Here is a 72,089-nt window from a genome sequence, read left to right on the forward strand (position 1 = left end):
TATCATACTATTATAAACCTTATAAACAAATAAAATATCTCGGGAAATATTAAATTAAATTAAATCGTGAAAACGGTCTCGGAAAAAAATTATTTATTATAACAAAATTTTTTAATTTGTTTAAATAAAGCTTGTCTAAATAACTATACAGCTTTCCAATGAGAATATTTGTGTTTTTAAGGTTAAAAGCTACACTTGTAGTAAGTTTATCTAAAAAAAGTCTACAACTGGAAAAATATGTAGTTCTCTTTTCTTATAAATAAATTAATTTATTATAACAAAACAGAAGCAACTTTAAAATTTTATAATGCATTAGTTAGATGGCTCTACTCGAGTTACTTGGGAACAAAAAAAGAATGAAGAAAATTGCTCCATGGGAAGCCGAAAAATGCATTTTTTAACGTATACCGATTTTGAACTTTGAGGTTACATTTTCTTCAACCTAATTTTTGATTGGAATTTTGCTATTTTTGTCAATTTTCACTCGTAATATCGATAGTTTTTATTATATAATATATGTTATGAGTACTTTAGATATGAAAATTTGTGTGGAGAGAGAGCACAAAAATAAAAAGGTGATGGTTTGAAAATTATGATCCTATTGTTTATATCTTTGCCGTAAATGCCGGTCAATTTTGACCGGTTGTATCTCAGGAAACACTCATCACAATTAAACATTTTTTCTTTTAAAAGAAGCGTCCTGCAACTTTTTTTCCAATACCGTTTTCAAAATTTAGTTTAATTTAATATTTCCCGAGATATTCTATTTAATTATAACAAAATCAATGGGAAAATCCCAGTAGCTGGCTGTATACTATAATTAAAAAATCATACAGAAGTAAAAAACTTCGTTTGTACAATGGTATAAATGTTTATTAAAAACCACTAAAAGTCATCCAGAAGGATTCGCGAAACTTTTTCGATCTAGATTAGATCATCTTCAGTGCCTAGTGCCTAGAACGAAGTATTTCCACGTTAGAATGAATGCAAAAGGTTAAAATTGTTACTAGTTGAAGAAAAAAATGTGGTAATAATAACGTTTTGTTTAGTACATGAAACTCGATGTTATCAATTTCATAAGGTAGCTAGTTTCATGTACTAAGCAGAACGTAAGTATTACCACATTTTTTTTCTTCAACTAGTCACAATTTTAACCTTTTGCATTCATTCTAACGTGGAAATACTTCGTTCTAGGCACTGAAGATGATCTGATCTAGATCGAAAACGTTTCGCGAATCCTTCTGGATGACTTTTAATGATTTTTAATAAACTTTCTATACCATTGTACAAACGAAGTTTTTTACTTTTGTATGATTATTTATTTGGAAGCCAAAAATTTTTTTATAAATTTAAAATATTCCTGAGGTCGCTTAAAAAGACCAATTTTAATTCCGTAAAGTACATTAGATAGGTACAGTGTCTTTTTACACAAAAATCAAAGTTATTCTTATGTATCGTAATTATTGTGGTTATTATAGCGACCGTAAATTTTTAATTAACAATTCAAGTGTCTAAACTGTTCATTTAATTTCGATCGGCTTCTGGAATTATAATATATGCGGAAAGAGCTTTTATATTACCAAGTTATTTAATTATTGATGAACAATAATTACTTATCTAAAATTTTAGTAGGAAAATAAAAATTTTGTTGGTAAAACCCGCATTTTCCGGGGGAATTTTTCGTCTAGGTAAATCGGGAAAAACACGTCTCTATGTAGAATTTAATTATGGTGAATTTTTATTTGGGTGTTTTTGGTGTAAATTTAAAATCTTTGGAGTTATAGAGCAAAAATTGAAAAAAACACGATTTTCAGGCGCCATTTTGTTTATAAAAAAAAGTAGCACACTATCTGCGGACTTTGCATACCTATATTATTAATATATACAATCATAAGATTCGATTCCAGCAATAAAATTGCTGGTAAATAACTTTTCCCAAAAACGGCCTATTCTCCGACAACCTGCCCAGACTATATTACTTCATTCTCTATTTGGGCGTTATCATCTTTCGTTTGACTTGGTCCATTATTACCTACTACTACTAAATGTCGGTTTGTAACGTTCTCCACCGTGTTCTGACTTCCAATCGCTACTTCATCCGGTTGTTTCATAGGTCCTCTTCTATATTTCTTTCTCTCAGCTCTTTGTCTATTACTTCACTCCAACCTTTTCTCGATCTACGTCGTTTTCTCTTTCCTTTTGGTTGCCATTTTAGTATGTCCTTTGCTATTTGTTGTTCATTCATTCTTTGTATATGTTCGAACCAGATAAGTTGTTTTGTTAATAAATTATCCGTGATTGTTCCTTTGTTTCCCATTATTTCTTTAATGCGCTCTTTGTTAAGAAAAGTTTGGAAAATACTAAAAAATAGGAAAAAACCCATTAACGAATATAGAAGTTTAAATAAAATAGCAGCAGAACAATGGACCGCCTATATAGAAGAACTATATAAGGAAGATACTATAATACCTGAAGAAGAGGAAGAAACAGGAAATGAAGACAAATCCAACATAGACACAGAACTAGAAATCATAAAAGAAGAAATAAAGAATAACATATGTAAATTAAAACACAGAAAAGCACCAGGACCCGATGGGATACCAAATGAACTCCTGAAATACGGTGGAGAAACCTTAATCGAAAACATAGAGATCCTCTTTCAAGAAATAATATGTAGCCAGCGTGTACCAGACCAGTGAATGACGAGTATTACAATACTTATACACAAGAGAGGAAACAGCAAAGACCCTAGCAACTACCGTACCATCACCTTGCTGAGCACAACTCTTAAACTCTTAACAAAAATACTTGCCAATAAAATAAATAAAGAATACACAATTAGTGAGGAACAACAAGGTTTTCGGAAAAATAGGTCCACAATAGACGCCATATTCATAGCCAGACAAATTGCTGAGGAAGCCCTGGAATATAATAAACCTGCATGTATGTGCTTTATAGATTTGACTAAGGCCTTCGATTGTGTAAGATTGGAAGATGTGCTAAGATTGCTAAAGGAGAAAAATCAGCCCAACAAGATGATAAGGATAATTAAAGACAATAATACGAAGAACAAAACCAGAAAAAAAGTCGAGAATGAACTAACATCGGAAGTAGAAATCAACTCGGGAATCAGACAAGGGGATAGCTTGAGCCCATTGCTTTTAATTTAGTAATGGACAAAATCATAGAAAACAATAAAGGTACTGAAAAAGGATATAAGTTGGCCGAAAAACAAATAAAAATCTTCTGTTATGCTGACGACGCAATTTTAATCTCCGATAACGAGGATAACCTACTGCGAATGGCACAAACTTTTAATACAGTGGCGAAGAACTACAACATGAAAATATCAACAGTCAAGACAAAATCCTTGGTAGTGTCAAGGGAACCCATAAGATGCAAATTAGTAATTAACAACGAACTAATTGAACAAGTCTCGAGATTCCAATATCTGGGAGTCGAAATATATAGTTATGGAGATGTTAAAGAGAGCGTCCGAAAGCAAGCAAATAAAGCCAATTACGTGTCAGGATGTCTGAGGGATGTCATCTGGAGAAACAAAGATATGAGGTTGGAAGGGAAAGTACACATATACAAATCATGTGTAAAACCGATCATGACGTACGCGATAGAAAGAAGATGTGACACAGCAGAAACCAAGAGGATACTGAGAACATCAGAAATGAGAACGTTGAGGTCAATAACTGGGAAAACACTGAAAGACAGAATACCGAACGACAGAATAAGAGATCTGTGTAACATACAAGATATACTACGGGGGGAAGACGAGAGTGGAATCAGCATGTGACGAGAATGGACAGCGAGAGAATAGCCCATATAGCCAGGGATTCGAAGCCAACAGGCATGAGACCAATAGGAAGGCTCTTTAATAGGTGGCGAGATAGCTGGCAGTCAACATCACAGCTAAGAATACAAGCTCAAAATCGGTAAGGAACAGACCAAGAGGCCTATTATAAGAAGAAGAAGTTATTTGGTAATCCTTTCTCTTCTAGATTCACCTGTTCTCCAAAAGTCCTTTCCGTTACTCTCAGCGTTGCCAGTGTTCTTTCTTTTAGTGGCCATACCTCAGAGCTGTATAGAATGATGCTTTTCACTATATTCTCATATATCTTCTTTATTTTTTTTGCTGATGGATTGGTTCCATAAAATACTGTTTAACATATTGTGTTTCCTTTTCTACCTGACATATTACTTTCTCTTATGGCTTTTTCTGAAATGTTCCATCGTGCGAAATATTGATACCTATATATTTGTACTCATAGAAGTGCTTTATCGTGGCTATGTCGTCTAATATGAGATCTTTTTGTTCTCCTCCAAGTCATAAGTACCTCATATATCATACTCTTTAATTAATTTTCGAGCCATACAGTTTAAATCGTCATACTCTTGAGCCATTAGTACTTGATCGTCTGCAAAGTTGAGCTTATATACCATAGTGTTATTGAGTGGTATCCTTACTGTTCTACATTTTTGTTTTTATATTTTTAAAGCACTTTCGAGGTATATTTCAAATAAAGGAACATCTATAAGGTATTTGTAATTCTTTTGCTATTGGTGATGTTTCACTTATAGTTTGAGGCTTGTTATTTTTAGGGTCGTATATTCCGAGGATGTTCAGGTCTTCCTTCTCTATTCTCTTGGTTGCTATAATCCTTTCTGATATGTATATACACTCTTTAATATAATTTTGTTATTACATAATGATCATTATATAAAATTAAAATAAAATAACTAGAAACGCATTAATAAATTATTGTTCATAATGTACTAAGCTAATAAGAAAATAATTAAAGTACATGGAATATTTTGAAATGTCTCTTATTACTTACCTATTCGTAGAAACAATTTAAAAATAGAAAGTTGATTTTGGAATTTAGTAGTTTTCTATTTGGTGATGTTTAAATATTTACCTAGACAAAATAGACAAAACCTACTTAAATATTATTTTATTAAGTCAAGAATTCTACACAAATAATCTATTGTCTCGTGTACACTCTTATATTCTTATCGGTCAGATTAATCGTCCTTCTTGAAGATTAGTTTTCCAAATGCATTCGGTGCTAAGTGAATCTGAAATATAATAAAAATTTTATTCATATTGTAAGTACCAAAAACAGTAAAATTGGATTCAACGATGATACTGAACGCTATTGGATGATGTTAAGAAAAAATTTTTATTTCGACCTTGAAAAAAATATGAAAAAAATATTTTTAAGAAACGCTTTTCTTTAGTTATGAGTGACTAAAATTAAACATATAAAAAATCAACTAAAAAGCAAAAAATAAAAAAAATTTAAAAAATCTAACACATTCGTCTAGGGCTTACAATACCGAGCCAAAATCTCAATACCGGTATTTGGTATTTAAAATTTCAAATACCGGGATCCCGGTATTAAAACCGGAATTATGAATAAAAAAATATAAGTATTTATACTATCCTCAGTTGTTATATCGACTTGTTATTAAATAATATATGAAACCTATTACATTTTGTTTTGAAATGAGTAGATGTTGTTTATAATATTACATAGAGAGTAGGAATATAGATACAAAAAATGTGCAAATAGAAAAACTATATATTTGATTTTAGGATAAATTTAGCATATAATAGGATAGTACTTTTACTTATAAAATTTGCTATTTGTAAATTAATTTAACTTTAGTAGTCATTTATGATATAAGTGTTAAAAGTACACGTTTAAGGCACGCACGTGAAAGTTAGCAGAATGAGCGATAGCGAGTTCTGCAATTCACATGAGTGCCTTAAAAATGTACTTTTTAACACGCATATCATTAATACAAAGATTAACTTACTGTGACTTGTATTTAATATAGATTACTATGTATTTAGACCGCTATATATTTTCAATTATTATAAATAATTCAAAAAATAAGTGACCCTAATTTATACACCACAATACAAAAAAAATGAAAAATAGATCTGAAAATGTAAAAACAATTTTGACTAATAAATCTTACGGCTTATTTATAAGTAGTCTAATTTTAAATATTTAAGTATTTTTATATAACTCATTTTATTTACATATTTGTATAGACGAGATTTAATCATTTCGTTGTAAAACTGATATAACCCTTCGGCTTAAATTAACGACATTCGCACTTTTAGAAAGCGCTATACTTGACTTGTATGTGTAATAAACGTGTTTAATAAATATTTTTCTACGAGCGTGCAAAAATGTCTACTTTCGCGCACGCATTTTAGTTTAGAAAGTTTCACTTTTCCGCACGCGTGTTACTTTTCCGCACGCGTGTTACTTTTCCGCACGCGGTTTTTATTTTTCCGCACGCGTGTTAATTTAGGTATGTTAATATGGCCTTAAAGTAATTATAATACATGCAATAAACTAATATTTAGATATTATTTACTAATTTATTTCAAATATATCTTATTGTGTTCCTGTTTTAATGAAATTAACGCGACCATTCGATGAAATAAAATTATTTTGACATAATATTCGAAAGTCAAATCGGTAGACAATAACAGTCGTTTTGAATAATCGTCATGGAAACCAAGATCGTCGTCATGCTAACTAATTATATTGAAAGTTTGGTTTTGACAACCTTATCAAAGAATTAATTTGTGTATGGATTTTCATATTAATTAAATTAATTGATTAAGATTTGGTAATTTTTTAAAGACTCTTAGAAAAAATATTGTTCCTAACTCTTGCAGAAAGTCTCTTTTCCACACTCGACTGCTTGCCGAACTCCCGCTTCGCGTCGTTCGGCAAACTTCAGTCGCGTGCGGAAAAGAATGACTTTCTGCACTTGTTAGGAAAATAACTATTTTACAATGATATTGTTTGCTAATCTTCAAAAATAATTTCTTGTAATAGCAAAAAATATTTTAGAAGAAAGTTTATTGTGCATCAATTCACTTTTTATAAATTAATAATACTTACCGAAATACCGGTCTTTTTATTTTAAATACCGGTATCGAATACCGGACAAAAATCGTCCGGGATTCCGGTATTCGGGATCCCGGAATCCCGGTATTGTAAGCCCTACATTTGTCAAAGAAAAGCGTGGCGCGTCTTCATCGAATAAACGGTTTTCACACCAAGCTTTTCTTTATCGAATGTGTTAGATTTTTCAATTTTTTTTATTTTTTGCTTTTTAGTTGATTTTTTTATTATATGTTTAATTTTAGTCACTCATAACTAAAGAAAAGCGTTTCTTAAAAATATTTTTCCATATTTTTTTATTTTTTACTTTTTAGTCTTACACTTTTCAAGCATTAAAATATATCGTCATGTTTATTAAAATATGTATAAAACATATTATGTACAAACATGAAAAGTAGTCGGAATCGGCAAAAAATTGGAAACTTTATTGTTTATTTATGAAGCATAACGTAAACAATTAACGTAAAAAGTGAAATTATGTATAGTTCATATAATTAGCTACAATCTGTAAAAGTTTCAAGTTTCTTCATTGTAAAAAATAAGAGAATTTAAGCATTTTCCGTTAAAATCTTTTTTTATTTAAACAATTATTAAACAAAAAAAATTATATTGACTATTCGTGTATTGTTCCCGCGAATGCATATGTCTGCAAATTTTTAGTCATTTGCATTGAAGAAAAGGCAGTCAAATTAACGTAAAAAAATTTGACCCAAACGATTGAACTAAAGAAAAGACCCAAACGTTTAATTAATTAATACGACAAAACGAATTCTAATGTTAATTGTAAGCAAATCCAATAAGATGTAAATTGGAGCTGGAGGGTCAGATAATAGAACAAGTGATGGAGTTTAAATATCTAGGCATCACACTATCTAGCTACGGAAGGTTCGAAACCGAAGTGGAAGTTCAAGTGAATAGAGCAAACAGAGCCGCAGGTTGCATGAATGACACAATATGGAGAAATAAAAATATAGGAAAAGAAATGAAAGGCAGAATTTACAAAACACTCATCAGACCAATAATGGCACATGCGGCAGAAACACGACCTGACACAGAGAAGACAAAAAGATTGCTCGAAACAGCGGAGATGAAAATCCTTCGAAAAATCGATGGTAAGACTCTATGGGACAGAGATAGAAGTACAGATTTACGACGGAGATGCAAGGTGGATAACATCAATAACTGGGTAAGGAACAGAAGAATAGAATGGAATGACCACATAAGCCGAATGACAACAAATAGATTAGTAAGGACAGCGAGAGACGGTACCATAATAGAAAGGTGATCATACTATCCAGAAGTGGGAAGACCACGGAAACGATGGAACGACAACTTACTGGAGGCACATCGAAAAACAGATAGACTCATATCTCTACAAGAAGAAGAAGAAGAAGAAGAAGAAGAAAAAAAAAGAAGAAGAAAATATCACTAATTTCGGAGAAAATCAGTATTTGACAAAGTAAATCGCCTATATACAACAAGCTGCAAAAGAGGCCCAAGGAGATTACCATATTCTCAGGTGACAAGAAACATTTTTTTGGAATACGGTATAGGACATACGGTAAATGAAAAAATAACTGTTTATAGACGGAGAGGCAGCGCTGAAAAATCTATTTGAATTTACTAAAGCTAGATTTTTTACAGTTGATTACTGTGAGTGTGTAGAGAAACATACTGCGGTAGGTCAAGCGAAACGTAGAACAGGGTTTACTGAGAGGGTATCAAAGTTGCTTTCCTACGAAGGTAATTATTTCCATTTACTAAGGCTGAAAATCGGTACACACATTCTAAATTAACTATAAATAAAAGTTATTATAGTCGGTCAGCTGTATGACGGGACAGAGCCGGTCCGTCGGTCCCAATAGTCGATTGAGGAAATGAAGCATTTTGGCTCGCAATTTTTTCGTCCAGCATGGATTTACTTGAAATTTTTACAGAAGGTAGGAAATAGTCCAAGGATCATTTTCTATATCATGCCGCTATCATACGCTAAAACCTTGGGGTGGTTGCCACCCCATCTCGGGGGTGGGAATTTTTTATTACAACATTTTAACCATGTAATTCGATGGAAAAAGTGATTCTAAGAAAAAAATGCTGTTTACATTTTCTTCGTAAAACTAATATTTTTCGAGTTATTCGCGCTTGAAAATAACAGTTTTTCGACGAAAAAATCGACTTTTTTAGAGGGTTTTTTGAGAATATCTCGAAAATATGCATTTAATCAAAAAAACTGTAGATATCAAAATTGTATCTTTTAGTAACACACACCAAATTCTTTTCCAATAATATCTTTAAGACCAATACAAACCGAGATACGGGATGTTAAAGGTTAGCTTTTTTCGTCAAATGCATAATTTGAAATATTCAAAGCCAAATAATGGGAAAAATTTGCATTTTTCGAGAAAAATTAAAAAAAAAATTTTCAAGTATACAATTAGACCTTTTAAAAAAAATAATAAAAAGTTTCTAGCATGAAAATTCAGCGACTTATAATAAAAAAAATGTCGGTACCTGCTTTTCTCTACGAAAAAATCAGTGAAAACAACCCCCTAATTACCTTCCTAATTCAAAATTGATCTTCACCTTTCTGTAGTTCCTTTTATATTTATATTATCAATACACTCAAGGAGTTTCACCTATGTAAAATGCCTAATTTTGGAAAAATATTATATCTCATTGTGTACTGATTTTCAGCCTTAGTAAATGGATTTAATTACCTTCGTAGGAAAGCAACTTTGATACCCTCTCAGTAATGTGACCCCTCAAAAATGATTTTGTAGGATTTTTAAAGAGCTACAAGACTGTGTAAATTAAATTCCGTAAGATGCCTTAGTTTTTAATTGGGGCGGGTTTAAAGGGCTCGAATAAGGGGGTGTTTGTTGGTAATTAGAGGTTTTAAACAGCTATATCTGGCTAACTGTTCACTGTAATGAAAATTGAAAATCTATTTACAGGGTAATTTTAGTCATTAACCCGCCATTACACGCGCTATGAGGAAACCCTCACCATATTTGTTTATAACCAATGAAATTGTGTAAACTAATACGATAACCTTAAGCACCCAGGAATGCCTTTAGCATGGTTTATGAGAGGGTATGAAAAAGTTATAGAATATTTCAGGCGGCCAGTGTGCTGTGTGATAGTTGAAAGAAGAGACATCCCTCTTCAAGTGAGGGAATTCCTCACTGCGCGTGCAATCACAGTGAAATCACTTTTCTATTATCTCAAAGAAACTTTTAGGTTTTTATTTAATATTTAGGTAGGTTTAATTAAAATATTATTGTTTGGATTAGGTTAGGAACAGTGGCACACCGAGGGGGGGTTTGGGGGTTAAAATCCCACCCAGAGCATATAGAAATATATATAAAAGAAAGTAGGAAAATGTAACTTTTCTTTCACAAATAATACAAAAAACTTTCGGTGCCCAAGAAAACCCCCCTCCCCCCAGAGGAAAATTCTAGGTGCGCCACTGGTTAAGAACCCATTTTTAAATTAACTATTCTAATTGGGAAATAAGCCACAATTTAACTTGAAAAATTGATTTTATTGACGTTTCGAATTCCACCTCGGACGTCGTTATCAAAATACAAAATATTAATAGTTAATTACATAAATGCCACAAAGAAATAGCTTCAGAACAGTTTTTAATTTTAATTTGTATTTTTAGTAAAATGAATTCGCGTAAAGAACGTTAATTTCTTCAGTGGCTTGCTGAAATTGAAAATTAAGAAAACTTGCTTTTGGTCTATATTATTTTTACTTTTGTTTTGTTAAATTAATAAAAAAAAATTGGTTTACGAGACTTTCTATAATATGTGAGTAGAACCCATTTTATATTTATACATGTTGACATTCATTCTTCCTCGAAATAAGTCGAATTTATGTAGGTGAGGGCGACGCTCATACGCGTGCAACCACGTCACAATTGAAGACGCGTGTAACGGCGGGTTAAAAAAGCTACAATTTAGTATTTTATAATTTTTTTCATATCTTCAGTATTTTCGGAGATATTTTAAAGTAAAAGGTGAAAAATACCAAATTTCAAAAAATAAATTTTTCTTTAAACTCCAATTTTTCCAAAATTAGTCATTATAAATAGGTCAAACTCCTTAAGTGTATTGACAATATAAATATAAAAGGAACTACAGAAAGGTGAAGACCAATTTTGAATTAGGAAGGTAGTTAGGGGGTTGTTTTCACTGATTTTTTCGTAGAGAAAAGCAGGTACGGACATTTTTTTTGTAAGTCGCTTAATTTTCATGCTAGAATCGTTTTATTATTATTTTTTGAAAGGTCTAATTGTATACTTGAAAAAAGTTTATTTAAGTTTTCCTCGAAAAATGCAAATTTTTCCCATTATTTGGCTTTGAATATTTCAAATTGTGCATTTGACGAAAAAAGCTAACCTTTAACATGCCGTATCTCGGTTTGTATTGGTCTTAAAGATATTATTGGAAAAGAATTTGGTTTGTGTTACTAAAAGATACAATTTCGATATCTACAGTTTTTTTGATTAAATGCATATTTTTTGAGGTATTCTCAAAGAAACCCTCTAAAAAAGTCGATTTTTTCGTCGAAAAACTGTTATTTTCAAGCGGCAATAACTCGAAAAATATTACTTTTACGAAGAAAATGTACAAACATTTCTTTCTTAGAATCACATTTTACATCGAATTACATGGTTAAAATGTAATAAAAAATTCCCACCCCCGAGATGGGGTGGCAACCACCCCCAAGGTTTTAGTGTATGATAGCGGCATGATATAGAAAATGATCCTTGGACTATTCCCTACCTTCTGTGAAAATTTCAAGTAAATCCATGCTGGACGAAAAAATTGCGAGCCAAAATGATTCATTTTCTCAATCGACTATTGAGACCGACCGACCAGCTCTGTCCCGCCATACAGCTGACCGACTATAATAACTTTTATTTATATTTAATTTAGAATGTGTGTACCGATTTTCAGCCTTAGTAAATGGAAATAATTACATTCGTAGGAAAGCAACTTTGATACCCTCTCAGTAACCCCTGTTCTACGTTTCGCTTGACCGACCGCAGTATGTTTCTCTACACACTCACAGTAATCAACTGTGAAAAATCTAGCTTTAGTAAATTCAAATAGATTTTTCAGCGCTGCCTCTTGGTCTATTATGAGATATACCCAACAACAAATAACCCTTTAAATCAAAAGAGATACGTCAGACGAAATTACATGTTTAAAAATGCAGTTAAAAAATCAAATATTCTTTTTGGCAAAGGAAGTATGAAGAAGCTAAGAAAATTATTAAGTAAGTGAAACTGAGCTCTAAGTATAAAAAAACTCAATTGGCGCTGTAGAACATCATTCTAAATTTTCGACTAAGTCTTAAGAAAAAGATGGGACAAAAACAGACAAGCAACAAAACGCAACAGCAATGAATTATTGCAGCAGATGTATTATTTCAAACATCTAGAACCAATAGCACAAGAAATAAAACAGTATCCGAGATAAGGCGTGGGTAGATCATAACGTAGCAAAACTCGAACTGTACAGTTTATCCAATTCACCTATTAATTATCATCATAATACAATTATAAAACATAAAGAAATAATATTTACAATTTCTCCTCCAGTCGGCTTAAAGTTGTATATTATAGTTCGCTCATCACTTCTTCTTACAATTAGGACGTCTTCGAAAAAAATGGCATAGTTCTGAAAAATAAAGAAATATTATTTCACAATATCTTGCAGATGATATGCATAATATCTGATAGAACTTTTGAAACTGTGTTACACACACATACCCGTACAACCCCATCACCGGGGACATGTGTGTTCCAATAGAAAAGTGGGACCCACATGTCCGAAGATCAAACCGGTCACCTCCGTAATGGAGTGGTACCTATCTGACCCCCTAAGCTATACCACCACCCTCTCCATCGAAGGAAGAAACTGTGTCTAATCTTATAAACTTTGTAAAGCACTAAACCATTTTAACCAATAACAAGACGAGAAAGTAATAAATCGATTTTCAATGGAGAGGCGATTATAAATTGGCTCTAGCAAAGAGCCATCAATACAAATCAAATTTACAACACTCTAGACTACTTAGATCATAATATTTAGACAGTACCTACGTATAGTATTATTGGATAATATTCTAGGACAAATCACTAGATTAAATTAAGAAAATCAGACCGAAGAAATAAAGAGAAGAATAAGATTGGCCTTAGCATCATTCGGAAAACTGTCTTATTATTCTAAAAAAGAGAAAATACTAAAAACAAGAGGCTTCGATCAATGTATAAGCCCTGTTCTAATATATGGCTCTCAGACATGGACGTTTACAAAAGAAACTATGGAAAAAATAGCAAAGACAGAAAGCTCCGTGGAAAGACAAATGCTGAAAATTAAACTATCAGACATGAAAAGAAACGAATGAATCCGTAACAAAACAAAAGTGAAAGATGTCTCAACAAAAGTAGCAAAGCTTAAATGGAAGTTCGCCGGACACGCCCTACGGCAGAAGGATGAAAGATGGACTAAGATGATTATACATTGGAGACCGTGGAACCACAAACGAAAAAGGGGAAGGCCACATATGCGATGGTCAGATGACCTGAAGAGACACACTGGGTCAAAATGGATGCAAATTGCCCAAGATAGAGAGGCATGGAAGAAGAAAGAGTCTAGTAAAATAAAATTACACTACATTAAATCAAAATGTAAATTCGTACAGGTTGAAACAAATTTTATATCAAAGTTTAGGTGGGTATTAGGTTGGGGACAAAAGATATTTTCAAAAAAGTATCCAAATCATACAGGGGGATCATTGTTTAAATAATTAAAAAGGGGTAATTTTTGCAAAAAAAATACTTTTTTAACTGCTGAGGTCATTCAGTTACTAATGAACGTCTACAGGATTATTTTCTACAAAGTTGAAAGGTAAATCTTTCATATACGACTTACTAAATTAAATTTGACCTCCTATTTATTTAAATAATTATACATAAAACTTTAAAAACAAATTTACAAAATATTATTTTTAGCGTTTTAAATAAGCACTATAAAATATCTTATTTTACAGATTAAGTTGCCCTATGTTACCAGTATTAAGCAAAAAAACTTGGTCAAAAAATATTTATTATTTTTTAAAATATTGAATTTGTTTATTAAATATTACTATATTTTCAATTGCAAAAATGCGGTTGTTGCCAAAGAAATAATCACCTGCTTAAGATCTCATTATTTTTATTTTTGTGTATGTTTTCGATAAATGTATTGATAAATTCAAATTTCAATTAAACTCCCCCCTAAAATGACATTTGAAAATTATTCAAATTTGTTTATAATTTGTTTTTTTAATAACGTCGCGGGGATTAAATATTTTGAAATGCCGTTTCGATAATTGAGTTTCTGGGAATTTTTCACTAATTAACAAATGTTTTTGTATTTTTTTCCTCTTCTTTTTTTTTCTTGGAGTTATATTACTACGGGCCCTTTTAGGGTTAAGTTTCATTAAGCATGTAGACTCTCTAAGTTGTAGATTCTAGACCTAAAACTATTAAGATTTAACTAAAATCTTTTTAATAAAATGTGTCTACTTACTGAGTTACAGGGTGTTTCATTTAAAAATTTAAAAATTATTGTTACCAAGTACTTTAAAACTATTTGACGTATCCTTATCATACTTGGCAGAAAGTGTGGGTACTATACAGTCTACTAAATTGTGATAAATAAAAGTTTCTAGCTACTACCAGAGGCGTACGACAGGGGATAGTGAATCATTGACCCTTCCCAAATTCTACGCCACTGAGAGAATTACTATTTTAGCAAAATTTTTAGATTCTCCAATACTTTCTATGTAAATAATATACTCTTTACTGGTAACTATTAAGTCATTAGTTTTCGAGATATTACACGTTAAAAATGAAATGGCATAGTTATTTTGATTTATTCATTCATTCATTTTAAACTTCCAATATCTCTCAAACTGATGACTTTATCAATACCAATAAAGTTATTTACATACAAAATATTGGAGAATCGAAAAATTTCGCTAAAATAGTAATTCACTCAGTGGCGTAGAATTTGGGAAATGTCAATCATTCACTATCCCCTGTTGTACGCCTCTGACACTAGCTAGAAACGTTTATTAATCACAATTTAGTAGGGTGTATAATAGCCACACTTTCTGCCAAGTATGACAAGGATACGTCAAATAGTTTTAAAGTACTTGGTAACAATAATTTTTAAATTTTTAAATAAAACACCCTGTAACTCAGTAAGTAGCCACATTTTATTTAAGAGATTTTAGTTAAATCTTAATATTTTTAGGTCTAGAATCTACAACTCAGAGATTCGACATTCTTAATAAAATGTAACCCTAAAAGGGCCCGTAGTAATGTAACTCCAAGAAAAAAAGAAGAAGAAAAAACGAAAAAAAATTTTTGTTAATTACTAGAAAATTCCCAGGAAGGCAATTATCGAAACGGCATTTCAAAATACTTAATCCCCGAGACGTTATTAAAAAAACAAATTATAAACAAATTTCAATAATTTTCAAATGCCATTTTAGGGGGGAGTTTAATTGAAATTTGAATTTATCAATACATTTATCGAAAATATACATAAAAATAAAAATAATGAGATCTTAAGCAGGTGAATATTTCTTTGGCAACAACCGCATTTTTGCAATTAAAAATATAGTAACATTTAATAAACAAATTCAATATTTTAAAAAATATTAAATATTTTTTGACTGTTTTTTTTTACTTAATTCTGGTAACATAGCGCAACTTCGTCTGTAAAGTAAGATATTTTATTGTGCTTATTTAAAACGCTAAAAATATTTTTTTCCAAATTTGTTTTTAAAGTTTTATATACAATTATTTAAATAAATAGGGGGTCAAATTTAATTCAGTAAATCTTATGTGAAAGATTTACCCTTTAGCTTTGCAGGAAAAAATCCCATAGACCTTCATTAATAAGTGAATTACCTCAGCAGTTTAAAAAGTATTTTTTTGCAAAAATGACCCCTTTTTAATTATTTAAACAATGATCCCCTTGTATGATTTGGATACTTTCTTGAAAATATCTTTTGTACCCACCTAAACTTTGATAGAAAATTTGTTTTAACCTGTACGAATTTACATTTTGACATTTTTTTTATTTTATTAGGCTAATATCCAATAATGGATGTCTAGGGCTGATTAGATAGATAGATAGATAGATAGATAGATAGATAGATAGATAGATAGATAGATAGATAGATATATAGATAGATAGATAGATAGATAGATAGATAGATACATAGATAGATAGATAGATAGATAGATAGATAGATAGATAGATAGATAGATAGATAGATAGATAGATAGATAGATAGATAGATAGATAGATAGATAGATAGATAGATAGATAGATAGATAGATAGATAGATAGATAGATAGATAGATAGATAGATAGATAGATAGATAGATAGATAGATAGATAGATAGATAGATAGATAGATAGATAGATAGATAGATAGATAGATAGATAGATAGATAGATAGATAGATAGATAGATAGATAGATAGATAGATAGATAGATAGATAGATAGATAGATAGATAGATAGATAGATAGATAGATAGATAGATAGATAGATAGATAGATAGATAGATAGATAGATAGATAGATAGATAGATAGATAGATAGATAGATAGATAGATAGATAGATAGATAGATAGATAGATAGATAGATAGATAGATAGATAGATAGATAGAATATTCATATTTTTTGGCACTTTTTAATTCTAATCATGATTAAAGTTGAATAGGGTTAACTATGACAATAGACAGCGCTAATATTGAAGTAGTAAAACAGCGCACATACCGTGGTGTACAGATAACTGAGGACGGCAGCGAGGAAGAAGAGGAAATCAGAAAACGGATAATCTTGCTAAAAAAGCATATTTCTCTATGTCGTAGGTGTTTAGTTCCAAAGACATCCGAAGGAAGTAAAGTTAAAAATGTATAAAACTATCATACGACCAATTACAAAATATGGCGTAGACACATGAATCTTTGCGGAAAAGACAATAACCCTTATTAATATTTTTGAAAGAAAGATATTGAGGAGGATATTGGGACCCATCTGCAACAATAGTTTATGGAGAATAAGCTTCAACCACGAGTTATACCAATATTACAAAGGACCCTTTATAGCAAATTACGCAATAATACAAAGGTTGCGCTGGGCAGGTCACCTTAGAAGAATGGATAATGCCGGAACACGTATTAGAACGCTTAGCGGAACTAAGTTGGTACGTTGGCCAGTAGGAAGACCAAGGAAGAGGTGGATAGACGAAGTGAAAACGGATAATAAAGAGATATTGAGGATAACTGATGAGCAGCCGGGGACAGAGATACTTGGAGGCGGATGCTGGGGGAGGCCAGGGCCCGATTTAGGCTGTAGCGCTATAAGAGAGTAAGAAGAGAGAGAGAGAGAGAGAGAGAGAGAGAGAGAGAGAGAGAGAGAGAGAGAGAGAGAGAGAAATTATCCTTAAGAGGATCGGTACGTTTTTCGGCTGCAATGCTATTCAAATAGGGATTCATTTTTTTCGAATCCTGAGAAAACTAATAAGTATTTTTAAAAAATTTAAATGTAAAATGAAAGATTACGTTATTAGCGAGGGCCGAAAGTCCCTGAGAACTTCTATTGTTTATTTTAATAAATTACAGGGGTGAAAAACTAAGAGAAAATTTAGTGTTATTTTTAATTTCAAATATCTCATTCAAAATAAACTTTTTATTTAGTCTAAGGGACTTTCGGCCCTCGGTAATAATTTAGTCTTTCATTCTGCGTTTAAATTTTTCAAAAATATTTATTGGTTTTTTCAGGATTCGAAAAAAATGAACACAATGTCCGTGGTAATATTTTCCAAATCTATCTTTGTCATACAACGCACTGAGTCGAATAGAATATTGTCAGTCAGACACTGACGATCAGTGACAGTTTTAAATAATTATTTGACATGAATCGGGAATATTTTTAGTTGTTGATTAAATAATATTGATATAATATATAGTGTATTTGATAAATAATTGATTTAAGATGTGAACTTTATAAGAAGTTATTTAGTGTGTATTATTTATGGAAGATAGAAGCAGAGAATACATTAAGATATATTCTGTGATCCAAGTATTTTGTTTTTAAAAATGTACAAAATTTTTGAGCGTTCCATAGAACACTTTTGCTCTTTTCTCGATTGAGTATTAGTTTTTGTTGTAGGTACATATTATTACAATCACTGAATACATAGCTAGTGAAAAAATTATCACATTTATTAACTGAATTAATAATTTGCAGTTATACAAAAAATAACAGTTATCCAAGAACATTCAAAAGCCATCTCTTTAAGCTAGTTATGACATTGTCAAGTAGAATGACATTCTAGTAATATGTACATATCCATACCAGTGTGAATTTTACTACACGTAATTTGCCATGTAAAGACAGAAAAGGTAGGGATAGCCGTAAAATATTTGCGAATTATGTACCCATAGCCTTAATATTCGTAATTACAGTACTTACCTTGATTTTACTTCCTGTTATACTCATTTCCTCAACTTCCTTCCCTACGATAATTTCGAACAAAAGAGATTTCTCGCCGAAAAATTCGTTAACTTTGATTTTATCGCCATCTTGTTGAAACTCAATTGTATATTTATGATACTGAAAATTAACTCCTAGAAAATATTTATTAGTTTTTCAAAAATTTATTAAAAAATCCCAGAAAACGACAGTTCTCGCCAGTGGCGCATAACCCTTCGATATACGACATTATAATTATACAGGGTGTTAGTAAATAATTATGAAAAATTTTAAGGGCTAATTCTACATGAAAAATTAATGCAAGTTTGATCCATAAACATATGTCCGCAAATGCTTAGTTTCGGAGATACGGGGTGTTTAAATTTTTATTTCAAACTGCCAATTTATTTTTTGCTTGTTGAGCCAGTTGAGCTATGAAAATGAAATTTGGTGAGTTTTAGGAGATAGTTATTACAAATTTTATGACATACAATTAAGAATTTTGTATTCATCATTGGCGCGCCTACGGGCAATGGTCTGGATTATTTTAAAGAAAAAAAATAGTACGCCACTGAGATATTTCGAATTAGAAATTATTTTTAAATTCCACGTCTAATTTATGATAAAAAACCTTTCTTGCCTTTTTTTCATATGATGCACCGTTTGCAGAAAAATAAAACATGTTGGCGCATATTTTTTATTTCTTAATACATCATCAAGAACTATCCAATATAAAAATACTAAACTAGAACAATAACAGAAAATATTACTAATACCATTTCAACTAGGTGCAAAGCTACAAGAAATGTTTAAAATGATCTCCTTTACAGGTAGCAGAAGAATTTTATATTCATCATTGGCGCGCGTACGGGTAATGGTCTGAATTTTTTGAAGATAAAAATAGTACTCCACTGAGATATGTCAAACTAAAAATCATTTTTGAATTCCTCGTTCAATTGACGACAAAAAATCTTTCTTGCCTTTTTTTCATATGCGGCGCCGTTTTTATGCCAAAAAATTATACATCTTAACGTTTACAAAGTATTTGAACTAAGTTTCTATGCATATGGAAACTACCTCAAATACTTAATAAGCGTTAAGATGTTTTATTTTTTTGTATAAAAACGGCGCCTCGTATGAAAAAAGGAAAGAAAGATTTTTTGTCGTAAATTGAACGAGAAATTCAAAAATGATTTCTAGTTTGACATATCTCAGTGGCGTACTATTTTTCTCTTCAAAAAATTCAGACCATTACCCGTACGCGCGCCAATGATGAATATAAAATTCTTCTGTTATCTGCAAAGGAGATCATTTTAAACATTTCTTGCAGCTTTGCACCTAGTTGAAATGGTATTAGTAATATTTTCTGTTATTGTTCTAGTTTAGTATTATTCTATTGGATAGTTCTTGATGATGTATTAAGAAATGAAAAATACGCGCTAAGATGTTTTATTTTTCTGCATGAAAACAGTGCATCATATGAAAAAAAGACAAGAAAGGTTTTTATCATAAATTAGACGTGGAATTTAAAAATAATTTTTAATTCGAAATATCCCAGTGGCGTACTATTTTTTTCTTTAAAAAAATTCAGACCATTGCCCGTAGACGCGCCAATGATGAATACAAAATTCTAAATTGTATGTCAAAAAATTCGTAATAACTACCTCCTAAAACTCACCAAATTCCATTTTCATAGCTCAACTGGTCTTAGAGCAATAAATAAATTGGCAGTTTGAAATAAAAATTTCAACACCCCGTATCTCCGAAACTAAGCATTTGCGGACATATGTTTATAGAGCAAACTGGTATTAATTTTTCATATAGAATTAGCCCTTAAGATTTTTCATACTTATTTAATAACACCCTGTATACACTATACACTATACACGACGTTTTCGATTTTCTAAATCGGACTGCATTGAAAAATTTCATCTTAAAGTTCAGGAGAATACTCGCCCATCTATATGTCAACCATCCCTTTTGGTCCAAGGGTGTGGATTTTACGGCCGTCCCCATTTGGGGTCTGTTTTTCGTTCTCGTCCCCAAAACTTCCAAAAATTTCGAAAACTTAAGTCCGACCTTTATGATTTCTGATAATACTAATCATCACCTTTCCAAGGTAGTCTAATTTTGAAAATCGGTTATACCAGTCAAAAGTTACTGAGCTCAGAAATTTGATTCAATTTTTATTTAAAAAGGGGAAAGTGTTTTTGGGTATGAAATAATTTGAAATGTGGACAATACTTATCGAAGAAGCTGAAAATCTCCTGGACAAGAGAATAGCGGGGAGATACTGGATTCCATAAAAATAAGAAAACTGCAATATCTGGGTCATATATCACGTGGTGACAGATATGAATTCCTAAAATTAATAATACAGGGAAAGATTCAAGGCAGATGAAGCACAGCATAGGTAGAAGAAAAATGTCCTGGCTGAGAAATCTCAGAGAATGGTTTGGATGCAGCTCAACTGAACTCTTTCGGGCTGTATGTCAAAATTTAGAATAACAACGATGATTGCCCACTTTCGTCGCGGATAAAGCACGTAAAGAAAAATAAGAAGATTAAATTGGAAGCCCCCAGAGGCCTTATAGTCCAAGTAATGAAGCTTAAAATAGGACAAAACCTCGCAATTTTTACAGAATGGATCGATTTGCTTGAAAATTTGAGAATAAGTAGTGGATAGTCCAAGGATCAAAATCTATATCATGCCAAAAGGCGCTTTTATCATGGGGAAGGTTGCCACCCCATCTCGGGGGTGGAAATTTTTATTATATTTGGACCGCAAGAGTTGGTAAAATCATTCATTATAAGCCAAAAACGTTAATATTTTTCGATTTATTCGCTATCGAAAGTGTTAGTTTTATATCGAAAAAATCAATGTTTTTAATCAGTTTTCTGCTAATAACTCAAAAAGTTTTCGTTTTATCAAAACAACTTCACTTAACAAAAATGTACCTTTTGAAAAAATAAACAAATCCGTTTCTCTTTTATTTTTTTAAGACCAATAGTAATCGAGCTATACTTTATTATATGATGGCTCTTCTTCGTCAAATGCTAAATATTGTAGTTTCAAAGTCAAAGTACGGGAAAGTATTTAAAAATCTGCATCTCCAGAAATAAAAAAAAATCTCTAGCTAAAAAATTAAGTGACTTATAATAAAAAGAATGTCAGTCCCTATTTTTTTCAGCAAAAAAGTGATTGTAAACAACCCCCTAATCACCACCCTAATTAAATTTTGTCATTGACCTGATTTGTTTTTCTTGATTTATGTATCCTTAATACGTTCTACAAATTTGATCGGCTTCGAATGATTAGTTTAAAAAAATGGAGTTAAAAGCGAATAACGAGTTTTTGTAGTTTGGTAAAAAATACCCTTTTCTTCAGAATAGAAAGATTAGCATCAACAATACAAAAAAATATTTAAATATGAAATTGTAGCTTATTTAGTTCCCAAGAACTTGGTTTGCAAAAAATTTTTTTACGGCAAAAATTGAGAGAGCTATTGATAATTAAAACTTGTAACATCATGCAAAAACCACCTTTACCAACCCATTCAATGCCACTTTTTTTGGCGAGTGAGAATTTTAAAAGGATATAGTATTAATAGCCTTATAGATCTTCTGAAAACCTACAAAATTCTTGTCAAACGAACTTTCTGAGATAAAAAGTAAAAAAGTTACGGTTAAAAAATCAATATATTTTTTTTGAAAAAAAAAAAGAGAAATCCCATTAGAAGAATATTAATGTAAGTAAGAGGTGTTTTTAGTTATTGGCCTTATTTATTCTTCTTTATTTATGTATTATTAATAGATTCTAGAAGTTTTACTGACTTAGAATGATTAGTTTTTTAAAAAACACTGAAGTTTAAAACGAATAACGAATGTTTGCAATTTGGTAAAAAATGCCATTTTTTCAGAATAGAAAGATTAGCATCAGAGATACAAAAAAATGTTTTAATATAAAATTGTAGGTAATTTAATTCCCAAGAACTTGGTTTGATAAAATTTGTTCTACGGCAAAAATTGAGTTAATCGTAAATGAGTATAACATCGAAAATCATTGATTTTTTAGATACAAAACTAACACTTTCAATAGCGAATAAATCAAAAACTATTAATTTTATCAAAAAAATGTATAGAACATTTTTGCTTAGAATGAATGTTTTTAATAACTTTTGCGGTCAAAATATAATAAAAAATTTCCATCCCCGAGATGGGGTGGCAACCACCCCCGTGGTAAAAGCTCCTGTCGGCATCATATAGATTTTAATCCATGGACTATCCACTACTTATTCCCAAATTTTCAAGCAAATTGATCCATTCTGTAAAAATTGCGAGATGAATAGCTTTGGTTCCTGGACTATTAGATTAAAACTGAGAGCAAAAGCTCTAAGATATTACGTGTTTTCGATACTATAATATGGACTTAAAAGCTGGACACCGAAAGAAGAAGACATAAATAAGCTACAGTCATTTACGTGGAATGGATGCTTAGAGTAGCATGGACACAGAAGAAAACAAACACGGAAATATTGCAAGAAATGAGCAAAGAGTACGATATAATAATCACAATAAAAATAAAAAAGTTACAGTATCTGAGACACGTCATGAAAGGACGGTAATATGAAATGCTAAGATTCATAATACAGGGAAACTTAAGAGGAGGAAGGAGTATAGGAAGAAGAAGAGTGTCATGGTTGAAAATTCTAAGAGACTGGTTTAAATGCAATTCAATAAAATGGAAATTAATAGAAAGGGAACTAACAAAAAAACAACCAGTATGAGCACAGGAAAATTAGGCGAAAAGATATACTGGAATAAGGGGAGACAGCGAAGAAATCTGGATGGCTAGTAGAAAAGTTATACTATAATATATGTATGAAACCATTAATACATAAAATAAATAAGTTACTTACCGACTGCTTTGAGATAATTTTGAAAGTTATCTTCATCAATAACAGTGTATTTTCCGGAAAGAGCCATTTCCGCTACATTAAACGTTAGCTGACAAAGTTACAAACAGAACTTTCTAAAAATAAGATGGCAATGATGCCTATATATACGAGTACAATCTAAATAATAAAATTTTCTGGGTAATAAACTTTTTTATTAATAACCTTCTTTATTTTATAGGATTGAACACATCTGTTCAAATAAATAAATATTTTTATTATATTATATTTTATGTAGGTATTATTATTATTATTGCCGTTATTGGTACTTTTTGTAAATTGATAAAATCTCACAACCCTTGAAGAAACTATTTTTGGACCAAAGATAATTAAAAAGCAATAAATTAAATAAAAAACAAAAACATTTAATAGGTTCTTTGCACCATAAACTGTAAAGGATGTTCTCGAATGCTTTAACCACGGAGGAATTATACTTTCTGAAACTTCTTTCGGTGTCGTGCTTGTGTTATAGCACAAGGTGTACCGATGACAATGTCATTAGTAGTATAGTATAGTTGATCCAAAAGATGGCATAACCCAGACATCCAAAGTGAAAGTTAGCCTTCAACACCAAATTGTTCTATATGGTCCACACAATGTCCAGAAAAAAGTCACACCATTTTGAGCGTCGGGTTTGGGGGGAGAGGGGGAAGAAATCGGTAAATTCGTAGTTTTTTAAGTTTTTCGCAAATATTTCTAAAACTATGCGGTTTAGCATGAACAACCCTCTATACAAAATTGTTCTACATTAAATTTGAAATAAAAAAGGCCCTATGCATAATCTTTCTAAAATGAATGGTTCCAAAGTTACGGAGGTAGTATAGTATAACTGGTCCAAAAAAAGGCCTAACCCAAACATCCAAAGTAAAAGTTTCTTCCAATGCCAAAATGTTTTATATGGTCCACATATTGTTCATTAAAAAGTTACACCATTTTAAGCGTCCGGTTTGGGAGGGAGATGAGAGAGAAGCCGGTAAATTAGTAGTTTTTTTTACGTTTTTCGTCAATATTTCTAAAACTATGCTTTAGCGTAAACAATGTTATATACAAAAATATTCTACATGAAATTTAAAACAAAAAATGTTCTATACATAAAATCAACGGTTCCAGAGTTACGGAGGGTGAAAAGTCGAGGTTGTCGATACTTTTGATATTTTTTGGGCAATATTTATGATATAACTATACCAAAAACCCAGATATCCAAAGTGAAAGTTATCTTCCAACATTAAATTGTTCTATATGGTCGACATAATGTTCAAAAAAAAGTCACACCATTTTGAGCGTCGGGTTTGCGGGGGAGAGGGGGAGAAATCGGTAAATATAAAAAGTATCGAAAACCTCCACTTTTCACCCTCTGTAACTCTGGAACCGTTGATTTTATAACAATTATGTACAGAACCTTTTTTGTTTTAAATTTTAGGAAGAACATTTTTCTATAGAACATTCCTTACCCTAAAGCATAGTTTTAGAAATATTGACGAAAAACCTAAAAAAACTACTAATTTACCGACTTCTCCCCCATCTCCCCCCCAAACCGGACGCTCAAAATGGTGTAACTTTTTACTGAACAATATGTGGACCATATAGAACAATTTGGTGTTGAAGGAAAACTCTTACTTTGGATGCCTGGGTTAGGCCTTTTTTTGGACCAATTATACTATACTACCTCCGTAACTTTGCATAGGGCCTTTTTTATTTCAAATTTAATGTAGAACAATTTGATGTAGAGGGTTGTTCATGCCAAACCGCTTAGTTTTAGAAATATTGACGAAAAACGTAAAAAACTACGAATTTGCAGATTTCTCCCCCCAAACCCGACGCTGAAAATGGTGTGACTTTTTTCTGAACATTATGTGGACCATATAGAACAATTTGGTGTTGGAGGATAACTTTCACTTTGGATGTCTGGGTTTGGGTCTAACTATACCATACTATAAATCTTTTTAGATTGATTGATGCACGGAAAAGTTGCTCTGTATCTAGTCCGGTCCAACCTCTTACATTCCGCAAAAATGAGTGCCTTATACGATCAATCTCCCTCTTGTCTTTTATTTTTTCCTGGTGATGAATATGGTATTTAATGCCTCTAAATACATGCTCAAAATAGACAAATTTTCTCATTTTGGCGATATTTAAAAGCTACCAATCAATATTTAGCAGTTTAAGTTTCCTGTGTCGGTGTAAGTCAAAGACATATTAACGATAGACCAGGCTAGGGCTATGCCACTCAATACATCGGGGTTTAACTCCAATATCAAGTACGGTGGTCTAGCTATCTTTTTCTGTCGTACGAGTGTGAGCGTATCTACCAAGAGGTGGGAGTAATGGAACGACACAGACACAGAGGCCGCGGCCATCATATGCTAGAGAGAGAAAGTTAAGCGCCGATAGAGAGAGATAGATAGATCACCGACCCGAACTGCTCCGCGTGTTATTATATCTATATGGTGTGAGTAGTCCAGGAAATTTTCAGCATTCTTCGATAGCACCACCTCCATTTCACTCATTCTGTTGACCTCTTCATCCATGTTTGAGTATTTAGGTGTCTGTTGGGTTTCTATTTACTGAATACTTGGTGAACCAATATATTTCTAGCCTGTGTAAAGTGTAACTATGTTTCGAGAGTACGCCTCCCAATGGTGGTGTAACATGAATTTTACGTATGAATGGAGATAGGTAGCCAACGAAAATAATGACTTAGAGACCAGTGCAAAGAAGGGAAGGACGCCCGAAAAAGAAATGGTAGGAGAGCATCAGATGAGTTATAATCAAATGGAATTTATAGTATGGTGACTGGCGAAATAGGAAACGGTGAAAACGATGTTATTGTTGAATGCTTGTTTTCCAATATTTAGTTATGCCTTCCAAATCTGGACATTGGAACATAAAAGCAGATAGATTAGAAATATAGTATTAGAGGAGAATGATTTGAATGCCTTGGACAATCCCAGAACAAATATATCTATTCTTGTGGAGAATAACAATCCATAACGTCTCTCTATTTCCATATTTTCGAGGACATTCTTCAGACATATCTATTGGAACAAGATACTTTAAGATAGCTTTTCAGCCTTGGATAACTATAATATTATTCCAGTATTTAAGCATAATTTACAAGGGATTAATTAAGCAATATTGATGCTAAAGTATGCCCTATCCTACACTATTATTGACGTAAAATATTTTAACAATGAAAGTTATGCTCAAAAATATATGAAGTAAAGCGCGATGGATACAGACATTTTATTAAATAAGAATGATTATATTTTGTGTACATATTTATTATTATTATTTAAATATTTCATTTAGATGAGTTTGTGTTATATTATCCATCAGGTTATTAGTCCTTCTTGAATATAAGCTTTCCAAAGGCATTGGGTGCTATGTGGATCTAAAAATGAAGATTATAATATAATTTATGAATAACATTTAATAATATTACTGTATAATTGCGATAACTATATTACTATTATTATTCTAGTACCTCTAAATTAGGTATAATGAAAAGAATGGAAAAATATTTTAATAATATCCTAATAATAATTTTAAAATATTTTAATATTATACTATTAGAATTTTATTTATTTTCTATATCATGTACGAGTATATAGAAATTATTTTTTTTTTTAAATTAGGAGTGAGAGAATATTTTTCCTCATTTACTTTTGTTACCAAATAAATTATTCCGGTACAACAATAATTTATTAGTGGTAATGTAAAAAAATAATTACGATTTCTCCTCCTGTTGGTTTAAAGTTGTATATTATGGTGCGATCGTCACTTCTCATTATAATAACATCTTTGAAGAGAATGGCTTTGTTCTGTAATCAAATAATGTTGATAAGTATAAAAAATAAATCAAAATAAGAATCAAGTAGCTGCGAAGCGACCAGTATGACTTTGACAGAATGAAATCTAAACATAGATATATCCCGTAATATGAAAATAACAATTTAATATTCAGTCATAAAATGAGACAAAACACAATGAGAACCCCTTAGGGGGCATCCATAAACTACGTCGTAAAAATTTTGGAGTTTTTAATAGCCTCCCCCCTTCCGTCGTAAAGCGTCGTTTGCAGTTGACCCCCCTCCCCCTCATACCGACGTCGCAATTGCAACTCATGAACTCCCTTTTTAGTGATTTTTTTTTTAAATTCCACGTTATTCCTAGATTTTTAAAAGTTAGCTCTTAAAGTTTATTTACGAATGTATCCAAATCAATATTACTATGTACTATGTAGCTCATTCATTAATTTCCGCTTACTCTCTCAATTCACTGTACAACTAATAATTAGCTTTATAGGGACAAAAGACAACACTTTTATCGGAGTTTCTATGCTTTCTTAATCTTAACTGCATCATATAAATCTTGATACTTATTTTGTTTTGATTTCAATGCCATTTCTTTTATTAAGTATAAATAGATGCAATGTTTTAACTAAATAGAATATAATATTTTATTTCTATTCATTCTTTTAGAATTTTTTCACACAGAGTATTCAGTAAATAAGTTAACAGTTTAATATGTATTGCTTCCAAACGTTGTTCTGAAAAGAAGAGTGTGTTTAAAGACATAGGACAATGTTTTATTGTTTGTTATTTTGTATAAAACTGCTAGCAATATTATTAAGGCTGCGAGTGATAAAAACGAAATGAAAAGTATGCGATAAAAGTAATATACAAATTTTTTTTATTCTAAAATAGGGTACCTATATTTTTTATATTCGTGAACTTCAAACGACGTCGGATGTGCACTTATGGCCCCCTCCCCCCTGTCGTATACCGTCGTAATAAGCAAAGTCCCCCTCCCCTTTTCAACGTTCAAGTTTATAGATGCTCCCTTAAGAGTCACAGAAAGAATCATTTTTGAAAGATATGAATCAGTTACGTACTCCACACAGCAGTATGTATGATATTGTCCTTTTCATGATCATTTTTCAGTGCGTCACAAATGATAGGAAAAAGGGTAAGTCCGTGATAATACACATTTATGACATTTATTCTAACATGACATTTTAGTTAAATCTGACAGTTGTCACATTTTATTTTCAATTTAGAATAAAAACAAATCAAATGTGTTTCTTGCATTTATAAAATGGTATTTTCTTTGATTTGTATAGTCTTATAAATTATACAGATTATATTTGTAATATTATTATCTAATTAAAAAAAATTATTTTTTTTAGTTATGGCGCCATCTATCGACAACTAGAATAATCATAGAACTAGAAGTAATCACCGACGTGCCTTTTTTTCTGTCACATACAATTTAATACGTTAGAAAGAAATCGAAAAACTGTGACGCACTGAAAGATGATAATGAGAAAAAGAATACATTTGTTTGTTACATTGTTAAAGAGAGTTATAAATGAATATACAAACTTACCCTAACTTTTTTCCCAGTGATACTCATTTTTTCATACTCTTCTCCTATGGTAAATTCGCTTTTAAGACACTTATCTCCAAAAAATTCGTTCATTTTGACTTTATCTCCATCTTGATGAAATTCGATTGTATATTTTACATAGTTACCATCAAAGCCTACAAATCGTTTACTATTTATTACAAAGTTAGCTTACACGAATATATTATAGGTTATAAGTCCACTAATTTTATGAAAATGAAAAGGTCCTATGTAGCAAAGATTTAACATTAGCTCTTAAAGTACGCCTAACAAAATGTTACCTACCTATATAGTGTACTATACTATGGAGTGGAATCATGGACGTTAAATGCAGAGACAATGAGACGACTTAACGCCTTTGAAACGTGGACCTATAGAAGAATTATGAGGGTTTCCTGGGTAGATAGAGTTACGAACAACGAAGTACTGAGAAGAATAGGTAAAGAGAAGAAAGTTGAACTTATAATTAAAGAAAGAAAACTACATATACCCCAAGTTTTGCTGACAATCAAAGAGTGATCAGACAAGACGAAGATGGCCTCAGCTTTATGATGAGAAAACTGGAACAGGAATATACAAAGAATGGGATGTAAATAAACCGAAAACAACGAATTACCTAACAATGGAGAATACAGAAATAAAACAGCTTTAAATAGACGTGGTAAACAAATCAAAGGAACAGAAAAGTACAGGTATTTAGGTTTTATAATATCAAACAAAGGAATAACGGAAGAAGATATCTAAAATAGACTAGGGCAAAGTGCAACAGACTGCATACAAAAATTGAACCCGGTAAGGTAAAGTGTGGGATAAGAACATCAGTATAAAATCAAATACAAGAATATATAACAGCATGACAAGAAGTATCCTGACTTATGGGTGTGAAAATTGGAAATAAATAAGAAAACCAACAACGATATAAGAGAAACAGAAATGTAATTCCTAAGAGAAGCTTCGGAGTAACAAAAAGAGATAGAATAAATAAATTAAAAGAGTGGGCATGAACTCAGATATTAATAGACTACAGAACAGAAGAGATTAATAGGGTAAGGATATGTCAGAAGAGCAGACCAAAAACGTTGGATAAACAGAATACCAGAGTGGTGGCCGATAGGAAGAAGGGAAAGAGGCAGAAATAAGGTTCTTTATAGATGAAGAGGACGAACCAATTTAAAGAAGGGGACTGGAAAAACAGAAAGGACTGTGAAGAACGGTTGAGTGAAGGAATAGTAGTAGTACTTAATACATGGTATATTTGTAATAATCCAAGATGATATTTATTTTAGTACTGGTGTTCTTATTTTTGTTTTACCAGTTAATTCTGAAGGTACTTTTTCAGTGTTTTAATTATTATTTAATTAATCTTTAATTATTGTTTATTGGATGAAAAATTTCCCCAGTTTCCTCCAGTCGCTTCTGTTTTGTTCTTTCTGTAGGAAACTGGGGAAAGCCTATGTTTAAAATTGGACCAATTAAAGGGCAAAAGAAGAAGACGAAAAAGGGGAAACAAAATTTACTTACCGACTGCTTTAATATAATTCTGGAAATTATCCTCGTCAATAACAGTATATCTACCTGAAGGAAGCATTTTCAAAATTATTAATCGATGTAAGCTTATGGTGTAACTTGCACAAACCAAAAGTGCAGTGTCTCCTATGAATATAATATAATCCAACAATGTCAACAGTAATAAAATTTGATACGAAGATAATTTTTTATTACCTTGCATCTGTTTAATGTAATTAAAATTATTTACTTATGATAATTCTTTTTAAAAAGTAAGTTAATGTCTTTAAAATAAAGTATATAATTGAATAAAAAAAAATTTAAGAAACGCTTTTCTTTAGTTACGATTGACTAAAATTAAAAATATTATAAAAAATCAACTAAAAAACAAAAAATAAAAAAAATTCAAACTCGAAGGATTATTCGAAAAAAAAAGACAGATTAAATATACAAAAATCTCAAATATTCGTTGAAAAATTTAAAAAATCTAACACATTTGTTAAAGAAAAGCGTGGGGCGCGTTCTCATCGAATAAACGGTTTAAGGATAGATACTTTTTACTTTTTGCGCCCCACGCTTTTCTTTAACGAATGTGTTAGATTTTTTCAATTTTTTAACGAATATGTGAGATTTTTGTATATTTAATCTGTCTTTTCGAACAATCCTTCGGATTTGAATTTTTTTATTTTTTGCTTTTTTGTTGATTTTTTATAATATTTTTAATTTTAGTCAATCGTAACTAAAGAAAAGCGTTTCTTAAAAAATTTTTTTTCATATTTTTTTATTTTTTACTTTTAAATCATACAGTACTTTTCAAACATTAAAATATATCGTCATGTTTAAAAAAAATGATGTATATGGACACATTTTTTTCATTTATTTCAACATTTGATACATACATTGTACATTTTCTGTAATTTCTTCATAGATTTCTTAAATCAAAATCATTATTTAAACCTATTACAGTTTTCGTAGTCTTTCCATCTCTTCTAATGCTTTACTATTGCACGGTGTAGACCCTGTTAATTTCTCACGAATTACGAATTATAGTGTTAATTGTAGCACGAAACGTCTCTACCGGTGGCTTTTCTAATAGTCCAGAAAGCCACTGCGCATCCGCTAGGAAAAATATTCTAATTCGGATTTTTTGCACAATCTTACTCAAAAAGGACTCCTTTTAACAAATTTCCATGTTGCCAGGACCAAAAGGTGGTCAAAAAATTTTTAAACGTTTTTTTTTTGTTTTTTTCCTAAAATTATTTTTATTGCATGGAAAAAAGTTTTTTTAGGTTTTTTGGATCATTCCAAACAGAAAAGGTCTTTAGTGACTTTTTTCTAAAAATTATAGTTTTTGACATATAAGCGATTAAAAATTGAAAAATTGCGAAATCGGCCATTTTTAACCCTCAAAGACTATGTGAAAAACTGAAAATTTGAATGTTGCCAAGGTAGGTAGATATTCTTTAAAAATCGATTGATGAAATCCCGAAGAGTTTTTTGCAATACAATATTCAAAACTCCTTTGTTTTTTAATTGCGAATCAAGCGTGCGCGACACTATTTTCCACCGACAGTATGGTGCAAATGAAAGGAATAAATTCGTTATTTCGAAAATCGGCGACTTTAAGGAAAAATCCTGAAACAGGTCGATTTTTATTTTTAAGTTATGATATTGTGGCATATATGGTATACTAGTGACGTCATCCGTCTGGGCGTGATGACATAATCGATAATTTTTTTAAATGAGAATAGGGGTCGTGTGGTAGCGCGTTGAAAGATTCTTCAATTCTCCATCAAGTAATGTAAACATTTACATAATTTTTTATACAGGGTGTCCTTCTACTTCTTTTTTTGTCAAATAATTTAATTTAATAAAAATTTTTTGGACACCCTGTATAAATAATTATGTAAATGTTTATATTACTGAATAGAGAATTGAAGAACCTTTCAAATGAGCTAGCACACGACCCCTATTCTCATTAAAAAAAATCATCGATTACGTCATCACGTCCAGATGGATGACGTCACTAGTATACCATATATGCCACAATATCATAACTTAAAAATAAAAATCGATCTCTTTCGGGATTTTTCCTTAAAGTCGCCGGTTTACGAAATAACGAATTTATTCCTTTCATTTGCACCATACTGTCGGTGGAAAATAGTGGCGAGCACGCTTGATTAGCAATTAAAAAAAATAAGAGTTTTAAATATTGTATTGCAAAAAACTCTTCGGGATTTCATCAATCGATGTTTAAAGAATATCTACCTACCTTGGCAACATTCAAATTTTCAGCTTTTCACATAGTTTTTGAGGGTTAAAAATGGCCGATTTCGCAATTTTTCAATTTTTAATCGCTTATATGTCAAAAACTATCATTTTTAGAGAAAAGTCACTAAAGACCTTTTCTCTTTGGAATGATCCAAAAAACCTAAAAAAACTTTTTTCCGTGCAAAAAAAATAATTTTAGGAAAAAAACAAAAAAAAAACGTTTAAAAAATTTTTGACCACTTTTTGGTCCTGGCAACATGCAAATTTGTTAAAAGGAGTCCTTTTTGAGTAAGATTGTGCAAAGAATCCGAATTAGAATATTTTTCCTAGCGGATGCGCAGTGGCTTTCTGGACTATAAGATTACGTTAAAAACACGAATTTTTTTAATTCGAGGTTTGGTTGAAGTTTTGCTTCGTACCGTATTGAAATTTGACAAGAATAAGCGCCGATATTTATAAATATAAACAAAGATATGTACGCTTGTCCATATGAGGGCTATTTGCCAGCGGTTGACTCCGCGGTTAGCCGACGTTTCTATCGTACACATGAGAGGTTGACTGGCGGTCCCATTCCTCCCCCAGTTAACTTACAACCGCCGCGGTTTGACGACGGGGCGGTTGAATCTGTACTATTCCATTTATTCCTTGGTAAGTTGAAGCGCGGCGGTTGGGTTTTTCAGGTAATAAGGCCTTGTTCAGATAGGGCGGTTTGCCAACGTTTGACGCCGCGGTTCACCTGAAAAATCCAAATGCCGCGGTTCAAGTTGCCAAGAAACAAATGGAATCGTACATATGCAACCTCTCCGTCGTCAAATTGCGGCGGTTATAAGTTATAGGGGAGGAATGAGACCGCCAGTCAATCGCTCTCATGTGTACCATGCAAACGTCAATTAACCGCGGCGTCAACCGTTGGCAAACCGCCTATATAAAAACAAGCAATAAACCGCGACGTCGACGTTGGCAAACCGCCCCCATGTGGACAAACTTATGATGCTTATAAACATGATGTACAAACATGAAAAGTAGTCGGGATCGGCCAAAAATTTGAACTGTATAATTTATTTATGAAGCATAACGTAAACAATTAACGTAAAAAGTGAAATTATGTATAGTTCATATAATTAGCTACAATCTGTAAAAGTTTGAAGTTTCTACATTGTAAAAAACAAGAGAATTTAAACATTTTCGCAAATGCATATGTCTGCAAATTTTCATTCATTTGTATTGAAAAAAAGGCAGTAAAATTAACATCTATAAAGATTTGACCCAAACGATTGAACTAAAGAAAAACGTTTAAAAACGAATTCTAATGTTAATTGTAGCACGAAACGTCTCTACCGGTGGTTTTTCTAAGACTACGATACAAACACGAATTTTTCGAATTCGAGTTATGGTTGAAGTTTTGTTTCGTATCGTATTGAAATTTAACACGAACAAGCGCCGATGATTATATAAAAAAATTATATGAACGTTTAAAATTTAAAGCTTTATTGTTTATTTATGAAGCATAACGTAAAAAATTAACGTAAAAAGTGAAATTATGTATAGTTCATATCATTAGTTACAATCCGTAAAAGTTTCAAGTTTCTACATTGTAAAAAACAAGAGAATTTAAGCATTTTCCATTAAAATCGTTTTTTTTTATTTAAACAATTAATAAACATAACATTTTTTTTTATTGAATGATGATGACGAACATTTTTTTTATTGACTGTTCATGTATTGTTCCTACGAATGCATATGTCTGCAAATTGTCAATCATTTGCATTGAAGAAAAAGCAGTTAAATTAACGTCTAAAGATTTGACGCAAACTATTGAACTAAAGAAAAGCGTTTAAAAATGTATCTAGCTTATAAAAAAAGTGAAACAAAAATGAAGTCTATCGACTCAGTAAAAGAAAACTTGTAGCTCATGAAAAGTTTTTCTTATTCGTCAAATTCCAAATCGAATATTTCAACGTGAAATAACCAAAAAATGAAATAATGTTCAGGGAAACTCATTAGAACTTTTTTAAAGTGTTTAAAAGAAGCTTTATTGTTTACAAAAGTTTCTAGCCTCAAAACTAAGCCAGTTACGCTCAAAATACAGTTAATCCCATTTTTTTGGTAATTGTGAAAATCTCCCCCTATTTAGCACCCCAAATGAAACTAATCATTATCGCCTTACAAATTACCTAACTTTTTATATGACCTGTAAGTTTCACCGCTTCAAAGTGCTTATTTTTAAAAGGGTTCTAGTTTAAGGGCTTGAACGAGTCACTAAACACGAGTATATGCAAATTTTAAACAGCCATGTCTTAACCAATTTTTGTCTTACAGAAAAACAAAATAGAGCCAAAATATTTATAAAAGCATGACCTACCTACATTTCTTTATTGTTTGAGATTTTTCGTATCATTAATACTTTTTAAGTTATTTTGAAAAAAAAGGCATTTTTCCAAAATAAACCAAAACCATTCCAAAACTTTAAAATTTCAAAAATAAGAACTTTGAACCGGTCAAACTTACAGATCATATAAACAATAAATATTTAAAGTAAATGGTAAAGCGCTAATGATAAATTTTATTTGGGGTGCGAAATAGGGGCAGATTTTCACTATTTTTTTTTTACCAAAAAGGAGCCAACTTTATTTTGTGCGTAACTCGTATAGTTTTGGTGCTAGAAACTTTTATAAAAAATAAAAAATAAACCTTTAAAAAAAGGTTTAAGAGTTTTTCCCGAAAATTGCTTCATTTTTTGGTTATTTCAGGTAGAAATATTCGATTTGGAATTTGACAAATAAGAATAATTTTTCATGAGCTTTAACTGTGCATTTACTAAGTCGATAGACTTCATGAATAAGTACACCATTTTCTGAATCTTAAGCTACATTTTTGCTACAAATATTTTTTCGATATCTAATATTTAATTCGATCAATACTTATTTTTGAGTTATTTGGAAAAACCTGTCTGAAAACGTTGTTTTTTTTAATAAACTTTTTCACTCGCAAATGACTTGAAAAGTATTAGCATAGATAAAAAAACTCTGTAGAAGAACAAGAGTTGCTTATAATTAGTCAATTTATACATTTCCGGACTTATTTTAAACGTATGTTTTTCACCCCAAGAAGGGGTGTCATCCCCGAAGTAAAAGCAACCAACAGCATAAATCCAACTTTGAAGTGGAGTGTAACTAGAACCTAAATCCAAATGGTCAAGCAAATACGCCCGTCGTGACGCTGATAATTTCACTCCAAAATTGTCATTTACTGAGCTATTGGTGTGTTCATGCATTGTTTATGACGACATACATTTTTCATCTTTATTGGTGTAGAATAAAGTAAAACAAAAATTACTAAATGATTATATTAGTATTATTCTATGAGATGAACAACTTTCTTCTCGTGCACTATCTATTATCAGCGAATATATCTCAATTTTATTAATTCGGGTAGACAACTTCATTTTCAATACTGCACTGTTTAAAAAACGTATGTATGAAAATAATATAAAAACACATTTTTACATATACATATTAGACAACAAGATGGGGCCCTTGACATATTGGGGCTTGATGCAGCGGGGGCCTCTGTTACGCCTCTGGATAATTGTATGGAAATACTAAACGTAGGTAAAGATTAAAGAAAAACCCAGTTCGGCAAATTGCAATTCTCAAATCTTTCAATAGTCACGTACAAAGCATTATAGTTTATTGTCAAACCATAAAATTTCGGTAGGCCGGAAGGGATTAAGTTTTTAGATGTTATGAGATGATTCACTTGGCAAATACGTCTATTTAGAAATTTACGTTTTTAATTTTAAACATACAACGTAAAATAATATAACAATAACAGATTTTTACATAATATCAGATGACAAGATGGGGCCCCTAAGCGATTGCCCCCCCCCCCGCAAGCTTCACGCTGCGGGGCATCTGTTACGCCCCTGCCTGTGAAATATTATTTTTTGCCATACGTGCTTTGGCATTCCTTGTACATTTCCGTAGCCGTACAAGGCTCTGTTTTCCAACTTTTTTGTAGTTTAGCACTCTACTTCCATTCTGTTCCATATTTTTTCTGTTCTTTTTCTATTCTCTCTGGTGATTTGTAGACATCTCATAAAGTCCAATTATTTAACTGTTTGTATTTTTTCGTATTGTTGTTTTCATTGGCCATCCTTCAGCTTCATATAGGGTAATATTCAGCACTATGCTCTGAAAGATCGTTTTTGTTTTCTTTGGTTAGTTAGAGTGTTGTTCCATATCACTCCATGGAGTGCTTTGGTGGTTTGCCCGTGCTATTTTTATTTCTATATCTATCCTATAAGGACCATATTGGCTTATCATTGACCCCAAATACTTAAAAGTCTTACAACTTTTAATAGTCTCTTCTAAATCTAAGTTCAATACTGCAACCTTAGATCCAATACATAAGTATTAGGTCTTAGACATAGGTATTTATCTTGAGTCCTCATAGCTCATACTCTTCCTTTAATTTCCTTATCATTTATCATATATTCCATGAAACTAATCTCCAAATTTCATAAAGAAAATTAATAAAATTATCTTTTTCTTCTCTGCTTACCATGTCCATTACTGAACTTTGGTTATCATATTGACTAGCATAATTTTATTCACCGCAGCTATGAAGAAGGACGACGAAGACTGATTAAGCCACTCACATAGGTTACGAAGCCAGGATGTTCTTCTTCGACCAGGACCACTCTTTCCCCATATTTTGAACTGACTAATAAGATGAAGGACTCCATATTGTTCTGGATGTCGCATGGCATGAACAAAATGTCTAATGGACCGTGATAGTCGTGACGTCAAATTGTCAAATCAATGTTGGCTGCTCTGAAAAGGTTTCCAAACAAAGCAAAAATTCACACATGGTGTTTATTTTCGTTTTTATAATTGGAATATATTGCTTGTAGGATGTTTAATTTTTACAATAAGATGGTAATATGTTAGGTACCCGTGATTGTAATCAATGCTCATAGTATATTTCCCACCATATTTCCAAATAGGACTGGTTAAAAACCTGAAGAAACACAGTAAGTACTATGTAGTGTGTAAATCCTTGATTTTGTGTAAGGACATTTATAAAATTAAAAGCAATATAGACTAAGAGCCGCTATAGGTGAAATTTCTTAATAATTTTAGGCACGATGGGACCCTATAACTTAAATAGTAGAACCTAAAAGAAAACGTTTGAACACTGTGCCGTCACTTTTCAGTGGCACAGGCGTCGACAGTTGCGCATCAAACTTTCTACTTATGGACGGGATACACAAATTAAAAAATACCCTCCCTCACTACCAGAATTCAATGTTTTTCATTTATTTAAGTTCTATGTGATTAAGACATAAGATTCATCGTAATTTTAACCCACCATCCCCTTCCCCCTGCCCACACCATCAAAAAATTTATTTTTCGATTTTATTTTTTTTGGTGGGTTGAAATCAATTTTAAAATTTCAAAAAATTCACACGCATAGTTAAGGCTTCTATAAAACACGTCTATTTTTTATAGACCTGTAGGTTAAGTGTACATAACCTCAAAAAATAAAAAAAAAATTTTGGAAAAAAGTATATAACTTTTTTTGGGGGATAGCTGCATATCTAATTTTTTCTTAATATTGTGTATTCTATCAAACACTATATTTCTAATTTTTTTTAGATTTTTCTGTAATGCTGATCACCTTCAAAAATCCAAAAAACTGTTTTTTAAGGGCTTTTGGAGGGTTTGAACGTGTTTCTCCCATTTTTAAATATTCTAAAGGACTCAGTTACTTCAAGTTACATATAACTTATAAAATCGAAATTGATTTGATATAAATATTATGAAGTCTATAAAATAGGGAAAATCCCCAAAAACCCCCCAAAAAACAGTTTCTCGGATTCTTGAAGTTGGCGAGCCCTACGGAAAAATCTGAAAAAAATTAGAAATATAGTGTTTGATAAAACACACAAGATTAAGAAAAAATTAGGCCTGCAGCTATTCCCCAAAAAAATTATACGCTTTTTTGAAAAAAAATTTTTTTAAAATTTTTTGAGGTTATGTACACTCTACCTACGGGTCTATGAAAAATAGACATGTTTTATAAAAGCCTCAGCTATGCGTGTGAATTTTTTGAAATTTTAAAATTGATTGCATCCCAGCAAAAAAAAATAAAAACGAAAAATGAAGTTTTTGACGGAGAGGGCAGGGGGAAGGGGGTGGTGAATTAAAATTACGCTGAATATTATGTGTTTATCACATAGAACTTAAAAAAATAAAAAAAAATTGAATTCTGCTAGTAAGGGAGGGTAACTTTTAATTTATTTATCCCGTCCATAAGTGGAAAGTTTGATGTGCCACTGAAAAGTGACGGCACAGTGTTCAAACCTTTTCTTTTAGGTTCTACTATTTAAGTTATAGGGTCCCATCGTGCCTAAAATGATTAAGAAATTTCACCTATAGCGGCTCTTAGTCTAATATGATTGATATGACTAACAAGGACTGTGTCTTTAGAAAAAATGTGCAGATGATTGTTAAAACAAAGTAAAATTAAAAATGATTACACAAATCACGTGCATAATCAATTGACAGTTGCTTTGTTTGGAAACCTTTTTGACGTTTTGACGTCACACTATCACGGTTCATTTTCGTATTTTTACGGTGTCCTCTACTTCAAATTGTTTTCTAAACGTTGTAATATCTCTTTATTTGTAATTTTGTAATATTCCATTTAAATAATATTTTTTAAACAGACAGAAAGGATTTTTTAAACTTCTTCAATATAGTCTCACATAAAATTTGTGCTTAATTATGCGGTATCTTATACTAAAACATTCGCGTGACGACAAAATGGTTTAACAACAAAAATTCACAACTTTTATGGAAAAAATATTCAAAGTGGATAAAATAACGTAGACTACTTAGGTGTACATTTTATTAAAGAAGTTTTATATGTTATTATAATTTAATATACAGTATGGTGCAAACGAAAGGAATAAATTCGATATTGTACGTATATAAGTGACTTTATCTATCTGGGCGTGATCACGTAATCGATGATTTTTTTAAATGAGAATAGGGGCTGTGTGCTAGCTCATTTGAAAGGTTATTCAATTCTCTATTTAGTAATGTAAACATTAACATAATTATTTATACAGGGTGTCCAAAAACAATTTTTTAAATTAAATTAATTGACAAAAAAAAGAAGAATGTACGTAATTTATTTAATTCAAAATACTTTTTACTCTTATAATAAAACAAAAAAAAAAAATGTTTATTTGAAAAATAAACGTTGACTTTCGCTTAAATTCAATGTTCAAACCAGCACCCGCTAGGCATCTGCTTTTTGGAAGTTTGAACATTTAATTTAAGCGAAAAACAATGTTTTTTTTTCCTTTTTGCTGAGAGTAGTAAATTTATTTTGAATTAAAAAATTACATACATTCTTCTTTTTCTGTCAATTAATTTAATTTATAAAAATTGTTTTTGGATACCCTGTATAAATAATGATGTTTATATTACTGGCTAGAGAATTGAATAACCTTTCAAATGAGCTAGCACCCGACCCCTATTCTTATTTAAAAAAAAATCATTGATTACGTCATCACGCCCAGATGGATGACGTCACTCGTGCGATTTATGTATTATGCCAAAAAATCATAATTTAAAAATAAAAATCGACCTGTTTCGGGATTTTTCCGTAAAGTCGCCGGTTTACGATATAACGAATTTATTTCTTTCATTTTCACCACACTGTATGTATTATTATTTTATTTGTAATGATATATTAATAAAACATGTTCATTTGTTTTATGTATGAATTTGTATTACATTATCCAGCATATTATTCGTCCTTCTTGAATATAAGCTTTCCAAAGGCATTAGGTGCTATGTGGATCTAAAAATAATTAACATTATTCTTACTCTAGCTAAGCTAATTATATTTTGTTTGAAGTTTTGATCTCCATGTCAGAAGTTGCTTTCAAGATATTTTGAAAATTATAAATTATTATTTATATTCTTTGTATTAATAATTATTAACCTTCTGGTTTTATAAAAGAGGATATTAAGAATAATTTATTACTGGTAATACGTATCGTATAACAAAATAATTACAATTTCTCCTCCCGTTGGTTTAAAGTTGTATATTATGGTGCGATCATCACTTCTCATTATAAGAACGTCTTCGAAGAGAATGGCTTTGCTCTGTAATCAAATAATGTCGATAAATAGGTATAAAAAAACAAATTAAAAGAAGAATAAGTAGCTACAAAAAAGGAATTAACAGTTATGCGATACGTTAGAATATTCAAATTTATTTTGCAGAATGCACCTTCCTGCAAAATAATACCGTATTACTATTATTAGGGGAGTGCAATTAGAACGAAAACATGCATTGTTTCGGAAAAATTCAAACAAGCTTATATTTTTCTAAAACTTGTTTTGTTAGTTTATATACATGTTAAAGAAAAAGTTCTGCTCGCGGATTTGGCCGCTAATTGTTTATTAATTGTTTAAACAATAACAATTATTTTGTATTAATAATTTTAAAAATTAAACCACATGGAAAACTTTTCAACGAAAACTTTTCGTTTATAAATTTGCAAAAGTCTGTGTGTTATTGCCTTGCCGCTCCTTCAATACTTAGAGCAGATGTATCGATGGATTCTTATGTAGTTTTGTCTTCTGAATCCAAATCTGAAAACGGCATTTCGATATCTCTAACCGTCTTCGAGATAATTGACCTCAAAATCTAAAATGTGACGTCACAATCCGGTTATTTCCTACCACGCACTAAACGTCAGCTGAAATCTTTGATTAGGAAGTAGGCTACTTTTTTTAATCTGAATTTGTTAAGCAAAGCAAATGTCATTATTTACATTTGAGTTTGACACTTCGTGAATGTCAAACTAAATTTTAAATTATTTAGCTATTAATAAAATATAAATGACATTTTATAGTGAATTTAATTATTATATAAAATAATATGTGTAATAAATGTATAAAACTACAATTTGAGTATATTTTGAAAGCAATAAAACATTATACTATATTAATAATGAATCAGTAGAAACGATTATATTTAAATTTGGTAAATTATAACTCCACTCGACCAGCGTACGACCACACAACTCAAAACACAAGTACGCAAATACGGTTGCGTGAAGCGTGGTTCGAAGCTGTGGAATTTACGGGACTCGCTCGGTCTGTAGATCCAAGTAAAGTTCATCAGTAAAAAGTATCTTTATCATGTATGTATTATTTATTTTACAATATTGGAAAATTGTTATTTAAAATGTGGTTTGGAATAAAAAAGTATGTTCTGATATATTAAATTACATCCTTCTAATGGAAAAAAATATTTGACGAATTTTCTCAAATTATGGATACCAACATCATTTTCATTTATAACTCTTGTATTTTTAATTTGACGAAGAAAAGTTATTCTTCATAAAAATCTCTTCTTAGTCTAAGATTTATGATGCAACTATCATGAATCAAATTTTATTAATTTTATACGAGGTATGTAAAAAAATATGAATTTCGAGTAAAGTATCTTTATAGTTCACAACATTTAAATTAGAATGATATACTTGCACATTAAAACATAATTTTTAATTCTAAACAGCTTTTCGTAATAGCAATTTTCTATATTATGAATTTAAATACGTATATAAACAAAGTTTTTGTTATGATAATGCTCGCATTTTCAGCTTGTTTATTATCAATTTTACGAAAAAAAGTTATTCTTCATAAAATGCTCTGGATAGTCAAAAATCTAAAACTCAACCATCAGATATCAAATTTTATCAATTTTATACGAGTTATGTCAAAAATATGAATTTCGTTAAAGAGTAAAGTACCTTTATGTTTCAGAATATCAAAAAATGCTATTATGAAAAGTTGTTTGAAATTAAAAACTATGTTTAAATATACAGGTACATTACTCTAATCGAATTTTTTTTAAATTTTTTCTCAAATTACGGATACTCATCATCATTTTATTACAATTATGATAACTATTTTATTATCACTTTTACGAAAAAAAGATACTCTTCATAAAATACTCTCCCTGGTCTAAAATCTAAGATACAACTACCAGATATTAAACTTTTTTAATTTTATACGAGATATATAAAAAATATGAATTTTTCTTAATAGTTAGGTGCCTTTATTATTCACAATATTTTAATTAGAAGGATGTAATTGAACACTAAAACAATTTTTAATTCCAAACAACTTTTCTTAATAACAATTTTCGATATTGTGAAATTTAACGATACTTTACTCTTGAGTTAAATTCATATTTTTTGACATACCTCGTATAAAATTCATTAAATTTGATATTTGATGATTGCGTCTTAAATTATATACGATGTAGAATATTTTATAAAGAATAACTTTTTTTCGTAAAACTGATAATAAAAAAGTTATCAATAGGTTCCAAGTTATGCAGACATACTGTATAAGAGCTAAGAAAAAAATTTTTTGCTGAACATTTATTATTGTTGAAGTTTATTATTAAATGTATTTTAGGTAAGCTTTCCAGAAAAAAGTTTTGATCACTGCATATAAACATTTTTTAGCTGGTAATTTTCGGTTTTTGTATTACATTTTTGTTATCTTTCTTAATTTTCTCTAAAAGAAATAGTCTATTTCATTTCTAAAGTACAATAATTCGGTGCATTTTAAAGACTATATCCTAAGCTTTAAAAAAGTACTTATGAAATTGTAATAGATCTGTGCAAACTTGAGTAATACCATCTTAAAATGGTGGTAATTCTATAAAACTACGAAGATTTCAAAAATTACATTTTTTAAGACGTCATATCATTTAAATTAAATTTTTGAGATTTTTTTGAATGAAACATCATTTAGTAAAATGCTTGAAAGGTAAGTTGTGCAAAATTGAGGGTTTTATTAGAAAAATTGTATTAGTTATACATTTTTAAATCATTTTTAAATAAAATTCATGTAAGGCTCATTTTCGGCCCCCACCGTACTTATGCTCATACATTTAATTTCTTTTTATTATAACCATAAGATAGCTTATTCTTCTTTTAGGTTCAATTTGTAAAATTTTATTTGATCCATTAGTTAAAGAATTACATTAAAATAACTCAATCGTGCACTTCGCCGTACTCTAGTTTACAGTGCGCCAATGTTTGTGAGAAGGGTAACTTTAGCGTTATAAATAAAAAAATATAGAAGATACAGATTTAATTTTAGAAAATTCTGTATATAAGGTTTTTTTTGTAAAATTTTCTGAATTTTTCAATGGTCAAGTCAGTTTTGTTCTAAAATTTATATTTTCTGAGTTATTTAAAAAAACATCAAACTTCGTAGTTCATTTGTTTAATAAAAAATGAAGCACCCACTTCTCGAGTAGAACTTTTTGGTATGTTGTTTATTAAACATTTCTTAATGCAATTACAAAAAGTTCTATCTTGTTTGATTTTTTCCGAAGTGAAAATCTATATGCACTCCCCTATATTGGACCTTCCTGATTCTCATTTTCTCTATCTGAAACTATTTACAACTATTTTTAAATAACGTCATTTTCCATTCCACTTGTAATTACTTTATTTTTCGCGTATACGTCCATCGTCTCTTATCTGTAATTTCATCCTTCGTCACATTATCTAATAAAGTCATTCGTGAAAAAAGGTTTCCTATGCCACTGAGAAAGATTGCGACGTTCTGAGTGAAATCTGGCAACATTGTTTTACACATCAACTCTTTATCTCTCTTACTCCACCAGATTAGCCTCGCTGCATTGCTCAGTGTCGGCCTATCAGACTTCGAAGATGGAGGTCCCGGTCACTGTTATCGCCAATGTGAAATTCATGCTCTGATACGTTTTTTTTTTAAATTCAAAATAGATTTTACAAGGTCACTTGCCACCATACAAGGGTAGCGAGAAAGTATGGAAACACGGTAATTTCTCGGAAACCGCTTGAACGATTGTTATAAATTTTGGTGGGTGAGGGTATTCTAATACGGCCGATATTATAGTGGTAATTACATTGTTGTCAAATCTTCCGTTTTTCTGGAAATCTAATGAACTTTCTTATTTTAAATGGAATACTCTGTATATTTTTTGCGTTTTGAAGTTCTTAAGAAATACTGATTATTTTTCATGTTATATTCCCTATATCTAAATGCCATAATTTCGGAGTTATTGCTATAAAAAAAATTTTTAACAAATTATACAAAATTATTTTTTTGGACCGGGTAGATATTATTTTATGTTCTTTGGGTCATTGGGAACAAAAAAGGCCTTTTTTAATTTTCCTGAAAAGTTAATCGTTTCTCAGTTATAAACAATTTAAAACTGAAAAGAATCGAAAAATGACGATTTTCTGGGTTCAAAAACATAAGTAAAAAATATTATTCTTGAAACTATAAAGTGCCTAAATTCAAGTTCATACCTTATTTTATCAGATGCCGATAAGTGATTTGGTCTTATTTCATTCTAAAACATTATTTTTTAGTTGTTAATGCAGCCCGATAGCCCGCCCTCTCATATGAGCTTTATTAACAATTACAAAGAATGTTTTAGAATAAATTATGCCAAAAATTCTTATAGAGATCTGATTAAAAATGGTTTGAGCTTGAACTTAGGTACTTTGTAATTTTAAAAGTGATTTTTTACTTGTGTTTTTGAAACTTGAAAATCGTCATTTTTCGATTTTTTTCAGTTTTAAATTGTTTATAACTCGGAAACGATTAACTTTTGAGGAAAATTACAAAAGACCTTTTTTGTTCCCAGTGACCTAAAGAGCCTAAAATAATATCTACCCGGTCCAAGAAAATAAATTTGTAAAATTTGTTAAAATTTTTTTTTTAATAAATGTAGCAATAACTCCGAAATTATGGCATTTAGGTATAGGGAATAAAACATGAAAAATAATTAGTATTTCTTAAAGACTTCAAAACGCAAAAAATATACAGGGTATTCCATTTAAAATAAGAAAGTCTATTAGATTTTCAGAAAAACGAAAGATTTGACAACAATGTAATTACCACTATAATATCGGCCGCATTAGGATACCTCTACCCACCAAAATTTATAAAAATCGTTCGAGCGGTTTCCGAGAAATAACCGTGTTTTCATACTTTTTCGCTACCCTGTATAGTCAACATGTGAACAAGTCAATTTTGGGCTGAAATGGTACCTGGAGCATAATACATTCAATATTCTATACATTCATGTTTAATTTCACATATTTTATCTATGTTTCCATGACAGATCAATTGTAAAGGGTTTTTACCAACATATTTTTGTATTTTGGTGGTTAGCATGTTAGAATCACGTAAGTACTGATGATGATCGGTCATCCGATCGATTAGTAGTTCTGTGATGTAGCCTTTTTTAGGGATTTTAACAAATGTACCTTTTATAACGGATTTTATTCATTTTTGTAATATATGGTACCTATACAGCTAAATACAGGAAAACTTTTTCCTCTTGGATTTTTAAAAGGATTAGACTTTCAAATCCTCAAAATGATTCTATACCTATATATTCAGAATACCAGGTAGCAAAAGTACAGTTTGAGAATACACTAACAAAAGTTTTTCCAATTAAACATGGAGTAAGACAGGGCTACGTACTGAGACCTATGCTATTTGACATATATAATCTAAGATTGTATTCCAAATAGCACTTAAAGGATCAGAAGATGGCATAAAAATGAATGATAAAATAATAAATAATTTAAGATGTGTCGATAATACAGTTATAATTGCAGAGTATATTGCAGTGACAGAGTTATAAATAATTACAAAAACATTTACCTTAACTTTTTTTCCAATGATACTCATTTCTTCAAATTCTTCTCCTATGGTAAATTCGCTTACAAGAGATTTATCACCAAAAAATTCATGCATTTTCACTTTATCTCCATCTTGTTGAAATTCGATTGTATATTTTACATAGTTACCATCAAAGCCTACAATTCGTTTACTATTTATTACAAAGTTGGCTACGAATATCGAAATAATAAGTATTATTATTTTTCAGCATAAAAAATACATAAAGTTACATGTGATAATGGATTTCATCGGGAAAAATATTTTAAATTAATAGAATAGACCATATGTTAAGAAAAAACAACAGAATTCAGAAAAAATTAACAGAATTTAATTCTTAGCCATAGCTGATATAAAAATAAAACTAATACAACGAGAAAGACAGCAAAGTGAAAACCGACCATCTAAAATAAAAAATTGCAGAAGAACGCTTAATAACATTGGAAAGGGAAAATATATACGTGAGCAAATCCTGAACCTGAAACAACTTGTACCTACTACCTACAATAAGTACCTATGATAATATAAATCTGTGTTAAGTATCAGAAGGCACGCAATTGTCTAAGCTGGAAAAGTTTATGGTCCATTTTAACAGAGATAGATGTACCGATACACAGTGGCGACTTGTCTTATGAGGCAGGTGAGGCAGTGCCTCAAAAAATTAAAATCGGTACGGCCCTGACTCTTTATCTTTTTATCCGTCTTTCACGTGCCAGTATTATATGCATCTATGCATCATGCACCTCATTCCAACTTTCTCAAATCATTACAGTTGAAGTTAGCCTCACACCATCTGCAACAGTATGGGACAACGCCAACAGCAAAACCCGCAAAATTTGAAAAATGTGCCACCGATTCTAGGAACAAAATTCATCCATCCTTGAGGCTGGCCTCAGGCTCCGCGGAACGGAATAGGAATAGCCGAACTGAACCAACTACAAACACCACGTCGATTGCAGATCATAGCTTTCTATGCATACGCGGTACATACGAATGGTATATTTTAGAAGTTTATGGATACGTATTTAAAACATTGTTCATTTTAAATCATTGTTCATTATCGCCTAATATATTGTTTTAAAGATATTTCTTTGTGGCATTTGGCATTTATGTAATTTATTATTCTATATGGGAAATAAGCCACAATTTAACTTAAAAAATGATTTTATTCACGTTTCCACTTCCACATCGGACGTTTACATAAAAAAGTAGTTTTTAAGTGTTTCAAAAATGTATTTTGTGTTTTTTTTTGTAAAATATATAACTAATAAATTTTTTTTTATTTATTTGTTACATTTACATACAAAAGTAGTTTTTAAGTGTTTCAAGAATGTTGTATGTTGTGGTTGTGTTTTTTTTGTAAAATTTTTTTGAACATAGTTATTCAAATCAGAGTGAGCAAAAGATTTAAACGAATAATATTGCAACATGATTCCCACAGCCTTAGCTCATTCCCCATATCCTCCACGTTTTTGAAAGAACGCAAACTCTTTTGTAATGTAAAATTTGAAGTTTTCGATATGGAATTGAAATTCAAAATAACTCTATGCACTGAGGCTGAAAGTCTGAAAGCATTTGAGTCGATCGCATTCACTGGAAAAGTTTTAGAGAATTAATCGACAGCAAATATTTCTTCTTTGTGGAGATATTTTGAATAAAAAATTGTTGTAGATTATTTTTTCGGGATTTTTTGTGGGAATTTTTTGTCCGGGGATTATTTGTCCGGGGATTTTTGTGGAGATTTTTTGTGCGGGGATTATTTGTCTGGGGATTTCTTGTCCACGGATAATTTGCAAGGATTTTTTGTCCGGGATTATTGGTCCTAGATTAGTCCTAGCGTTATGACGTCACAAAATCGACCTTCCGGCCATTAAAGAGAAGCTAACCATAATAATAAAATTCCTCAGGTGTAGTGTGCCTCACCACCTTCTACTATCACGAGCCGCCCCTGCCGATACACCTGGTGACACTTGTTAAAAATCTGTGCTAGTCCAATATGGCAACAGTACGAATATATCAGAAGTTCTCAACCTTAAAGAGATCTTAAAATAATTAGCCTTCTTGATTATTCATAGATGTGTAGCAAGATTAATATTTAGAAAAAAGTTCTATTCTCCTTTTCATGAACATTTTTCAGTGCGTCACAAATTATAGAAAAAAAGGTAAGTCCGTGATAATACACATTTATGACATTTATTCTAACGTGACATTTTAGTTAAATCTGACAGTTGTCAAATTTTATTTTCAATTTGGAATAAAACCAAATCAATTGTGTCTATTGCATTTATAAAATGGTATTTTCTTTCATTTGTATAGTCTTATAAATTGTACAGATTATATTGATAATATTATTATTTTATTTAATAAATAATTCTTTTTTGATTATGGCGCCATCTATCGACAACTAGAATAATCACCGAACTAGAATAATTACCGAAGTATTCCCAGACGTGCCTTTTTTTCTGTCACATACAATTTAATGCGTTAGAGAGAAATCGAAAAACTGTGACGCACTGAAAGATGATCATGAGAAAAAGAATATGTAGAACTACAGTGTATCATCATCATGACACATACCTTCCTAGCGGAGTGATTGCTGCCCTCTTTGGGCTCTTCCGATTCGTTTGTCTCCGCGAATCGATCCGCATTAACATTCTAGTTTTACAATTGGTTGTGTGACTTGGCATCTTCTACAATTTTTCTCCATTCGTTCCTGTTGTTGCTTATAGTTACCCATTCTCTGACTCCCTTCTTCTCTAAGGTCCTCGACTATCTGGTTCTCCCATCTATTTTTGGGTCTTCCTCGTGGTCTGCCTGATACAGGTCTCCATTTGGAAATTTTCTTGATGACGGCTTCTGGATTTCTCCTTTCTATATGTCCCATCCATCTGAGTCTCTGTGCCTTGATAAATCTGACGATATCTTCTCCTTTTAGAAGAGTCCTCTTATTTCGTGGTTCATGAGTTCATTATTACCTAAGTTTAGTGGGCCTGCTATCCTCCGAATTATTTCCTCTCTAGGATTCTCAATATTTCTTCCTCTTTCTGGGTCAGACACTGGGTCAGTTTAGTATTCTGAGTAAGCTTCTTATCTTTGAGAAAGTTATTGTATTTCCAGTAGGCTTTGTTTTCTGCCTGGATTCTTTCACTGATTACGATGCTTCTATCATTAGTTCCATTAACTTAGACTCCAAGATATTTAAAGTGTTCTACCTTTTCAAACTCATATTCACCAATATTTAAACTTGTGACATTAACTGGATTTTTTCTTGAGCATATTAGGTATTTTTTTTGTTTTGGTTAATTTCTAAGCCCCTTTTGGATGCTTCCTTGCAGAACTACTGTGTATTAGGCGAAAAATGGGAAACATAATTATTTACTTACCCACTGCTTTAATATAATTCTGGAAATTATCTTCGTCAATGACAGTATATCTACCAGAAGGAATCATTTTCAAAATTATTAGTTGGCGCAAGCTTATAGTCTTGAGATGTAACTTTTTGGACAAAGCGAAAGTGCAATGGATACTCCAATCAATGTCAACAACAATAAAGTTGTATATGAAGATAATTTTTATTACCCTGCATATGTTCAATGTAATAAAATATTATTTACTTTTGATATTTTTTTAAATGTAAGTTAATGTCTTTATGCAATATAGTTTGGGAAAAGTGATACAAAGGAACGAATCTACAAATTTAATTTTCTTCTTGTGGTGCTTTCACCTTTAGTGGAAGTTACCGACTACACTGACAAATCTGTCTCTTTCCAATGCGGCTCTAAACAAAGATGTTGAATCAAGGCCGGTCCAGTCTCTGATATTTCTAAGCCATGAAATCTTGCGCCTACCGGGACCCCGTTTTCCTTCAATCTTACCGTGGATGATAAGTTGCGCGAGGCGGTACTTTTCGTTTCTCATTATGTGTCCCAGGTAGCTAACTTTTCTGATTTTAATGATTTTTAGTAGTTCTCTATCTGTACCTATTCTCATCAGAACATTTTCGTTGGTGGTGTCGGTTGTCCAAGGTATTTCCAAGATTCTTCTATAAAGTAAGATTTCAAAGGCTACTAAATTGTTCATCAGTGTTATGTTGAGTGTCCAGGCCTCCGTTTCAAATAAAAGTATTGACCACACAATATAGCAATGCAGAAAACAACATATAAGGCTGATTATTAATGCTACTGTTACAAAATAAACTTTTATGTTGATAAACCCTTGTCGGGCTATCTCTACTCTCGCTCTTACTTCTTGTTTATAATCAAGTTGATTGTTGAACCAGCAACCAAGATATTTCTATTGGTTTACGTATTCAAGCTGTTGATGGTTTACATATTATATTGGAAGGAGTAAATTTTTGTTCCTTGATATATTTATAACTTTGGTTTTCGCAGTATTGATCTTCATCCCCATTTTTCACAACTCTCAGTATTCTATTTAACAGTATCTGAATACTATGGTCCGAATCAGTCGTTAATACCGCGTCATCTGCATAGCGGATGTTATTTATTCTTTGACTGTTTATCCTGATTCCTTCTAAAGAGTGCGATAAAGCGTTCATAAATATTACCTCAGAGTAGACGTTAAACAGTATCGGTGATAGCACACAACCCTGTCTGACACCTCATTGCATTCCAATTGACCTTGACGTGTTACCATTGGTCTTTATGATTGCTGTCTGATTCCAATACATAGCCTCTATAATTTTAGTATCTCTTCTGTCGACTCCAATGTCGTTCAATCGTTCTATCAAGGTCGTGTGCTACACCCGTTCGAACGCTTTTTCAAAATCTATAAAACAGACAAAAAGGTCTCTGCTTGCTGTTCTTTGCTACAAATTTAATAAAGATCGATATTCAAGAAAATCGATAAAATGATCTTCTTCTCTTCGTATCATGTCCATTACTGAACGTTGGTTATCATATTGGCAATTGTAATTTGATACTACTCACCTAGGTTACGATGCCATGATGTTATCTTCTACAGGGAATATTAAATAGAAAACGCCATATCGTTCTGAGTGTCGTATGACATGAAAAAATACTCCAAATTTTTGTATTCTTACGGTTTTCACTAGTAGTCTGGGCTGATTATCGGAGAATAGGCCATTTTTGGGAAAAGTTATTTACCAGCAATTTTATTGCTGGGATCGAATCTTATTATTGTATCGATTAATAGTATTGGTATGCAAAGTCCGCAGATAGTGCTACTTTTTTTATAAACAAAATGGCGCCCGAAAATTGTGTTTTTTTCAATGTTTGCACTATAACGCCAAAGATTTTAACTTAACACCAAAAACACTCAAATAAAAATTCACCGAAATTAAATTCTGCATAGCGACCTGTTTTTCCCTATTTACTTCGACGAAAGCTTTCCCCGAAAAATGCGGGTTTTTATAACAAAATCTTTAATTTTCAACTAAAATTTTAGATAAGTAATTGGTAATCAATGATTAAATAGCTTGGTAACGCCAAAGCTCTTTTCATATAGATTATATTTCCAGAAGCCTATGGAAATTAAATGGACAGTTTAGCAACAATTGAATTGTTAACTAAAAATTTACGGTCACTATAATAACCACAATAATTACGATGCATAAGAATAACTATGATTTTTTTCTAAAAAGACACTATACCTATCTAATGCACTTTACAGAATTGAAATTCGACTATTTAAGCGGCCTCAAGAATATTTTAAAATTATAAACAATTTTTTGGCTTATAATCAAATAAAATATCTCGGGAAATATTAAACTAAATTAAATAGTGAAAACGGTATTGGAAAAACAGCGGCATGACACTTCCTTTAAAAGAAAAATCGTTTAATTGTGATGAGTGGTTCTTGAGATACAACCGGTCAAATTTGACCGGCATTTACGGCGAAGTTATAAAAAATACGATCATAATTTTTAAACCATCACCTTTTCGTTTTTGTCCTCTTTCTCTACACCAATTTTCATATCTTTAAAGTAATCATAACATATATTATTATAATAAAAACTATCGATATTACGAGTAAAAATTGCCAAAAATAGCAAAATTCCAATCAAAAATTAGATTGGAGAAAATGTAACCCTCAAAGTTCCAAATCGATATACGTTAAAAAAATGCATTTTCTCGGCTTCCCATGGAGAAATTTCCTTCATTCTTTTTTTGTTTCCAAGTAACTCGAGTAGAGACATCGAACTAACGCATTATTAAATGTCAAACTTGCTTTTGTTTTGTTATAATAAATTAATTTATTTATTATAACAAAATTTTTTAACTTGTTCAAATAAAGATTGTTTAAATAATTACACAGCTTTCAAATGAAAATATTTGTATTTTTAACATTAAATGGTACACTTGAAGTAAGTTTATCTAAAAAAAGTCTACAACTGAAAAAAATATGTAGTTTTCTTTCCGTATAAATAAATTAATCTATTATAACAAAACAAAAGCAAGTTTGACATTTAATAATGCGATAGTTAGATGGCTCTACTCGAGTTACTTGGAAACAAAAAAAGAATGAAGAAAATCGCTCCGTGGGAAGCCGAGAAAATGCATTTTTTTTAACGTATACCGATTTTGAGTTTTGAGATTACATTTTCTTCAACCTAATTTTTGATTGGAATTTTGTTAGTTTTGGCAATTTTCACACGTATTATCGATAGTTTTTATTATAATATTATATGTTATGAGTATTCTGAACATATGAAAATTGGTGTGGAGAAAGAGGACAAAAATAAAAAGGTGACGGTTTGAAAATTATGATCCTATTTGCCGTAAATTTTGGTCAACTTTGACCGGCTGTATCTCAGGAACCACTCATCATAATTAAACGCTTTTTCTTTTAAAAGAAGCGTCATGCCACTGTTTTTCCAATACCGTTTTCACAATTTAATTTAGTTTGATATTTCCCGAGATATTTTATTTGTTTTTAAGCCAAAAAATGGTTTATAATTTTAAAATATTCTTGAGGCCGCTTAAATAGTCGAATTTTAATTCTGTAAAGTATATTAGATAGGGATAGTGTCTTTTTATTAAAAAATCATAGTTATTCTTATGCATCGTAATTATTGTGCTTATTATAGCGACCGTAAATTTTTAATTAACAATTCAATTGTTGCTTAACTATCCACTGAATTTCCATCGGCTTCTGGAATTGTAATCTATATGAAAAGATATTTTACGTTACCCATTTATTTAATTATTGATTACCAATTACTTATCTAAAATTTTAGTTGAAAATTAAAGATTTTGTTGGAAAAACCCGCATTTTCCGGGGAAAGCTTTCGTCAAAGTAAATCGGAAAAACGCGTCTCTATGCAGAATTTAATTGCGGTGAATTTTTATTTGGGTGTTTTTGGAGTTAAGTTAAAATCTTTGGAGTTACAGAGCAAAAATTGAAAAAACACGATTTTCGGGCGCCATTTTGTTTATAAAAAAGTAGCACACTATCTGCGGACTTTGCATACCCATATTATTAATACATACAATAATAAGATTCGATTCCAGCAATAAAATTGCTGGTAAATAACTTTTCCTTGTATTTTGCTAATTAGCCCAGAGTATAGTTCGGGTCGTTTTTTAAAGGTTGTAATTCCCCTTCATGTGTCAACCCAGCTTATGCATACCAGCCTTAGATACAGCCACATTTCGAAAGCTTGAAGTTTATTTCATAACAATCTATTAAGCGTCCAGCTTTCAACTCTATACGAGAGTGTCGAGATGTAATATTTGACGAGTCTTACTGTTAGGTTGGTGTTAATATTACATCCACAAAATACTTTTTTGTGGGACTAATCTTCCAAAAAATAAGATCTTGAGAAATCTTTTTTTTTTTCGGTGATCGTCATCAATGAAGAATAACCGATTGATTATTATTAATGAGAAAGCTGTAATCATGAGAATAATTTGGTTTGCATCGTAACAAATACACAATTGGCCGTTTGTTTTTTAAATACGTATATTTTGGAAACTGTTTCCTATCCATTATGCTTAATTCTTCCTGAATTTTGATTAAAATACCCAAAATCTACAATCAAAAAATGCACGTCATACATTGCCATTATAATATTAAAACCAATATCTTTGTTTACATTAATGTTTATAGCCAATAAATAGATCATCTTTATTCTAGTTTCATTTTTAAACTATAAAAATAATCAGAATATTGATTTTTTTAGTTAATTGGGTATTAATTTTGATATGTAATATTGAAATAATCTATTTATGATTAGTTAATGCACTATTTTTACTACTCAGTTTTATTAAAAATTATAGATATTATTGTCGTATTAAATTCATATCAACGTATATCTAGCAATTTTTTTGTCTTGGTTATTTCAATATACAGTGGAACCTCCATAAGATGGATTAATCGGGACCGCGGCCAATCCGGGTTATCAGAAATCCGAGTTAGCCGAAGGATATGATAAAAATTAATAAAATACTTAAAAATAATAAACACATACACATTATAATTGCAAAAACATAAAATACATAAGCACAGTACATCTAAATTATGTACAACTGTATACAGTATTGTTTACTTCGAGGTAAAAAACTCAGTCAAAGTGAAAAAATAGTTTTTGTTTTTTTTTTTGATGACAATCGGTCCGGGTTAGCCGAACTTCCGGGCTATCGCAAGCCGACTTATCAGAGTTTCACTGTAATAGAAAATAAGAATCCCTTTCGAAAATATGTCTTGTAGTCTTACTACGTCTCCCACTACAAGTTCAACTCTTCTTCCTTCCAAAAAGTTTTTTTCAGTCTCTCAACTTTCGTATTAGGTGATTATCAAAGGTGTTTAACCTCTTCTATCTTAACCTACCTTCGCCATTTTTACCTGTAAAAGAAAATCTATAAGGAGACGCTTAGGCAGAACACGTCGGCCAAGGGTTTATTGTATGACCCCATATAGGTATCGAGAATTCCTTATAGAGGAATTGAAAATGAAAGACAGCTTCTATTTCAATTCATTTCAAAGGGGACCAACCAACGCAGTCGGTTGAAATATTAGCTGTCTTTCATTTTCTATTAGTTTTACTCCTATTTGAGTAGAGGAAAGCAAGATTCGAAGGAAAGTGGAATGCAATTTTAAATTAGTTTTCTTTTAATTTATCGTTCGTTTGTTCTGCAAGTTTTAGTAAGCACAAATTTGGGTTGTTTACTATAACTTAGTTCCAGTAGAAGTATTTATATCCCCGTATCTAAAATGTCGAACTGTTTTATAGAGAAATCTACTTAGGGAACCCACCCCACACGGTGATTAAAGTAAAATAAAATAAAATAAATATAATAACTATATTACATACATTAAAATTACATATTCTTCTAAGCTTATTTTGTCGTCTAGTCTTTCTTGAAAATGAGTTTCGATGAGCCTTTAGGTGATTTATGGACCTAGAAATAAAAAAATATTAACATACTAAAAGTATTAGCAGACATTTTCATACCACTATTTAATATTACCTTTGATTACAGGATTAAATGATTTTTAGTAAAATATAATAGGTGATCAATACTGATCCTAACACAGAGGAGTAAAATGGACATCAGTTCGATCTAAGAGAAAGCCTTGCAACTATTCATAGTCCAAGTAATGAAGCTTAAAATAGGAAAAAAACCTCGCAATTTTTACAGAATGAATCGATTTGCTTGAAAATTTGAGAATGAGTAGTGGATAGTCCAAGGATTAAAATCTATATCATGCCAAAAAGGCGCTTTTACCATGGGGGTGGTTGCCACCCCATCTCGGGGGTGCAAATTTTTTCTTATATTTTAATCACAAAAGTTGGTAAAAACGTTCATTCTAAGCAAAAAACTTTTCATACATTTTTTTGATAAAATTGATAGTTTTCGATTTATTCGCTATCGAAAATATTAGTTTTATATCGAAAAAATCAATGTTTTTGATAAGTTTTCTGCAAATAACTCCAAAAGTTTTCGTTTTATCAAAACAACCTTACTTAACAAAAATTTACCTTTTGAAAAGATAAACAAAACCGTTTTTTTTTAATATTCTTTAAGACCAATAGTAATCGAGCTATACTGTATTATATGTTGGCTCTTCTTCGTCAAATGCTAAATATTGTAGTTTCAAAGTCAAAAGACGGGATAACTATGCATTTTTTGATGACAACTTGTTCAAGCTAATTTAAAACATTTAAAAATATCTATCTCCAGAATTAAAAAAAGTCTCTAGCTCAAAAATTAAGTGACTTATAATGAAAAGAATGTCAGTCCCTATTTTTTTTCGGCGAAAAAGTGATCGCAAGCAACCCCCTAATCACCACCCTAGTTAAAATTAGTCAATGACCTTATTTGGTATTTTTTATTTATGTATTATTAATAGGTTCTAGAAGTTTGACCGGCTTAGAATGATTATTTAAAAAAAATGGAGTTAAAATGAATAATTTTGTATATATAATCAGAGGTACGAAAAAATGTTTAAATATGAGATTGTAGCTTACTTAATTCTCAAGAACCTGGTTTGCAAAAGTTTTTTCTGCGACAAAAATTAAGTGAGCTATTGATAATTAAAACTTATAATAACATGCAAAAACCACCTTTACCAACCCTTTCAAAGTTACCTCTTTTTGCGACTGAGGATTTTAAAAAATTTAATACTAACAGACTTATAGATCTTGTAAAAACCTACCAAATTGTTTTTTTACCAAACTTTCTAAGATAAAAAGAATTCCAATTGGAAGCATAATAATATAAGTTCGCGGTTTTTTTTAGTCATTGGCCTTATCAAATTTAATATTTAAAACTGGTGAATGCCCAGACAAATTTAAAGAAACGGTAGTAATTCCTATACACAAGAAATGAGATAAACTAAGTTTGTCAAATTACAGACCAATTTCATTAATTACTACTTTAACAAAAATCTTTGAAAAATGTCTTAAAATCAGATTAACATCTTTTCTTGACAAACACAACATATTATCGTCTTCTCAGTTTGGATTCCGTGAAGGTTTTTCAACAAACGACGCAATTATAGAACTCACCAATGAAATATATAATCGAATTGACAATAGCCAACCTACTGCTTGTGTGTTTCTAGATCTCGCAAAAGCTTTCGATACTGTAAGCCATCCAAAACTACTAGAGGCACTAGAAAATAGTGGAATACGCGGCACTGCTTATAATCTACTGAAATCTTACTTGGACAATAGACAACAAATTGTTAGGATAAATAATATCAATAGTAAAAAACTTCACGTAAGATGCGGGGTGCCTCAAGGTACAGTATTAGGGCCACTATTATTCAATATCCATGTCAACGATTTATATAACCTTAATACTGAGGGAAAGATAATCAGTTTTGCCGATGACACTGCAATTTTATATAGCGCAGACAGTTGGGAACATTTAAGGGATAAAATTAATGTAAATATGCACAAACTAATAAAATGGTTTAATTATAAAGGTTTAACAATTAATTATGAAAAAACCTTTTTTGTTCCGTTTTGCAGTTACAAAGTATCACTACCTTCTTATAGTGCTATAACAATTAAAAACACGAAAGGAAATATAATTATAAAATCAAGTAACAATATAAAATATCTTGGAGTAAAATCGACTCTCATTTAAGATGGGATGCCCACATAGATCAAATAACAAAGTGTTTGAGAGCCTTGGTTCCAAAGTTCAAATTTCTCAAATCTAAAATAGATGTAAAATATTTAAAAATATTATATTATGCACTAGTTGAATCTAGAATTAGATATGGAATACTTGGGTGGGGCGGTGTACAAAAAACTTATTTAAAGAAAGTCGACATCTTACAAAAAAAAATATTGAAAATAATAATTAACAAAAAAATGACATACCCGTCTCATTTATTATTCTGTGATACTAACGTAATGGATACGAGGCAACTTTATATGTATTCCCTGGTATTATACACATACAACCATAAACATATCCTTCATACATTACCTCATCACTATGAGACTCGCACTAAAACCAACCAACACGTACAATTATTGGGAAATATTAAAAAATCAATAGGACAGAGATCTGCCATGTATCTTGCTCCAAAAGTATTTAATCACTTGCCGAACATATACAAGATATATTTTAATACTCTTAATTCATTAAGTATGGTAAAATCTATATTCAGAAAGTATGTATTGAACCTTGATCGTAATATTGTACATAAGTTATTTGATTGACTTAACAAGTGAATGAAATTTAAAAAAAAATAAAAAAAAAATGATAAAAAAAAGAATGTTTGCAATACAGTGGTTTGTTAAATTTACCCAGTTCCTTTATTTATAACATAAAAAAATAAAAGGAAATAAATAAATACATGTAAGATAATAGAATGTTTGTACCTTGGCATTTAGTATACACATACTATATTCAATAACTAAACATTGTCACACACTATCCCCGTGTTCGACCAATAGGTTTTAATGGGTAGTGAGTAAATGTTTCTTTATTTTCCAGGATTAACATGTAAAGTTAAAATGTAGAATGTAATAATGTAAAACGTAGAATATAAAGTTAAAATGTATGTATTTAATTCTTGTACTGTGAAATTAATAAACATTATTATCCAGATTTAGCCATACGGCTCACACTCCCTCTAAGGGGAAAATTGACTCATCCCAGATACCTACGGTATCAAAAGGATTGAGCTCTGGTGGGACTCTTTCCGTGTTTTCGAGCCCTAGGTGACTTGGTATGCTGGAGTTTCTCCCAGAAATTTTCGTACGCATCTGGCCGTCGCAAGTAGTACAGCCTTCTGCATGGTCTTATAAAGGTGTTCATTTAGACCCAGCTTTTTTATGCTTTCGAGGAGGGTCTTCGGAATGACTCCAGTAGTAGAGATAATAATTGGTATCGTCTGGGTACTTTGCATTCTCCATTGCCTTCGTATTTGAATTTCCAGATCTCTGTACTTGGCGATCTTTTCAGTAAATTTACTACGTAGATTATTGTTGTTAGGTATCGCCACATCAATTAGTGTTGTCTGTCTTGTTAATTTATTAACTAGTACGAGATCTGGTCTATTATGTGCCACTGTTTGGTCTGTGAGAACAGTGCGGTCCCAGTATAGCTTGTAGTTACCATCCTCAAGCATACTCTCAGGGACGTATTGATAATACGGGAGATGATCCGTTTGGAGAAGTCCCAGCTTGACAGCTATCTCTTGATGAAGGATTTTTCCCACTGCGTCATGCCGTTCCTTGTATTCAGTTGCAGCAAATGCCTGGCAGCCCCCTGTAAGATGTTGGATGGTTTCTTGGGCTTGACATCCATATCGGCATCTGTCGTTTTGAACCTGAGGGTCTTTGATGATATATTTCAGGTAATTTCTGGTTGGTATAACCTGATCCTGAATAGCCAGTAATGAACCCTCCGTTTCAGGGAACATCTTTCCTGATGTCAACCAATAGTTCGACGCTGTATTGTCGACATAGTCTTGGCTGACCTCATTGGGATGTCGCCCGTGCAGAGGTGTACCCATCCAGGTGCGCAGTTTTTCGTCTTTAGTGAGGTGGTTTATGCGCATTTCTGGTTCCCTCAGTTTGATCGGTGTTGTGTCATCTACTGCGCAAATAGCTTGATGTAGAGTAGATGTCTCAGCTTGCATCTGAAAATAAGCTCTTAAATTAGCAATTTGTTTATCTAATTGCTCACCTATATCCATAAGTCCTCTTCCTCCCAGATTCCGTGGTAATGTTGTTCTTTCTACTGCACTTTTAGGGTGGTGTTTTTGTGCCTTTGTGAGGTGTGTTCGTACTTTTCGCTGAAGATTTTCTATATCTGTTTTTGTCCACTTAACAATACCAAATGAATAGCTAAGTGTGGAACAAGCGTAGGTGTTTAGTGCCTTAAACAAATTTTTACTGTTAAGCTGTGAACGAAGCAGCTGTTTTATCCTTCGTATAAACTCAGTAGTTATTTCAGTTTTCATTTGCTTATGGTCAATTTTCCGCGCCTGCTTTACTCCAAGATATTTGTATATATCGTTTTCACCCATGGCCTCGATGTTCTGGCCATTTTGCATATCGAATCCACCGGGCTGTACCTTTCCTCTGACTATATTCAAAACACGGCACTTGTCTGTATTAAACATTATTATTATTATTATTATTATTCATTCTTATTTATTTATGTATTATTAATAGATTCTAGAAGTTTGACTGGCTTAGAATGATTAGTTTTTAAAAAACTGGAATTAACAACGAATGACGAATTTTTGTAGTTTGGTAAAAAATGCCATATTCTTCAGAATAGAAAGATTAGCATCAGAGATACGAAAAAGTGTTTAAATATAAAATTGTAGGTTATTTAATTCCCAAGAACTTGGTTTGAAAAAAATTTTTCTACGGAAAAGTTGAATGAATCGTAAATGAGTAAGTATATCGAAAAACATTGATTTTTTCTATACAAAAGTTACACTTCGATAGCGAATAAATCGAAAACTATTAATTTTATCAAAAAATGTATAGGGCATTTTTGGGGTGGCAACCACCCCCATGGTAAAAGCGCCTTTCAGAATCATATAGATTTTGATCCTTGGACTATCCACTACTTATTCTCAAATTTTCAAGCAAATCGATCCATTCTGTAAAAATTGCGAGGTGAAAAGTTTCGGTTCCTGGCCTATCAGCAAAACTCACTTGTTTCAAGTCACACTTTTTTATGTATTATACATTATACAGTAGAGACAAGAAAAGATTCACCTTACTGACAAACATAAATTACTTAGATATACATATTAGATATGAAGAGTAAAAGTAAACAGGTAGGTCTAAAACAAAAAAAAAATATATATATACATATATGAAAATGTAACTGGAAGAAGGTAAAAGTATTCCTCAGAAAACAGACTCTTTTATATAAAAGTATGATCTAATCAATTTCGATTTAAGCAAATAAACTTTGGAGTATGTAATTCTATATTGAGTAATTCGAATATTAACATTATCCCGAAATAACAGTTTAAGTTACTTCGTATTGAAGCAGATGATCTCAGAAGCACAAAAAAAATATTACTAGAAAATCATAATAATAATCTACATCTACTTCTTGAATATACAGTGTGTCTGCGTAACTTGAAACCATATGGGAAACTTTTTTAATATCAATTTTACGAAAAAAAGTTATATTCTTTATAAAGTGCAGAGTCTAAAACCTAAGATGCAATTATCAGATATCAAATTTTATTAATAATATACGAGGTGTGCCCAAAAATATGAATTTCGCTCAAGAGTAAAGTGCTTTTATATTTCACAATATCAAAAATAAAAATTGTTATAAAAAAAAGTTGTTTGTAATTAAAAATTATGTTATAATATGCATTTACACTCTTCTAATTGAAAAAAAAATATGAAAAATTTTCCTCAAATTACGGATACCCAACATCATTTTTATTTAAAATAACTCCGTTATTATTAATTTTGCGAAAAAAAGTTATTCTTTATAAAAGTCAAAAGTCCGAATAGTCAAAAAACTAGGATGCAATCACAAAATATCAATTTTTGTCAATTTTATACGAGGTATGTCAAAAATATGAATTTCGCTCAAGAGTAAAATACCTTTATAATTCACAATATTTCAACTAGAAGGATGCAATTGCATATTGAAACATTGTTTTTAATTCTGAACAACTTTTTATTATACCAAATTTCAATATTGTGAAAAATAAAGGTACTTTACTCTTCAGCGAAATTCATATTTTTTGACATAGGTACCTCGTATAAATTGACAAAATTTAATATTTTATAATTTTATCTTAGTTGTTAGACTATGCCGAACGTTTTATAAACAATAACTTTTTTTCGTAAAATTAATAATAACGGAGCTTTCATAAATAAAAATGATGCTGGGTGTCCGTGATTTGAGGAAAATTTTCAAAAAATTTTTGTTCAATTAGAAAAGTGTAAATGCAGATTATAACACAATTTTTAATTACAAACAACTTTTCCCAATGACAATTTTCGATATTGTGAAATATAAAAGCACTTTACTGTTGAGCGAAATTCATACTTTTTGACATACCTCGTATACTTTTGATAAAATTTGATATTTGATGATTGCGTCTTAGGTTTTAGACTATGCAGAGCACTTTATAAAGAATAATTTACGTAAAATTGATATTAAAAAACTTTCCCATATGGTTCCACGTTACGCAGACACACTGTATATCTTTCAACAAAAGACTGAAGAGACGTTTCTCGCTGGATAAGACTTTATCATTCCATGGAAAGTCAATAGAACTCTATGGTAATTATTTTAAACGTCTAAAGCTATATTATTATGTTTTCTAAAACATGTATTAAACAAAAAAAAAGACATTCAGGCCACAAGTACGTGGGCTCCACTTTTCTTGGTTATCATTATCATTATCAAACATTTCATCAGCTTGTTAATACGACGATAGCCAACGCTTGAAAAGAAGCACGGCGCACAAAGAAGAAAATAGAAGAAAATATAAACTTATTAAATAAGCCAAATGACTGCAAGCCAAATTTTTACTTACAATTTCCAAACCAGTACTAGTGAAATTGAAAGTCCTAGAATGGTCTCCATTGGTGATTACCAGGACATCTCCATCAAGTTTTGCGATACTCTGTAAAAAAGTTAGTTTAGTTCTAATTTTTTATATGCAATAGCTATTTGTATAACAAGGGAGGAAAGTGCTACTTTTCCTCCCGAGAATGAAGTTTACTGCCCGACGTGTAGCGGAGGGCAGTAATCATTCAAGGGAGGAAAAGGCACTTTACTCCCATGTTATACATATGATTTTTCCACCTTCCTCAAATAACAAGTAATTTTTTCATTTTTACTTAATTTATTTATGTAACAAACCAACAAAATTTATTAGAACTAAAACCAACAAGTAGGTACAATATAACTGTCAACTGTCAAATATAAGTCAAATTATTAATGTAAACATTGTTAAATCAGAATAACAATTTACTGTGTTTTACCATTCTGCAAAATACAGAGTGTTTTTAAATAAACGTTAAAATGTATATATACTTACGTAATAGAAAATAGATATTGTACAGGGCGTTAATAAGTTATATTTCATGAATGAAATACCGTGACGTCACTTTTACTTTTCCTCCCTAGGGAACTTTGCTCCCTACAATCGGGTCCGGAAAAGTATACTTTCAGTAGAGGTAGGTGAAAATATAGCTATTTGTATAACAAGGGAGGAAAGTGTAACTTTTCCTCCCGAGAATGAAGTTTACTGCCCGACGCGTAGCGGAGGGCAGTAATCATTCAAGGGAGGAAAAGACACTTTACTCCCATGTTATACATATGGTTTTTCCACCTTCCTCAAATAACAAGTCATTTTTTCATTTTTACTTAATTTATTTATGTAACTAACCAACAAAATTTATTAGAACTAAAACTAACAAGTATGTACAATATAACTGTCAACTGTCAAATATAAGTCAAATTATTAATGTAAACATTGTTAAATTAAAATAACAATTTACTGTTTTTTACCATTCTGCAAAATACAGGGTGTTTTATAAATAAACGTTAAAATGTATAGATACTTCGTAATAGAAATTAGATATTGTACAGGGCTTCAATAAGTTATATTTCATGAATGAAATACCATGACGTCACTTTTACTTTTCCTCCCTAGGGAGGAAAAATATTTTCCTCCCTAGGGAGGAAAAGTACAACTTTGCTCCCTACAATCAGGTCTGGAAAAGTATACTTTCGGTAGAGGTAGGTGGAAAAAATATTTGTTCATATTAAACTGCAGTTAGCTATATTGTATGTATTTTCTGTATATTAAAACCATGGATAAAACTAGATAAGGCAATAAAAGAATTAAAAGTAAATAGAAATAGGATATAAAACAGAAAATAAGGAAATAAAAATAATAAGTTCTGCACAATTTCGAACACAATGAATATCTTCCTTTGGAAACTAATAGAAGACTGTGCTCTTCGACATGGAGTTAAAAAACGTTATGAGATACTTGAGAATTAACTTAAATGATACCAAATATCAAAAGTTTACAAATAGTGGTCTACGCAGATGATAATATAGTTCAAGCAAAATGAGAATAATTATCTATCCTTAATTTTCTTCTTTATTTTTGATCAAACTGTTATAACATTGACAAAATATTGGTAGGGGAGCCCAAGCGGGCATTTTGCAGTTACTCGAGCGCGTCAGATTATCACATGGGGAGAAACCTTGTACCCTGTAAATGTACTTCTACCATATATTGGTTGTTAATACAGGGGGGTTCGTTAAGGGGGGTCCGAAAAAAAATCTAGCCTTAGAAAAAGTTGAAATTGTCAGATTATGATATGGCAAGTTAAGTACATGACAAACAGTGTATATTTAAAAAATCTGCCGATTTGAGTGGGGCGTAAGGAAATGGGTACGTCACAAAAGTTCACAAAAAAAGCGTTTATTTCGCGAAATGAACGTCAGATCGAAAAACTAAAAAATACGTGTTCAATATTTTTCAAAAATCTCTCAAATGATACCAAACACGACCCCAAAGGTGAGGGTTGGGAGTAATTTTTAAATCGGGAACCCCGGGATATTTCGCGAAATGAACATTAGATCGAAAAAGTGCAAAATACACGTATTCAATATTTTTGAAGAATCTATAGAATATCACCAAACACTACACCCCACGGAGGTGGGGTGGAGGGTTACTTTAAAATGATAAATAGGAACCCCTAATTTTTATTTCAGATTTGGATTCTTTACGTAAAAATAAGCAACTTTTATTCGAATATTTTTTCGAATTATGGATAGATGGCGCTATAATCGGAAAGAACGATTGTTGGAAATGGAAAATTAAATTAAAAAATGAAAAGTCACCCACTTTTTGGAAATATTTACTTAACTTTTTTTTTGGTTTTAGGACCTACTCTTCACAACCCAATAGGTCCCCATAACACTTGAGTAACTGCAAATTTAGCATACTTTCATCCCCTACTATATATTAATACATTGTATTTTATATTTTTTTTTATAAGACAATAAGGAAGACAAGAAATTTGTTATGAACTAAAGAAGCTAAATTTTTTATATAATATGCTCCAAATCTACTAAATCATACGAGTATACCTACTCAATTCTATTTGAAAAAGTTTCGTACACATAGATAATATTTTACCTTAATCTTGCGGCCAAAAAATTCTTCTTCAAATTCCTCTCCGATAGTAAATGAGACAACTCTAGTTTTGTCTTTGGCAGTTTCAGTAATTGTATACTTGTTACCGTCTTGTTTGAATTCAATAGAGAACTGATCACTGCCTTTAATTACATCTTCTGGTACACCTAAAAACATGGAAATATATTAAAAATTATTAAATGATTGAATGACAAGATGAGATGCAAATAAGCGCATTAGAAACATTGGCGGCTTTTGGGGGTAGGCAGGATAGGCCGAGAAATTGAAAAAGATATAAATATTTAAAAATTATTTTAAGGCATGTAAATAACTTTAAATGTACTAAATCACTAAATACATCAGCGTCCGTTAAGACAACTTTGTTGTATATTATCACAGAAAGCATCGAATTGTATTCAGGCATTTTAAATATAATTAATAGGCCCGCTCGGCGCTGGCCGACCCCGCTCACATAAGATCTTCGTACAAAAAGCGTTTGAAGTTAAGCAGCTTGCCGGAGAATGATTTTTATATAGGGCTTTTCATTCACAGTCATTTGTTTCGAGCTTCTGTCATGTGTCACATAATATTAATATATCTACGTCGTACGTTATTGGTATTACCAATGATACAAACCGAATACGTATGACGTAGATATATTAATATTATGTGACATATGACAGAAGCTCGAAACAAACGACAATCGATGAAAAGCCCTATTGCCGTGTTATGCTTGGTGTATAGGCCCGATTGAAACGGGCCTTCGCTAAGCCTCGTTGCCACTTGTAACATAATTATCGAATTGTAACTGACAAATTTGCACAAAGCAAAGAGAGAAGAATAAACCTGCTCTATAAATAATAAAATATGTAAACAATTTGTATATTTTAGTTCATAGTTTTATTTAGTTTTAAAAATATAATTAAATGTAAATCTGTTACAGTTACCTTCTAAGTATTTTTATACATAAAAATAAATTTTTATTTGTATATTATGTATTATGCATAGCTATTTGTAATTTGCTGTCGTGGCCTACCCAAAATTTTACCCCACCAGCCGCCACTGATTAGAAACTATTTTATAGAATGGAGACACTACACGAAGTGTAGTTCGAGCAAACAGATCAGGTTGACGTCGGAATCTTATAGAATAGTTTTCCAAGTCTTTAAATACATATATTCAGACGCTATTTCCTGAAGACAATTGTACCAATATTAAACAACGCAAGAGCGAAGCTTGTGGAGTATCTGGACAGAATAAAAAAATGAAAATATCAGACAAATGACAAAACAGAAACCAGAAGAATTACAAGGCAAATATTAGAATTGGTAACTAGAAGGAAATAGAATGGGAAGAACCTGAAAGAAATCGAAGATCAGATCTAAGAAATAAGAGGGAATGAAGTGAAAATACTTTGAAGAATTAAAAACTATGGACAAAATAGAAATTTATAGAAAAAATTACTTGAGGAAATACCAGAGACCCAATCCAACGTCTGAGAGGACAAAAGAGTATGAAAAGAAGTAGAACTATTTGTATACAGTTGTAGGACAAATTGTATATGTAAAATTCGCAAAAAGGGTAATTTTTTTTACTCAGGATGCAGTAGAAGGTAATAAGCACAAAAACAAAACAAAATCAATGTAAGTTTTTGGGAAAATAATAAAGCAGAGACCGACGAAATTGTAGAGTTAACAGATGGTAGGTACAATGAAATATAATTCGAATATTCAATCAACGATATAATATTGAGAACTAGGACAGTATATTATTTATTATAAACAACAATAAATAAACTCACCATAGTCTTTAAGACTTTGAACGAAGTTTTCTTCCCCAATTACACTGTATTTGCCAGAGAGAACCATTTTGTATTATAGGTGCTAGTTCAGATGAGTCCTGATTTCAAAAATTGAAGAATTAACTAATATCCAAAACCAAAAATGCTCTATATAAATATAAAATATTATCTTGGATACAGGTGTATTATCGGAAGTAAAATATTTAGATAAGTCTTTAGGTAATTTGTGGTTATTTGTGATATAATAATCATTTAAGTACCCAGGTGCTATTCCAGGTGCCATTTGTCATTGAATTAATGTTTAATTTTTATTTAATTGAACATTTGGATTGCTACATCTAGAAATTTCGCAAATCGTAGTTTAAATCAGCAAATAAAAAATGTATTCGAATTGATATCGTATCTTTTAATTGTTTATTTGGTGTCATTACTTTATTACATTGTAGCAATCCGTTTTTATTTTAAATAATCAAACATAACAGTTAAACATGCGAATAGAAGTGGCATAAGTTGCTTATAGCCCAGTAAATGAACGGGAAATTCGGCGATGCCGTGTAATTTTCAGGAAATCCGAATTTCATGAAAATTTGGATTTAGGTTCGACTTACCCTCCACTTCAAAGTTGAAATTGTGCCGTTGGTTGCTTTTACTTGGGGGTGACAGTCACCCCTTCTCGGGGGTGAAAAACGTACGTTCAAGATAAGACCGGAAATGGATAAATTGACTGATTTTAAGCAACTTTTGTTCTATAGAGTTTTTTACGTAAGTCAATACTTTTCGAATTATTTACTATTGAAAATGTTGATTTTTCGACAAAAAAAAAACTACGTTTTCAGACGGTTTTTCGCAAATAACTCAAAAAGTAAATATTTTATTGAAAAAAATATCCTTAGCAAGAGTGTAGCTTATAAAAAACCCAAAAAAATGGTGTATCAGTAAAGTCTATCAATCAAATAAAAACAAAGTTGTAGCTCATGAAAAACACGTTCTTATTCGTCTAATTTCAAATCGAATATTTCAAGGTGAAATCGCAGAAAAACTAAGCACTTTTCGGGAAAAACCCGTTTAAACTTTTTTAAAGTGTTTATAAAAAGCTTTATTTTAATTGCTAACAACAGTTTTAGCATTAAAAATAAGCAAGTTACGCTCAAAATAAAGTTGGTCCTCTTTTTTTTTTTGTAAAAAATCATGAAAATCTCGCCGTGTTTAACTCCCCAAATGAAATTAATCGCTACCGCTTTACAAACAATTTACTTACCTATCCATATTTTATATGATCTGTCAGTCTAACCGGTTTAAAGTGTTTATTTTTGAAAGGGTTATAATTGAAAAAGCTTGAATGGGTCAATAATCACGAGTGTATGCAAATTTTGAACAGCCAATCTTAACCAATTTTTGTCTTACGCAGAGACAAAATGAAACTAGGATATTTATAATAGCAAAACCTACATTTTTTACTCTTTAAGATTTTTCTTATCACTAATACTTTTTAAGTTATTTTGAAAAAATGAGATTTTTAGAATTTTTTTTTACTATAAAACCAAATGTTTTCAAAAATAAGCACTTCAAACCAATCAAACTTACAGATCATATAAACAATACACATACAGTTAAAATAGATGGTAAAGCCAAACGATTAATTTCATTTAGGGTGCTAAATAGAGGGAGGTTTTCACGATTTTTTTACCAAAAAAAAGGGGCCAACTTTTTTTCAGTGTAACTCGTTTATTTTTGAAGCTGCAAACTTTTTAAAAGAACAAATAATAAGATTTTTTTCGATACTTTAAAAATGTTAATAAGGTTTTCCCGAAAAACGCTTCTTTCTTCGGTGATTTCGCGTTGAATTATTCGATTTGGAATTAGATGAATAAGAACGTATTTTTCATGAGCTACAACTTTGCTTCTACTCAATTTGTAGACTTTACTGGTACACCATTTTTTTCGTTTTTTTATAGGCTACACTTTTGCCAAAAATATTTTTTTCGATAAAATATTTACTTTTTGAGTTATTTGAGAAAAACGGTCTGAAAACGTAGATTTTTTGTCGAAAAATCAACATTTTAAATCACGAATAACTCGAAAAGTATAGACTTACGTAAAAAACTTTATAAAACAAAAGGTGCTTAAAATAAGTCAATTTATTTATTTCCGGCCTTATTTTAAGCACGCGTTTTGCACCCCCCGAGAAGGGGTAAATGTCACCCCCCAAGTAAAAGCAACCAACGGCACAAATTCAACTTTGAAGTGGAGGGTAAGTAGAACCTAAATCCAAATTTTCATGCAATTCGGACTTGACCCTGGAAATTACACTCCACCAAAGCGGTCATTTATTGGGCTATTAAGGAAAACTGTAGGTCTTCAGTATTTAGTCAGGCTGAAAGTCTTTAGAACAGATATTCCCACAAAAGGGAGATCTTTGATCAATTTGTTTCTAGTTCTAACGCATGGAGCAGACTTTACTAGAAAAGTAATTAATAAAATACAAGTGGCTTAGACAGTAATGGAGAGGTCAGTGTTGAATATCTCCCTCAGAGACAAAGTTTTAAATCAAATTCTTCTTCTTTGTATGCCGTGCTTGTTTTAATGCGTTGGCTATCGTCGTATTAATAAGCTGATGAAATATTTCTCGGTCGGCAGCTACATGAGAAAATTCCTCGAACGTTCGATCTGTCCATTGTTTAATGTTACGCAGTCAGGACAATTGTTTCTTTCCAACACAGCGTTTTCCTTCGATTTTGTCCTGAATGATCAACCGGAGTAAGCGATATTTAGGTCCTCTCATTATATGACCGAAGCATTGAACCAAATCAAATCAAATAGACGAAAAACTGGTTTCATGGACGCACTTAAAATAATTACAACGCTTAGATGGAACTGGGAGGGACATGTTGCTAGATTCAAAGATGGAAGATAGACAAAGAAAATATTAGAATGAAGACCTAGACACGATGCTTATCGCAATCGATAATGTCCTTTGGGTGGATAGCAGCAATTCTCAACAAAAAATCCTAGGAAATAGATTAATTGGAGTGCTAAGAATGGTAAACTGTCGGGAAACTATCACCGCAACACTCGCTCTTCACTTAAACCGAACGATATGGGGAAAGCACGAAAAATGAAAATTTATAATATGAAATTATAAATATCAAATATCAAAAGCGTGAAAACGAGAAACATGAAGATACAATTTTGTCTAAATTAAAAGAGCGGGAATTTGGAGACATTGGAGGGAATACGTCTTTCACCATACCACTGTCAGATTAATCCCTTCGAATACATATGGGGATTACCAAAAACCAAAACAATATTATAACAATCATGTTGGGCCTAATGGTTGTATTGACGAAGTGGTTTGGGAAATTTGGTGAAAAATACTTTTAACTTCAACTCCAGAAATAGGAAGGAACTGTATATACCTATGTATATGTAGGAAAAATAATTGAAGATGGTGGATTCGTGAAGATTTCTTGACGTACAGTTTAATCCATACTGATTATAGGTCTAGATTTTAAAACATTAGATTTTGAAGGCCTTCTCCGCAATTGGCCAGCGCTAACGTATTATGGGCATATCTAATATTGTTCACGGTTTATACCATCTACAATATTACTTACCTTTTGTTGTTTCCATCAAGGTGTTCTTAAATGTTTCCTCTGAATATAGGTTAAAAATAAAAAGCGAGATTATAGAGCTTTGCCTCACTCCTCTTTTTATATTTATTTCATATTTCATGCGACTGTTCTTATTCGACTTTCTTTCCTCTTGATGCCAGTATAAATTTGTAATTACATATTCGCAATTCTCTATCGTCCAATCCAGCTGTTTCCAATATTTCTAGCATTTTGTTATGGCGGTTCTTGTCAAAAGCCTACTGAAAATCATTTCAGGAGGGTCGCCTCCTGAAATTGGTTTTAAAAGATATATACATTTTGATGTATATTTCTACATCTCTATTTCAGAACTTGAATACTGAACCAGGCTTCGTACTAAAGCAACTCATCAATCCGAATTCTTCTTCTTCTTCAGCGCTTTCTTGGCTTTCCATCCAGTCTCTTTCCCTGCATTCTAGTGTTCAGTGCTCTTTTTGGTAGCCTATCCCCTCCCATTCTTATCTCATGTCCAGCAAATTGCAATCTTTGTATTCGAATGAAGTCTGACAGGGGTGTTTCCTTATAAAGTTGATAAAGCTTGTTGTTTTATCGAATTTTGAAGATTCCGTTTTCTCTCACAGGTTGTAGTATATTCTCCACAGTACTTTCCGTTCGAATGTGCCGAGTTTGTTTTTGGATGTTTCTTTCAGAACCCATGCTTCGCTACCATAGCATGCTATTGGTCGAATTAAGGTTTTTTATAAATCACTTCGAATTGAAGATTTCTAATTAATTTTCTTTTCTAATATCTTGTATATTCTGCTATCCATTACTCGCAGGAAGATCTTCAAAATGTGACTCATGAGACTTAACTTGTCTTAATTTAACAAATGTCTTAATGTTCTTGAAGTAACAACTTTTTGCCTCAACCTCACAGAAGTAAGTGCTTCATTTTATTAAGTATATTTCAATTTCATCATTTTGAATCACTATTGTAGCTATCGTCTGAAGATGTTACAGAAATTTAACGAAACATTACGAAATGAGCACGCGCTTGTTTTACACAATAAGAATTTTGCACGTGCGATGGTTGAAATGTACCTACATACCCACATAACAATTTCATGTTCTTAGTAGATTCATAGAA

The 72,089-nt window shown here is 31.2% G+C and overlaps 4 protein-coding genes across 4 annotated transcripts; all 4 read right to left on the minus strand.

The window, feature by feature from the left end:
- Positions 1-4,952: 4,952 nt before the first annotated feature.
- On the minus strand, positions 4,953-23,595 carry LOC114325920 (fatty acid-binding protein, liver-type-like). Its single transcript, XM_028274074.2, has 4 exons — positions 23,427-23,595; positions 18,508-18,662; positions 12,548-12,640; positions 4,953-5,091 (listed from the first exon to the last, which is right to left on the minus strand). Exons 1-4 carry the CDS (start codon positions 23,491-23,493, stop codon positions 5,038-5,040), a joined length of 369 nt encoding a protein of 122 aa, XP_028129875.1. The 5' UTR covers positions 23,494-23,595; the 3' UTR covers positions 4,953-5,037.
- A 3,095-nt stretch (positions 23,596-26,690) lies between these two features.
- Positions 26,691-30,555, minus strand: LOC114325911 (fatty acid-binding protein, liver). The gene is made up of 4 exons (XM_028274063.2): positions 30,390-30,555; positions 28,851-29,005; positions 27,194-27,283; positions 26,691-26,853 (listed from the first exon to the last, which is right to left on the minus strand). Exons 1-4 carry the CDS (start codon positions 30,454-30,456, stop codon positions 26,803-26,805), a joined length of 363 nt encoding a protein of 120 aa, XP_028129864.1. The 5' UTR covers positions 30,457-30,555; the 3' UTR covers positions 26,691-26,802.
- Positions 30,556-39,542: 8,987 nt separating this feature from the next.
- On the minus strand, positions 39,543-49,981 carry LOC114325939 (fatty acid-binding protein 1, liver-like). The gene is made up of 4 exons (XM_028274095.2): positions 49,825-49,981; positions 46,427-46,581; positions 40,742-40,831; positions 39,543-40,523 (listed from the first exon to the last, which is right to left on the minus strand). Exons 1-4 carry the CDS (start codon positions 49,889-49,891, stop codon positions 40,470-40,472), a joined length of 366 nt encoding a protein of 121 aa, XP_028129896.1. The 5' UTR covers positions 49,892-49,981; the 3' UTR covers positions 39,543-40,469.
- Positions 49,982-55,711: 5,730 nt separating this feature from the next.
- LOC114325954 (fatty acid binding protein 1-A, liver) lies at positions 55,712-67,645 on the minus strand. Its single transcript, XM_028274113.1, has 4 exons — positions 67,353-67,645; positions 65,555-65,718; positions 62,927-63,016; positions 55,712-55,824 (listed from the first exon to the last, which is right to left on the minus strand). The coding sequence occupies exons 1-4, from the start codon at positions 67,417-67,419 to the stop codon at positions 55,774-55,776; spliced, it is 372 nt and encodes a 123-aa protein (XP_028129914.1). The 5' UTR covers positions 67,420-67,645; the 3' UTR covers positions 55,712-55,773.
- Positions 67,646-72,089: the final 4,444 nt, after the last annotated feature.

The sequence above is a fragment of the Diabrotica virgifera genome, chromosome 3, assembly GCF_917563875.1.
Source record: "Diabrotica virgifera virgifera chromosome 3, PGI_DIABVI_V3a".
NCBI lineage: Eukaryota > Metazoa > Arthropoda > Insecta > Coleoptera > Chrysomelidae > Diabrotica > Diabrotica virgifera.

Bases quoted from the DNA above. Each gene is read 5' to 3' on its own strand.
- LOC114325920 (XM_028274074.2), bottom strand. From the start codon at position 23,493: ATGGCTCTTTCCGGAAAATACACTGTTATTGATGAAGATAACTTTCAA. The intron at 18,663-23,426 runs GTAAGTAACTTA...AATATTTTCTAG, and splicing joins AAATTATCTCAAAGCAGTCG to GAGTTAATTTTCAGTATCAT. The intron at 5,092-12,547 runs GTAAATATTATT...ATTATATTTCAG, and splicing joins AGCCGACTGGAGGAGAAATT to ATTCACTTAGCACCGAATGC.
- LOC114325911 (XM_028274063.2), bottom strand. From the start codon at position 30,456: ATGCTTCCTTCAGGTAGATATACTGTTATTGACGAGGATAATTTCCAG. The intron at 29,006-30,389 runs GTAAGTAAATTT...AACGATTTGTAG, and splicing joins GAATTATATTAAAGCAGTCG to GCTTTGATGGTAACTATGTA. The intron at 26,854-27,193 runs GTAATTATTTTT...CTTCATTTTTAG, and splicing joins AACCAACAGGAGGAGAAATC to ATCCACATAGCACCCAATGC.
- LOC114325939 (XM_028274095.2), bottom strand. From the start codon at position 49,891: ATGATTCCTTCTGGTAGATATACTGTCATTGACGAAGATAATTTCCAG. The intron at 46,582-49,824 runs GTAAGTAAATAA...AACGAATTGTAG, and splicing joins GAATTATATTAAAGCAGTGG to GCTTTGATGGTAACTATGTA. The intron at 40,832-46,426 runs GTAAATGTTTTT...ATTTGATTACAG, and splicing joins TCATTGGAAAAAAAGTTAAG to AGCAAAGCCATTCTCTTCGA.
- LOC114325954 (XM_028274113.1), bottom strand. From the start codon at position 67,419: ATGGTTCTCTCTGGCAAATACAGTGTAATTGGGGAAGAAAACTTCGTT. The intron at 63,017-65,554 runs GTAAAATATTAT...ACTTTTTTACAG, and splicing joins TTTTTGGCCGCAAGATTAAG to AGTATCGCAAAACTTGATGG. The intron at 55,825-62,926 runs GTAAGTAAAAAT...TTTTATTTCTAG, and splicing joins CTAGTACTGGTTTGGAAATT to GTCCATAAATCACCTAAAGG.